Consider the following 72,089-nt stretch of genomic DNA (forward strand, 5'->3'; position numbering starts at 1 on the left):
TTGCTAATTTTTAGTAAGTCAAAATAATCCAATCAGGACATACAGATAATTTACAAGCATTGCATTTAGATGAAAATCTGCACTCATAGCGAATAATCATAGCAAAATAAGAAGACAATTTGCTTTGTTGTCTATGTTGCTCTAGACCAGCCATGCATAACCTCATTATATGTGGGCCTCTGGTGGGAGCCCCAAACAACGCCGCCACCTTGGTGGTGTTTTTTTTTTTTTCTTACTCATAGTGATGGGGTAGTAGGTATGGAATTACTAATCAGGTTGGAACATGGCAGAGACACGTCTGTGACAGGCAGCTAGACAAACAACAAAATTTACTGCCATGCTTTTGTCTTTGCATAGAAGTTTCCACAAAGCTCTTAAAGGGCCCAAACATCTAATGTCCCAGTTCCCCAACCTGCCGATCCAACCTTATCAAAGGACCAGCGGCCATCGATGACCGAAAACCGAACGGTGGATCGGGGAAATTTAAAATGTGAAAAATCCGTGACTCGACAATTTCAATTATTTTTGGGTCGGGAACGGGGAAATCGAGATTTTTCAACATGTTAAATATTGCCGATACCTAGACCCAGCCGTCAGCAATACGGGGAATTGCACGATAGTGACTGGATGTAATAATTATTTTACAAGAGTGCCACTAAGTGCCTTCATGTTCACTGTTCTAGTTCTTCTCTGAAAGACAGACTGAGACACAGATTCTAGCCCAGACAAGTATATTTTAATGGATCTCCACCTTCATTATTATTAATGTTATTTTACATTACATTATGGAATAAACCAAAATGTTAAGACAATAAATTTAGCAATGTTTTTTTTTATTTGAAACAAAAGTTAAATAACTAGAGAGAGTTATTTAATTGCCTGCTAACAACAAATGTCTGATTTCTGTAAAATTATTACAAATTCTCTCAAATGTATTTTAATTTCCTTAGAGCCAGATTGGAAGTTAAAAGCAAACATTTTTATGCAAAGTAGACAATCCACCATTTCTTTACATAAATATTCTCTAAGAGCCTCAGGACTCCATCTGTTTGATGGCACCATTACTGACCCTCAGAGCTAGCCCTAGGCATAGACATTTTAGGCAAATGCCTAAGACATTTGCAGCTGCCTCAGGGGTATCCCCATGGCTCTGCAATGACTACCTATCCACAGAGCCAGCCCTAACAGCTGTGACGGCACTGGTGACTACCATCTACCTACCTGCCGCCCCCACTGGCTACCGTGATCAGAGCTCAGCTGTGATCTGTGCTGTGCTGGGAGAGGGATGTTGTGCTGTGATGAGCGAGAAGTGCTGTGCAGTGAGAAAAGAGGGGTGGTATGAGGGGAGAGCTTGGGGTGCTGTGCTGTTATGGGAGAATGAGCCCTATAGAATGTCAGGTGCACCACACTAATAAGAGAAGATTGCTGGTGGCTTTGTAATGGCGGTCGGCTGAAAAGGAACCTCACACAGAGAGAGGAACATCAAGAAACTGAAGAGCAGTGCCCTGGGGGAGACAGAAAAAGCATACAGTTGAAGAAAAAAGTTAAGTGTTTTATTATAAATATTTTTACACAAGAAAGAAGATGCTGGGCTGGGGCTGGAGAGACATAAGAGGAGAATGAGGCTGCATGGGATGGGAGCACAGCACAATACTGGGAAGGGGAGCACAGCACAGCAAGACCACGCCACCTTCCATGAGGCCACACAGATTTTTAGAATCCCACATGGGGTGAGGGGGGCAAAGCAAAAAATCTTACCTAGGGCACTAATTTGGTTAGTAGTACAATAGTGAGAGTCAAATGGAGAGGACAGTGGCATTACAGGGGGGGGGTGTTGCTATGGGATTGTAGTGGTGTTGCTACAGCACTGCAAACCCTTCTGTCTTCATAGTGACCTTTAAACAATGCTGCAAGGCTTTTCCACTAGTAAATTATATGCATTTTACATGTTTTAGGCCTTTAGCAAGTGAAGTTTTATTGTGCATCGCGGTCCTGGAACTAGAAAAGATTGTGCATCCCTGCTCTAAAGTAAAATATAAAAACCCATTTGGCTTCTAGGGTTGAGTGTAAATAGTGATGTAAGTTGTGTGAATATATAAAAAAAATGTATTTACTGTGGATGCAGCAGCAAGCTAAGAGAGGAGTGTGGCTTGGGACAATAATAGTCACATGAGAGATTGTCAGATTTGGGAAAGGGGGATGCAGTCAGGAAGCCGACAGTCGAAATGCAGACCGCCGGCTTCCCGACTGTCTAACCCCGGCAAGGTACTAATGACAGGCATCGAAATCCTGATGCCTGTCATTAGACCTACGCCGGGAGCCCGACGTCTGGCATACCGAACGAAGGTAAGCCAGGCGGCGGGTGCGGACAGCCATGTGCGGGGGTGGTGGTTAGGTTTAAAGGGTCCCGGGGGGGCTTAGGTTTAGGCACCCCCCAGGGAGGGTTAGGTTTAGGCTAGGGGTAGGGGGAATTAGGGTTAGGCACCCCCGGGGGGAGGTTAGGGTTAGGCACCCCCTGGGAGGTTTAGGCTGCGGGGAAGGGGGGGGTTAGGTTTAGGCACTTAGAGGGGGGTTAGGGTTAGGCACTAGGGGTGGAGGTTAGGGTTAGGCACCCCTAAAGGAGAGTTAGGGTAGGGGGTTAGGTTAGTGGTACTTACCTTTCTTAGCGGTCGGGATATTCACCCCTGCCGGGCTTCTGCTGTCAGGCTGGCGGTATTACATACTGATTCTGGGAAAGGGCACATGCATAGTAAGTGCAGTTTATTTTTTAGGTTAATACTATGAACTCTCACCAAAATGAAATACTTTAGTGGTTTATACAAGTGTACAGTACATGTGCCTCCTGATTGCTTCATTCTGTACTTTTCATCCATATCTACACATAAGCAGACAGAGTTGTTTATATTTATGATCTTGGAATATAACACAAAGATACAACTGTATCCAAGCTGAAAGGCCATCTGAGCTGTCTCTATTCAAGGATGACTGATAATCCACACGGGTGTAGTAGGTATTACCGCTGGCTGCAGCGGCAGCCCGGCAAGGGTGAAGATCCCGATCGTCCCTAAGGTAAGTATCGCTACTCTAATTCTACCCCCTAATCCTAACCCTTCCTTTGGGGTGCCTAACCCTAACCTCCCCCCCAAGTGCCTAACCCTAATCCCCCCTCTAAGTGCCTAAACCTAACCCCCCTTCCCCGCTGCCTAAACCTAAGTCCCCCGGGGGGGTGCCTAACCCTAACCTCCCCCCTGGGGGTGCCTAACCCTAACCTCCCCTTCCCCTGGCCTAAACCTAACCCTTCCGGGGGGGTTCCAAACCCTAAGTCCCCCGGGAGCTCTAAACCTAACCCTCCCCCTCTTCGCGCCCGGCACCCGGCTTACCTTCGGTCGGTATGCCGGGCATCGGTCTTCCTGGATTAGGGTTAATGAGAGGCGTTGAGTTTTCGATGCCTGTCATTAGTACCACGCCGGGATTAGAGTCTGGAAGCCGGCGGTCGGCATTTAGACCGTAGACTCCAGACTACATCCCATCCACACCACTTATATATGCAGTTAAAAAATAATAGTAGTAGTAGTATTATTAGTGAGAGGGAGCAAGACACACTTAGCCAATCACAAGTGACTGCCAATCATCATCATCCCAAATGGAGCATATATGTTTTTTTCTATGGTGTACATGGGGTTAATTTGTGTCAACAAGACCTTATTGCACTTTGCCCATGCTTTGCATGCCTCCTACATGCTCCATTACATCTCTTTAAGCACATGGAGCTATAAGCACAGAATGAATTCCAGTTGCCATGTAGCATAAGAATTTTTGCTGTGCATGCATAGTAGAAAAACACAGTAATGCGTACATGCCCAACTTCAGATGAACCCTTTTTCCAATTGAATTGTGTGGGAATCAGGAGCGCCCATAGCCGTACTAAATTCGCTGTGATAGATGCGTTAATAACATGTAAAAAATGTTTTACTGCGGCTAATTGAATATACCCCTTATTCTCTGTAAATATCACTATTTTGGGCTTTAGACCTCCTTTCCTGTGCTGTCATATAGTAGACTTCTCCACAAGTCACAAGTCATAGTTATAGATGAAGCTTGATGCTTTTAAAATGTGGGGATCTAGTTTTACACAGTTTATCTCATACATTGTAATATGTAATATGTACATATAATATGTACATATAATAAAAAGTATATGCCAAAAAAACTGTGGTAGCATACAATGCCACTTAAATGTGACATCTTAGGCACACAGTGAAATGAAACATCTTCCAGGATTTTGGTAACGTTGGCTTATTAGCAGTTTTTTCATGGCTGTTTTTTTATATAGAATATAAATAAAACTAAATCCCCCCCCCCTCTAGATTGGCATAAAGTATTGCAGCACTGAGAGCAGAATCGGTATGAAATCCAGACACTGGAAGCCGGCATGGTGCAGCATCCAGACATCAGTAGGTAAGTACCCTAACCTCCCCCTTCCCTCCCTAACACTAATCTCCCCCCGGTGGTGCCTAACCCTAACCCCCCCTTCTCACACCCTATACCTAACCCTCCCGGGGGGTGCCTGACCCTAACCTCCCCCCAGTGGAGCTTAACCCCCCTTCTCCTAGTCTAAACCTCCCCGGGGGTGCCTAAGCCTAATCTCCCCCCCCCCCTTCCGGGGTGGCTAAAGCATACCCCCCATCCCCGGGGACAGAGCCAGTTACTTACCCGTCCAGACGATTGGGATTCCAGCGGTTTGAGATGCCAAAGTCGATATCGGCATTGGCATATTGCCGGGCGGCGGTATATCGATGCTCGGCATCCCATCCGCCGGCAATATGACTGCATCCCCTGAGGGCCACAAGGGAGGGCAGCTCTCACACATTGCTGAGTCTATCCCATGAGATGCACCACAATATGTCAGAGGAGCTTGTGCTGAGCTCTGATATGAGGAACTCATCACACTCTTATCTGACCCCTGGAGATTTGTAACCTCATGGGAGTGATCACATCAGAGGTCTGGTGGACACGTGGAGAGGTCTGATGGAATGTGGAGGGTCTTATGACATGTGGGGAGGGGAGCTCTTTATTATTTTACAGTAATTACTATGATAAACTTGCTTAGTTCTTATTTATATAAAAGGCTGTCAAAAAAACTACAAATACAACAAATCTTAAAAATGGACTTTTTTATTTGACATCATATGTATAGCCCAAAAGTCAATAAAACATTAAAGAACATTATAGATGTGAATATTGTACATTATTTTTTTTATTTTTTAACACAAAAATATTGTAGCTGCTATTTTAGCAACAGTTTTTTATTTATACATTTTTTTGCAAAAGAACAAGTAATTCCAACTGCCAACAGCCATGGTCAGTGAAGGAGATGAAAGAAGAGGCACATAACTGATATTAGCTTTAAAAATGATTAATATTCTGCTAAATTATAGGACAATTTTCTCATACATTTTTAAAGAAAATGTTAATACATTTAATATATTCTTTCCTAATATTTTTCCACATCCACTTTGTGAATATAAGGTAATATGATTTTGCACTTACAGTACATGGGCAGATCTGGCCACATGACACAAATGTTGAGCAGCTAGATCTATATCTAATTTGGCCACACAGGTAATTTGGCAGTTGGGCAGAATGGCCTGATCTGTGTAGGTATAACTAGTATGGACAGATGATTACTGCATATTTGCTTAGGTGGCACACGATCTCAGGAATGAAGGTTCCCAACAGCTGTTTGGGACCAGCAGCCTATTTGTGTCCATATAGACTGTGAGCACAAGTCTAATTGTCCATAAAAAATGCAGTTAGCATGGACATTATGCTGACCAAACATAAGTGACAAAATTGAGTATTGATCTGACCATTTGGATTCAGTTCAGGTGGTCATATCACTTCTGTACCACATATGGACCTATTTGTATGGACAAGGAATGACCACACACAATCTTATATAAGTAATTGATCACATTTATAGATAATTAACATTTATAATGAATACAAGTATTTCATATATATTTACTGCAGATTCATTTCTGCAGGACACCTTGTATCTCTAGTGGTTACATATTTCTTTTTCTTTTTATCTTTTTTTATTCATCTTTATATATTTTTTATATTTTGCCATTGGCAAGATCCATCTTATTTTTGCCTTAAATGCTGCTTTGAATATAGCGGCTGTCACGCTGAAATCACGCCAGGACCATCATATCACAGCTTATTACCTACTGTATGGGCCAATTTATTTTTGTTTTGACCATTTTAGATGAAAAATATTCCTTGGCTATTTTCATAGAATTTTATTGCAATACTCTCTCCTTATGGTATTTTAAGAGTAATGTGATTAGTGTCACAGTGATCTTATGTTATCATGTATTTTTATACTGCTTGAGATAGCAGTAATCTTCTTTGAAGTCTTTTTTTTATACTAGTAGAGATAGGTGTCCGTAATTGCAGTATTTGTGAAATCCATTTAAGATTTACTGTAAAAAAAAAAAAGGCATATATAATAAGTGCATGCTCTTACCAACTATAGATACATAACATTTTGAAAACTGTGCAAAATGAGAAATAGTTTTGGTCTTTGGATGAAGATGGATTTGCAGACTAAAATAAAAGTGCACAATTTGATGAACTTATGTTTGCAAAAATAAAAAAAATATGTATTAGTCTAGTGAAGTGGTCAGAAGGGATGCTGTCAGGAAGACAAGAACGAGAATGTCGACATTCAAAATGTCAACAACGGAAGGTCGACATTTATGACATCAACATGCTTAAAATGTCAGTATCATAAATTTCGATGTCTGGAATTGCATTAGGTTCAGAGTTATGGTTACAGTTAGAGTTAGGGTTACCGTTAAGGTTAGGGTTACCTTAAGAATTACCTTTACCATTACCATTAGGTTTAGGGATAGATCGCCATCACGATTATTTTAATATTACATCAGAGTCGACATCGGTCAAAATCAAACTATATGACCATGTTGGCTTGTTCAATGTCGGCATAATGACCATGTCCACATTCACATGTCAACATGATGAATGGAAACATATTATACTAAACCCGTTGAGAATAGTAACTACTATAAGAATGCATTATGCTCACCTCTTTTTGCCTTTTTGGACACACAGTGTTATGGAGCATGCAAGGGATGCCACAGTTCCAAGACAAATAAATAAAATCTGTATAACCTCCAACACCTTCATTGGGACAGTTACGCCTGATTTAAATGTATTTGCTGAATCTTTACCAATAATAGCAGTCTGAAAAAAAAATAAAAATAAATAAAAGGCATTGCATTCATTATTATTATTGTTTATTTATATAGTGCCACTAATTTACACAGCACTAAACAGACAATATATGTCAGTCACGTCAGTTCCTGCCCTACTGGAGCATACAGTCAAAGGTCCCTAACACACAAACACTCATATGCATGCACACATATGTTTTTGGTAAAAACCGGAGCATCTCCATGCAAACACAGTGAGAACATAGAAACTCAAAACAGATAGGTCATGACTTGGCATTGAACTCAGGACCTAAGTGCTGTGAGGCGGTAATGCTAACCACAACACCATAAAATAATTGTGCATAATGCTGGTAGCAGATGATCTCTCTAAGTGCCCATATATAACGTACACTGTCTATCAGGGGCACTTAGAGTGGATGGGTACAGTGTAACCAGGCCTGGGTCAGGTCCCCCTTTGCATGTCCCACTGCAGAGCTTCTTTAAAGAGCCCGGGCATTCACTACAAGTCATGGCCACACCCCGACACTTGGCCATAGACCCCTGTAGAACTAGGGGTCTGATTCAGAGCCGGACGCTATTTGCGCTCACTCGTCCAGAAAAAGGGGCTGGCTATTTAAATTGACCGTTCGCTCTTTGCGGTCTGTTGACGCCTCCATGTCTGAACAAGCGAACAAAACATGTGGACGCTATTTTGAAAAAAACGCCCCCTGGCCGCTCGCATCATACGTCATCTCCGCTATTTATTAGATTAATCGAGTACATCGAACGGCGTCTGAACTGCTTGCTATTCTTGTGGTTGGATTTTCCTACCGCAATCATGCGAGCAGTTCAGGCTAAAAAAAACCCAAGTGACGTGGACAATGACGCTTCTTTGTTAATTATGCACACCCTTAAAACGCCCGTTTTGACCTTTTGGCACGCCTGCGTTCGGATCACCACTCCCCGTTTTCAAGCACCTTCCCCTGTTACCACCCACAAATGCCTCACACTGTCACTGAAATTAGCAGGCATTCGCTATTTTGCGAGCACACGATTTCCGGCCGCACTGACAGGTTCGCGCATGCGTGTTAAAACCGATACGCATGCGCAGATGTGCGAACATCGCTCGGAACGAAAGAACAGCCGCTTACGAGCGGCTCTGAATGAGCTCCTAGGTCTGTCCGATTTATTGGTAGCTCTAGACAATAGTGGTGAACTTATCATTAAGAATTCTGTAGACAAGACATTTAGCACATTAAGGTCCAGGGTAACTGTTGCTTAGCTAAAGAGAGAGTTTATTCAGCTCCTTATCTGAAACACACTAGAGAGTGGTGCGGTTCTGTCTTCCTGAGCCCCAAGTCCCAGCAGATTTATAGTCATTGTCCTGCTCAGTTATCAGAGGCATACAGTCACAATATTATCTTTTCATTTTCTTCCAATGCTTGAGAATCTGTGAAGATACCAAGGACCTGATTCTGAGGTGCATGCAGCAGGGTCTATTGGCGGGCGCCCGTCTGCAACTTTATGCAAATGCCGCTGCAAACTCCTTCCGTAATGTACATCCGTTCGCCCGAATGTACAAGGTCTGAGATACCCACTTTTAACATCCATACATGCTGTAATACCGATTGGTGCATCCTTAGCCGCCATTATCGGTTGCACCATCGAAACTTGCACTAGCCCTATAGCAGGTGCAGTTTCTTCATCTGACCATGGCCTAAAATGCCTGCGGATGTGCTTCTCGAAATGCAGTCACTTGCACTGACATGCCCGCATCACATAGTATGCCCACTGAGCAGACTACTTTTGCATGCATTTCTAGCCACCACCCAGACCCCGCCCAGGAACGCTGATCACTTTTCTGCCATTTTTCTGATACCGTCTGAGTAGATCCCAATAGCACCTTTGTGAGTACAATCTGAGTAGCGTATGCGCCGCAGGGGTTTTCTGATATTTTTGCACTTGTGCAGATGCAAATAATCGATCAACTATGTGAACATTGGCACTGTGGACCTCATTCTGACCCGGTCGCATGCGCTGAGCGCTCGCAACTGGGTCGATGTTTTGGTCCTGCATACGCGCAGCGGGGGGTTGGCTACACAAACGGAGGCGTTCCCAAGCAAACGCCTGCCGTTTTGTGGGCGGCCGCACTGACATCAGCAGTGATGTCAGTGGGGAGTTTCCTGCTCGATCAGAGCAGGAAGCTCCCTGGGGCTTGCGGCTGCCGAGACCCAACTTTAGGGTCTCGTCGCAAGCCCCGATGGTTGCGATGGTCTTGACCATCGCGACCATCAACCTGGTCGGTCGCTAAGCTGTGGGTGGTAACCCACAGCTTAGCTAACGACCAGGAGGCCGCACTAAAAAATAGAAGCGGCCGCCCTCATTCAGAACGAGCGCTCGCTTCTTGTGAGCGCCTCTGAATGAGGGCATGTATGTGGATTGCCTGCAACTTCAAATCAGGCCCCATGAGTGAATGAGCTGATCCCTGTTAAAGAGCAATTCAAGTAGACAGCAGCCGGTTTCTAGCATGCACAAGCAAGTGAAGGCAGTGGGAGGAAAAGCAAGAAGGGGGAGCCAATGGGCAAAGAAATATAAGGTACAAACAGCCACTACTGTATATCAAAACAAAGAGGAGCTGCCCCTCAGAAGTCTAGATCCTAAGCACTGGACTTCTACATAGAAAGTGCCCATGTACCTCTATATAATACGTGTTGAGTTTGGTGAATTGCCAGAAAATGATACTACATTAGCCTACTGTAGTTTTGGTGGCTGTATTTCTCTTTAAGTAGAATCACAGAAAGATAGACAGACACTGAAAAAGTAAAAATACTCACCTCATTTAACCACAAAACAGGAAACACAAATTCGGACTGAAGTTTTGAAAAGACACTAAAATGTGAAATATAGAAAAAAAATTAAACGTATAACAAACACTGAGTCATCTCATTTATTATACGTTTGTGGATTTAAAAATATAAGAACAATGGGAGGCTTTCAGCTAATACTCCCTAGGAAAATTATTTGAATACGCCTCTCCAAATGGAGGAAGGACTTTTGGAAAACACCAATATAATAGCTGCCCTGTAAGTACAAGGAAAACTATTCTGAAATATCTTAAAAATGAATATAAGTAAATACACATTGCAGGGCCAGATTAAGGTTTCTAGGGGTCCCAGGGTAACTTACTATACTTGTGGGGGCCCCTACCAATAAAATGTTTTGTGTTACTTCCAGCACTAGAAATATGTTTAACACACTGTAGTGCCCCAGTTCACAATATGCCACACAGAGCCTCCAGTTCACATTTTGCCACAGTGCAGCCAGTTCACATTGTCTGGTGCGCCATCATTTTTTGCAGCATGCACCATGTGCCGCCTCTCACCACAAAGGCCAATCCAACACTGGTGATCATGGAGCTATGTGGGGGGCACAGGGTGACAGACAGATTCCAAATGTTCAACACATCCCTCATACAATGGTGAGCTTTTCCAAGCACACAGATATGTCCTCATACACATAACAACTATATGCACAAAACACCCAGCGTGACTTAGGTGCTCTGAGAGGAGTAGCGTACCGTAGTTTTCATTACATTTTACATCTCATTGTCATCGCAGACGCAGCGAAGAACTACTCAACATGAACTAGAGACGCTAGGCTGCGACCACACAGGAAATAGTTTAAAACATACAAAGTCACAAATGAAGCACAACAGAACTTGGTGTGAGAAAAAGCTGTGGCTGCAGAATCACAGCACTTTATACACAGATTCACACTCAGGGTCTGATTCAGAAATGTACACTAATTTCACCAGCGCTGCGTCTTTGTATGCAGCGGATATGCAAAATTATGCAGGAGGCTTATTAAGTAAAAAGAAGTCCATTGCCAGCTTCTCTTAACCGTTGCAGCACCATAAGATGCAGAATCGGATCAGCTGTGTGACCATCGGCCATCTGAGTATGCCTCAGGTTACCCAGGATGTATGGCAATGGAGCCAACATGCCCCCGCTTTCTGGAATGCTCCCCGTCGCCACCCCCAAATGCCAGCAGCATGTCAATCATGTTGCAACTTTTGGGTAACTGTGATTGTCATTGCAGGACCAGATCTGCAGTGTGGCTTCTGCGCATGCACAGATCATTAAACATTGGACATTTGGGTAAATCTCTGAATCAGTCACACACAGATTTACAATTGTTGCACATCATATTGACAAGTGTAATCTGGCAACTCCCAGGTGTTTTATGTATATGAATATGACACTAATTTTGAGTGAGAAAGACGCTCATTGCGTCCAATATGCTTGGGACCTGGCACGCCAGGAGGGGCTATTTTCTGCAACCTGAGTAACAGTGTATGAGAGCACATATGTATGTCTTGTACAATTAGGAAGTACAAGATATCGGTAATGATTCAGCCTCAGACAGAGATACTGTCACAGCTGCTAACATGGTATCAGCTGCAATAGCCTATTATGGTAATGCAGCAGGAGACATCACAGTACGGGTCATGCGCTTGCACAGGGGAGGCATAATCTGAGATGTGCACTAATCATCGGGTCTGAATCAGCCCCATAGTTAATAAACTTGAGTTAAAGCTTTGTAAGTGGCAAACATTGAAAAAATGGATCAGTGCATATTTCTAACATGCAAAATAAAACATACAATGTCTTAATAAAGAAAAATAATTTTCTACTTTCTATATATTTAATGCATACTCACTCTATTTTGTCTGTTGGTTGAAACATTACATTGACCTGCAATCTTTTGGCAAAATGCATAGTGAATCCAGTTAACTGGAAAAAAAAACATAACAACTACATTAAACAAACAAGTCAGTATTTGGATGCATCTCTCTCTATACAGTAAAGTACACTTCTCTCTATACCATACTTGCCAACTCTCCTTGATTGTCAGGGAGATAAAATAGTAGCAATCTCCCTGACTCCCTAAAGAGTCTAGCAATCTCCCTGATTACACCTTACCACTATTATGCTATAATGAGGCTGTTGTGTATGTGTATGTATATATGCATTCAAATGGGATCATTAGTATAATTTAACCTGCATTGGTTATAAGGTACAACAATTCCTATGGCTACATGCATTTTCTGAAAAGTATCAGTGTGTTTTCATCACCAAGTAAGACTTACGAACTGCTTTGGGACTCATTTACATTTGGATACCTCCCAACTGTCCCGCTTCCAGCGGCACAGTCCCGTGTTTCTGGGACTGTCCCGCCCGCGGGCCGCAGTGCCCGCGGTGGGGGGGAAGTTGGGGAGAGCACATACCGCTGCCCTGCATAGCAGAGCAGCGGGTGTGCAGAAGGTGAACAGATGCAATGCGCATGCGCACGGCATCTGTTCACCAGTGTAGGGAGAGCCTGGGGGCTGCCCAGCATCTCGGAGAGTGCTGGGCACACCCCCAAAGTGACGAAAGTGGGAGAAGCCGCGAGGCTCCGCCCTGTTTTCAGCGGACTCCGCCCCTTTTCCAGAAGCCACACCCCCTTTTCAGACGCTCCCTCTTTCATTTTTTAAAATGTTGGGAGGTATGCATTTGGATGTAAGTCAGGTTTATGACACGCCTCCCAGATGTAGCAGTACACGCCCACGTTAACATGCGCTCATAGGTGCTGATATCCTTTTTCAAAAGTAGGCAAGTATGCTTTACCAATCTCTTGCAGCAACTTTCTAACTTTCCAGGATTGACATATTGCTGGTGTCACACAACTCTAACATTCTCATACTGGGCCTGAATTACAATTTGGAACCAAGTGCAACTACGGACACAGATCGAACGATTTTTTGCCATCGCACATGCGTATAAGCCACACTGTGCATACATAGTGATCGCAGTGCAAATACAGATGCACAGAGGAACCCATCGCAGAGAAAGTGACAGGCTGTCAGCATTTGGGGGTGGTGACAGGGCGGTGGTCAGCAGTATGCAGTTGTGTCTGTCTGTTTGAACGCAATTTCCTGGGCGTGCATAAATTAGCCACTGCGATTGCATTCGCAGCATGAGAGCCTTCTGTGTGCAAGGAGATTTGCAGTGTCTGCGGCTGGTCAGACCTGCTGTAAATGCTGTGTGAGTGGCCGATGTGCATCGTTGGTACCGATGTTTATGCAGAAGAACGACATTGGACAGGTGTGAGAAAGCAGTAGTGGGCATCTTTAGGCCGCCTGAGCTTTGGCAAGAATTAGCATATGTTAGCAGCTGCGTTCCGTAAGAATTCACAGCTGAGATCGCAACGCAATTGCGATCCGTACTGAATCAGGCCCCAAATCAGCTAAAGAGTGCACATTTTGCACCTCATGGACAAACTGCCATGTGATGTAGGGAGTGCAAATCTAGCGAAGAAATACTGTCAAGCTTTATTTACTAATAACTGTAAATAATGAGTGCATTATGAATGCAACAGTAGACAGAATTTCTGCACAAAATGTTCTTCTACTGCTTCTCTGCTCTGTCAGTCTCTTCATTTGTTGCCTGTATGTTACCAAATTCAATGTAAAATACATGCCCTTACTTAAGGCTATCAACAAGACTACACCAAAATACCGCTCTTCACTTATCTCAAAATATTTCCCAACTTGACCCCTCCAATATATGCAATACATGTGTCACTGCTCCACAAAGTACCTACTCTCATTCCAGGTTGCAGTGCTTTTTTATGTGGGACACCCATTCCAAGCACTTTCCAAACATTCCTGAAAACTCACTTTTTCAGGCAGATGGTCAAATTCCTGAACCACTCACATTAGCTTCATAAATTACTGTAGTCAATTACCTTACATCTGGTTCTCTTTCTACACTCAAGCAACATTTGACCCGGGCTTGGTATAAAAGATTGACAGTCAATAGGTAGAAAACAAATGGTTGACATGCAGTACATGCAAATGTACAGGATGCAAATTTAACAGGTACAAAAAGGTCAACAGGGTTAAAAGGTCAGCAAATTCGAATGGGCGACACATTAAATTGAATTTTTTTTTTCAATTTAACCCTAATCCTAACCCTAACCATAACCCCCCTAGTGCCTAACCATAGCCTTCCACATAGTGCCTAACCCTAACCCTGCCCCTATTGCTTAAACCTAACCCTAGCCCACCCTTCATGCCTAATTCTAACTGTTCTCTCGAGTAGCCTAACCCAGCCCTCCCCCAAGTGCCTAATCCTGACTGTTCTCTCCAGTAACCTAACCCAGTCCTGCCCCAAGTGCCTAACCCTCACCCTAACACCTAACCTTAAAAATGTTGAAAAAAATGGTTTTGACCATTTTCGTGTCAACCTTTTAATCCTGTCCACCTTTTGTACCTGTTGACCTTTTGTCCCTGTTGACCTATTGCATGTCAACCACTTGGTGTTGACTTTTTTTATTGCCGGTTTTCTATCTGGATACCATGTTACCCAGACAACATTGCTGTGTGACTGGATCATACAGCCCACCAAGAACCTTTTATCCTTGCAAGCTGGTTGGACCAATATGCAATATGTAGCACTTGTCCTCATGTATTAAACACCTGGTACGCTATAGACTGTGTGTGACAGGGCCCTCTTACTTGTCATTTAATTATTGTTTTGTTTTTGTAAAGCTCAATGGAATATGTTGGCGTTATATAGTTAAATGTTAATAATGTTAAAAAAATGTAATAATAATAATAATAATAACAACAACAATAATCTTTCTTGCTGTGTAAGGATTGTAAAATGAAACAAGCAGTGTCTCACAATTAGACAACACAATTAAATAAAAAAGTTGACTCACAGGCTCCACATCTACAAAAGTCTGATGTTCTTCTTCATTGGGTTTCAAGCCACTCACAGAGTCCAAAAGGAAGTCACTTGCATGCAAGAAATGGGGAAGTGAGAGAAATATGGGTTTTCCTACAAGAAAACAAACGCATAATAATAATTGCATGGGCTTGTCTATCAGAAAATTCTGGGAAGCAATATTTAGCATTATCCTCCTGCTAATTGGGTACTCGCTTATCCATCAGTCAGGTTCAGGATATGGCCATCTTCTACTACTGTAGCTAATAATAGTCAAACATGTAGACAAACTATAGTTAAGACTAAGCAAGTTGCAAGTCCTCCCAAGTTAATTTCATTGTGCTTTCCTAACTGTAGCTGAAAGATTAGAGATGGTTGAGTACACAATCCAGGCGGTCAGAATCGAGGCGGTGACAATGCCAGCTTCGGAGTCCTGATAGTCAACATCCTGTTGCATGTTGGTGAGTATTCTAACACTTACCCTAACCCTCCCCCTAACCCTAACCCTCCCACCTGCAGCCTAACCGTCCCTTCCTGCAGCCTAACTCTAATTGTCCCTTCCCACTACCTAACCCTAAACCTCCCCTACCGCAGTCTATCCCTAACTCTCCTCCTAGTGCCTAACCCTACCTTCTAACCATAAGCCTGATGCTTACCATCGGCATTCTGGAGCTGGTATTCTGATGACCATCGGGATCCTGAGCACCAGGATCCTGTTAGAATTTACTTATATATAGTATGTAATTCCCTATCAATAGCAAATTTGGTGATTATTGAATGTATATGCCTATTGCAATATCAGATTCAGTATTATTTTTATTCTAATTACTACCTGATGTACCCAGTTTCACTCGGGTAGATCATAGATATTTGCTGTTTCCATTTCCATCTCACCCCTCCAATAACATACGTATTAATCCTTCACCTTTATAGTTATGCATCCCCTCCCTCACTGCTATAGTATGACATTACACTCCCTCACCTGTGTACTAACACATTCCACTCCCTCATCTCTGTAGTAACACATTTCCCTCCCTCGCATGTGTTGGAACACATTCGACATTCCCCTTCCTCACCTGTGTAGAAATACAACCTCTCCCTCACACCTGTAGAAATACATTACCCTCACTCACAACTAGGGATGTGCACCGGACCATTTTTGCTGGATTTGGATTTGGTTCTGATTCGTCATCTGGCTTTGGATTTGGATTTGCCAAACCTGCTGTGACTGGTTTTGGATTTGGATTTTGTTACAAAAATGTACCAAAAAAAGCTAAAATCACATAATTTGGGCTTTTTTTTGTTCCTAGAGTACTATTAACCCCAATAACATTAATTTCCAGTCATTTAGAGTCAATTTAGACAACCTCACAGCTCACAATATTGCTTTCACCATTATTGGCCGAAGGCTGCAGTGACCGGGCTGGTAACTAAGCGACAGACACCACAGTTTAAAGCACATTTATGAAACATTGCCACTCACTGCCACTCACTACTGAGTCACAGTACTTGTGTGTTATGGACACACAGAGGGCTAAGGCCTATGGAGTCACGGTGCTTGTATACACAGAGGGCTACGGCCCAAGGAGTCATGGTGCTTGTACCTCATATACACAGATTACTATTGCCCAAGGAGTCACGGTGCTTATACACATAGAGGGCTATTGCCCAAGGAGTCACGGTGCTTATATACACAGAGGGCTATTGCCCAAGCAGGGCCGGATTAAGGGGGGGGTGACAGGGGTGGTCGTTCCGGGGCCCCCACACACAAAGGGGCCCCCACCACTAGAGCACGGCACGCTGACAGTGACAGAACAATTTCCCTGCTAGCGTGGCTGATGTGGGAGCGGGGCCAATACAACAAGCCCCGCCCCCATATGGCCCGCAAATCGCGGGATTTCGGTGCGAGGGTGCGGAGCCTATTGAAGGGAACCGCAGCTGTATAAAATGTAAGTGTATGTGTACTGTTTTATTGTTTATATATGTGTATGTATATATGTGTAACTATGTATGTGTATATAGGTGTGTGTTTATGTGTATGTATGTGTATATATGTGTGTGTTTATGTGTATGTATGTGTATATATGTGTATGTATGTGTTTGTGTCTATATGTGTTTGTGTCTATATGTGTGTGTTATTGTATATACAGTATGTGTTTGTATACTGTGTGTATGTGTTATTGTATATACAGTATGTGTTTGTGTGTGTATACTGTGTATGTATGTGTTTGTGTATATATGTGTGTTATTGTATATACAGTATGTGTTTGTGTGTGTATACTGTGTGTGTGTATATATATATATACAGTATGTGTGTATGTGTTATTGTATATACAGTATGTTAGTGTGTGTATACTGTGTATGTGTTAGTGTGTATGTATGTGTTAATGTGTATATATGTGCTAGTGTGTGTATACTGTGTATGTATAAGTGTTAGTGTGTATAAGTTTATGCGTGTGTATACTGCATATGTGTGTGTTAGTGTGTATGTTATATAAAATATATGTTTGCTACAGATATATTATATGTGTGTGTGTGTGCGTTTTTAATGTTTAATGTGTGGTGGGGAGGGGGGTAGGCTCCATGTGGCTTGGTGGGGGCCCCCACAACTTAGTTGCCCCAGGGCCCCCACAAGCCTTAATCCGGCCCTGTGCCCAAGGAGTCACGGTGCTTATACACACAGATGGCTACTGCCCAAGGAGTCACAGTGCTTTATGGCCTTATACACACAGAGGGCTAATGCCCAAGGAGTCACGGTGCTTTTAATTTATACACAGAGGGCTACTGCCCAAGGAGTCATGGTACTTTTATACATAGAGGGCTACTGCCCAAGGAGTCACGGTGCTTTTATACAGAGGGCTACTGCCCTAGGAGTCACGGTGCTTGTATACACAGTGGGCTAAGGCCCAAGGAGTTACGTTGCTTGTATACACAGAGGGCTAAGGCCCAAGGAGTCATGGTGCTTTTATACACAGAGGGCTAAGGCCCAAGGAGTCACAGTGCCTGTATACACAGTGGGGTACAGAACCAAAAAATAAGTTTGTTTATTTTGTTTTGTTTTTTAAGTTTTAACTTTCTTGAAAGTTTTGTTTACTTTTTTAAACTTTTTTTTGTACACACAGCCACTTGTGAGTCTTGACACTTTAACCAACAAAGTATAGCACAGCATACATCAGTGTGCGGTGTGCCCCCTATACTTACACAGTCACTTTGCCAGCACAGCCACTTGTGAGTCTTGACACTTTAACCAACAAAGTATAGCACAGCATACATCAGTGTGCGGTGTGCCCCCTATACTTACACAGTCACTTTGCCAGCACAGCCACTTGTAAGTCTGGACACAGTCACTTTAATCAGCAGAGTATAGCGCAGCATACATTAGCGTGCAGTGTGCCCCCTATACAGTCACTTTACCAGCACAGCTACTTGTGAGTCTCTGCACACAGCCACTTAACCAGCAGAGTATAGCGCAGCATACATCAGCGTGCAGTGTGCTCCCTTACACAGTCACATTGCCAGCACAGCCACTTGTGAGTCCCTATACACAGCCAGTGAGTATCACTATCAGCAAAGCAGTGCGCAGCGTGTGGAGCGTGGGAGTGAAATGGTGCCGAGTCCTGGTCTCGGCACCTTATGTAGAGGCAAACTCTCGCGAGAATCCGACGTCAGGAGGATGATGTTCGGCCTTGCAGTGGGATCCGAGTCAGGCGGGAACACCCGAGCCGCAGCTTGGGTGGACTCAGATCCCCGCTGTTTGGAGTGGTTAAGATTTCCACAGAATCCGAACTGCTCATCCCTACTTACAACTGTAGTAACTTATTCCCATCCATCACCCCTGGAGTAACACGTTTCCCTACCTCACCTCTGTAGTAACACATTCCCCTCCCTCACCCATAATGTAACACATTCCTTGCCCTCACCCAGTAGTAACACATTTGACATTCCCCTATCCTTCCTCACCTGTGTATTAACATTCTCCTCTCTCACCTCTCACTGATGTTATAACACATTTTCCTCTCTCACCGCTGCAGTAACACATTCCTTTCCCTCACTAATCAAATAGGGGAGCCACACCAACTGCCAGCACTTGGGATGACAGTTGATGTTTGAAGTCTGAACTGTGCTGCAGCCACACTGAGTCAGTCAGGGAGGACATTGCACAGGGAAGGAAACATTTTAGCCCTTTTAACCCCCTTAGGAGTCGAAATTCAAAAAATCCCTTCTTAGTGGGTACCTAGATCATGTAAGCAATATTCTCCCTGATTTTCATGTTTCTAGGTCCAGGGGTTTGGGTTGGGTGTTGATGAGTCAGTGAGTCAGAACTTTTGATTTAATATATATAGATTTTGTGGTTCAGCAATGTGTGTTATTGGCTCTTATTAAGTCCACTTTTTTAATAGCTGCATTGGGAAAGTACTCATGACTTACAGGTATGCCATGCAGAGGTGCCACATAGCTTCAAAAAGCAAGAATTCTAGTCTGGATATACAGTACACATGTGAGAGAAACTAATCTCAGAGTTTATAACATGAATTATGTTTTAATAGAAAAAGATAAATATTGCATATTGGTTTGAAAATCCAAACTAAATTTTGGGATCAAACTTACCATTTTGGCAGTTTCGAAGATCCAACACACCAGCAGCTGTGCAATTCCTAGAGAGCACCGAATCCAGGCAGTAGCAATGGTTGTCTGGATTATGGATTGGTGAGGCCAGTGCTTTGCTTGGCACTACAAATCGATACAGTTTTATTCCCTCAATCGAATGTTGTTTTTGAAACTCTCCATATATAGATCTATTACCAGAGAAGGGAAAGGTGAATATTACTAATATTAATATTTAAAAAATCTAAAATAGTTTCTTGATTTTTCTTTTCATAGAATCAGTTTAATCTTGGATAATGTATCAAATTGAAATACACCTTTATATCTGCATATAAACAGTCCTGTAAAATGAGTCTACCCAATTAAGCAAATATCAAAATTATAATTCTAACAGTATTTCTGAATAGTGGTATAACAGAAAAAAAATTCTAAATAGTAATGAAAACAGTTATCGGCAATGTTGCATAACGGACAATTGGCCTAACAAAATGCTTACTAAATTATTAAATACCTCTCCCATGATGTTTTTATTTTTATTATTGATAAGTACCTGTGAGGATTTTTTTTAATTATTATTATTATAGAAGATACACCCGCAGTCGCACACAGAATATAGGCATGCCCTATATTCCCTATACACATTGCTCTGCGAATAAGACGCATTTGAAGGTAAAAGTTGCATGAAAAGACGCTCAGACGATTTTTCCCGCACACTTCCAAGTGTGGAGGTTATACAACAAATTCACGGGTCTGAACAGGTGGGGCTAAAATGACATGAATTGCGCTATTAAGCCCCACCCCCTCTTTAAAGACAAGCTAATATCGGCATTTTGACGCCCCCCCTCCCAAGCTGTCAGGTACATCTCCTCTCCAGCCTTCTCCAGGAGAGGAGAGAATTAAAGTAGGTAATTATGCTTTAAGGATTTTTTTACCTGAATAGTTAAAAACGTGAAGCGCTGTAGAGAGCAATGGCATGCTCTCTACAGAGCGATATTGTAGGAGCTGGGCAGTCACAGAAAAGAGAATTGTATTATCCTTTCCTACATAAGCTTTTCCTACATGGTGTTTGTTCTGTATGATTTAAGTGAAATTTTGGCTGCTGAATAGAACCCAAAATGTCCTGTGCCATTACAGAGAAAATTAATACTTCCAACTAAGGCCCAATTGCAATAGCCTGTGGCGAGATTTTGTTGATATGGTCACTGGATGTAAAGTGCCAATTTTAAACAAGCAGAAAGTCAGGAGCTACATCTAAATATCTAGCAGCTACTGTACATTGTGTGCTGCTGCGTGCGTCTCACAGGCTATTACATTTAGGCCTATGGGGTATATGTAACACCATGCGAGTTGCAGGCAGCCAGGTGATTTCAGCTCTTAAGCTGCTATATTTAAAGTACTGTAGCAATTTTTTAAAAGGCATAAACAACATAAGTATAGTTGCTAGATCGCTGCAATCATGCAGCTGCCAGCAATTTGCAGGCTTTTACATTTACCCATAAGTTGTACAAACTTACATATACCGCTTTTATTACAAAATTCTGGGTCTGACCCGGAGGTTGGAACAGGGGGCCTAATTCAGACCCGCTAGCGAGCGCTGAGCGCTCGCAAGCGGGTCGATGTTGGCCAAGTGCGCATGCGCACGACGGAGGCGGCTCCATCGTGTGCATGGGCGAGACCCGAATAACGACGGCCAAGCCGTCGTTATGGGTCTCGCGCCAAAGGGGACGTGCTGTCGATGGTGAGTGACAGCACGCCCCCTTTGGTGGGCGCGCCGGGGGCGTGGCTGCCCAGACGGAGGCGTTCCCATGGGAACGCCTACCATCTGGGGCCGGCCCCACTGACATCACTAGTGATGTCAGTGGGAGTGCTTTTGGCTCTGATAGAGCCAAAAGCACTCCAGGGCTTGCGGCAACGAGACCCTACCGCTAGGGTCTCGTCGCAAGCCCGATGGTCGTGATGGTCTTGACCATCGCGACCATCTTTTTGGCCCCACGCTATAGCTCTGGGTGGTCAGGAGGCCGCTCTTAATTTCAGAGGGACGGCCCTGATTCAGAGCGAGCGCTCTGTCAGAGCGTCCGGCTCTGAATCAGGGCCTGGGTTCCAAACCGGATCAGACCCGGAATTTAGCTAGCTCCAACCCAGGATATTCCAGAGTCGGCGCCGTTCACACCACAGCCAGATCTGCAGTGACCCGGCTATTCCAGCGTTGAAGTGGACACTTAGAGATGATGTCATCTCCAAGCGCCACTGAAGCCAGCCGATCGGCCGGCATGCAGTACGCTCCAGGTCATCATGACCCGGATCGAGCCGTTTACACTGCAGGGTTTAACGGGTCAGTCCCGTGTTAAACCCTGCAAGTTAACTGGGTTGGATTGCCAGGTCACCTGACCCAGGAATCCAACCCTTTCCCCTTTTACACCAAGGAGCTGCCTGGGTTAACCCTGCAATAACCTGGGTTTTAGCTCTGGTGTAAAAGTGGTATTATAGAAGGTGATTAACTGTATACAGACATATTATACACATCTCTAATGAGCACGTGCACTGCATTAATGTTGAATAAAACACCCCTCATTTGTTTCATGGGATTGCTGCTATAAGGGGAGACATTTAAACAGCACCCTGTTTCCCTCTTTCACACTTATCAAGGCTAAATTGCTATCAAAACCTGAAATGACCACTCATGAAGGAACACCTACAGTGTGACCTCTTTAAGCAATTCACATTTGAGCTAATAAGCACTCGTAACGTACCTGCAGATTTCAGAGGAAAAGAAATATAAAGGAACTTTTTTATCAATGTATGGAGGAAAAGAAGCTGCATCTGTTTAACAAAAGATACATAGAAAATTGTTAGTTGTCAATTAATATATTAATAAAAATACACCCGACCTAAAAAATAAATAATAGCAATAACATTGTACAATATTCAATATTGTGGTTTTATTTAAGAATGCTCCATAATATATGAGATAATGTGCCTTTTACTGTTAATTATAAGGCTATTAAAAGTCATTGAGGTATTTCATGAGCACGGAAGGGGCCCATACACAGCCTCTGTGAGGGACAACTCCTCTCCACAGCGAAGAATACTCTGGCTTTCTGCCAGAGTCTACAGCACATGCGCAGGTCTCCGGAAAAATGGCGCTTGCCCTGTGTTCCCAGAAATTTCTCTACTGTGCATACACAAACCACAGTGCAATTTTCTCAGTGATTTCTGTCTGCAGCGATTGCCAATGTAGGACACCAGTTTGGTAAGTAAAATCATATATGGGTGCAGGGTGCACCGCACACACTGCACGCATTATAGATACTATCAATGCAATGGTCACACCCTTGATAGGCGTGTTTAGCATAACAACACCATTTTTTTATTCTGCATGCAATGGAAGTAGGTGAAATATCTCACGTCCAGCTACCACTGTAACTGTGTATGTGTCTGTTTCCCATGGGTGAATTTAAAGTGGCCCTTAAAGAAATTCTGAAAGTGGCCTCATGTAGGCTGGACCAAATAAGCTGTAGGCCCACTATACAGTACAGAGAACAGCCACATAGTTCAAAAAGCATCCTAGTGAGCACCACACTTTACAGTCAGCATTTCAATGGCCCACCATACAGCACAAAGAGCAACCTACTGACAGTCATACAGCATCTCAGTGACCTCCATACATCACAGACTGCGACCAAGTGATGGCCATACAGTACAAACTTCAACCTCATTACCACCATACAGTATAAATAGCATCCTATTGAGTACCCTAACATACAGACAGCATCCCAGGTACCACTTTAATGGCTAAATAGCTTTTCAGTGACTGCAATACATTACAAAGAGCACCACAGTGACAGCTATACAGTATATTGAGCTTCCTAGTAACTGCCATACAGCAAAGAAAGCATCACAGTGACCTCTATAAAACAGAGATAGTCATAAACCCCACACAGAATCCCAGTGACTGCAATACAATACAGATAGCATTCCAGTGACCATCATGTAGTACAGATGGCATCCCAGTGACTGCCATACAGTACAGACAGCATCCTAGTGACCACAATACAGTACAGCCAGCATCTCAGTGAACATCATACAGCATGTCAGTGACTGCCATACAAAACAAACAGCAACCCAGTGAACCACCATAAAATACAGACAGCATCCCAATGACTGCATACAGTACAGGCAGTATACCAGTGAGCACCACAGAGCACAGACAGTATCCCAGTGATTGACATTAAAGTGACCACCATAAGCATGGAAATAACCCAATGACTGCCATACAATACAGACAGCAATGCAGTGACTATCATATCATTCAGAAAGCGCAAAGAGCATTCCAATAAGCACAATAAAATACAAACAGCATCTCAGTGACCACAATACAGTACAGAGCATCCTAGTGTCCGCCATACAGTACAGAGGTGCCCAGTGACCATAATCCAGCATCTCTGTAATTGCCATACAATACAGACATTATCCAATTTACCATCATACAGCACCAACAGCATCCCGGTGACCGCCATACACTAAAGACATCCCCAGTGACCACCCAAACCTGTCTCTAACACTATGTATACTGTATACATAAATTTATATTATCTACTATTTACCTGACTGCTTGCTAGATCCTCACTTGTGAAAAGCATTCAATTGAGAAGCTCCATGTGCAGTTCAGCAGCAGAAACAGGTAGCAGCAGGCTGCCTGTCTCATATGCATAATGTCACTGCTGGGACGAACCTCATGCCCCCACCCGCAGACCCCTCCACCATGGGTTATGAAAAAAATGTGATAGAAAAAAAAATCACCAAGCCCAATTAGGAATCTATTGGGAAGATTCCGGTAAACCCTATGGCCAATCTGCCGCTGTCTTTCTCTGTGCTTGGCGCATATATATGAATTATATATATTGGTCACGAGCTGCCAGCTGAGAGATATTTACATGCTGCCGAGATCAGTAAAGTACTCAGAGTTGTAGCAAGAGCTAGAAATCAGGGTGTTCTAAGGTAAAAACATAACATTTGTGTATTATGATAATAACAATAATGTTAACATTTTATCTAAAAACATTTTTCAATTACATATTATCGTTCATAATAACAGCAAATGCAAACTTCCATTCTAAATGAATATCTACGAGAGTGGTTCAATAAATAAGGTAACAATACCTCTCATTGTGTCATTTTATTTGACTCATACATACAGTATTCGTATAATTAACAGTATAGACTTGGTACAGATTATTTTTCCACGTAGTCCCCATACTTTTATAAGCATTTGTTCCAACAGTACACCATGGAATCTATCCCGGCATAGAAGATATCAGTGTCAAGCACCTGAAGCCAGGACATGACGACTTGCTGAACTTCACCGTGGCTTGCGAATCGACTTCCACCCAGCTGCTTCTTCAATGGGCCAAAGAGATAGAAATCACTCAGTGCCAGGTCAGGGTTATAGGAAGGATGGTCAGGTACCTCCTAATGGTAGCGCTGTAACTCATGCGTGTGGTTGGCTGAGGGTGGCCTGGCATTATCGTGCAGCAATATGATGCCTGTTCACAGCAACCCAGGTCGTATTTGATGACTTGCCCTTCACAACCAGCTCAATGTGTCACAATAGCGGACAGCATTCACAGTATCTCCCTTGGTGAGTAAATCAACAAGAAGCACACCCTTGTGGTCCCAAAACACTGTTGCCATGACCTTCTTTGCTGACGGAGTTATTTTAAGGTGGGGACGTTGCATATTTCCATGTCATGGATGCTTGCTTCATCTCCGGTGTCACATGATGTACCCACGTTTCATCGCCTGCAACAATACGCTGCAGGAACTGCGTCAAGTGTACAGGAGATTTTCCCATCCTATTGATTTTGTGAACCTCTGTGATTTGCTTGATACCCAGCATGAACAATTTCTCCTGTACCCCGGTTGCTTATGAACGATGTTGTGCACAATACCCAACTGAGATGTTCAGTTTGTCAGTAATATCACTAACTCGAATTCATCTGTCCTCCGGAATCAGATACTTTCAATGCAGCACAAATTGTCATCTTTGGTGAACGTGCTTGGCTGGCCGGATTGCTGCTCATCTTGAACGTCTGTCTTGCCATTATCAAAGGCAGTGCACCAAACCCAAACCTGTTTCTGTGACATGACGTTATCATCATATTCCTCAACAAGTTGACAATGAATTTCAACTGTGGATGTGCTTTTTAGACGCAGAAATCTGAGCACACTATGCACCTCAATGTTTGATCATGTATCCACCAGCCCGCCATATAACTGATGTTGGGACAGTATGACTGATAGGTGCAGTTTAATGGGCGTGAGGGGAAGCAGTTGTCTACCTGCTCTGGCCTGGTGGGAAATTAGAATGCAATAGAGAACATTACACATGTGAGAGGTCTTGTTACCTTACTTATTGAACCACCTTCGTATTCGAACTAATTGATATGAGACTTTTTTCGGCAGAACAGCATCTTTGATACCTATCAATATATGCGGGATATCCCCTGAAAACAACTATTTTTGGGGGGCTACCCACAATTATTAAGTATCCCCCAAATGTATCTATGGAGACCACAGCATATACTGTATTGTAGATATCTGCTGTGATCTCTCATTTTACCTCACAAAAGAAGCTCCCATAGAAACCTATGGGGGTTGCTTTCTTGATGACTCTACCAAACATTAGCATTTGTAGCCTATAGGCTACACTTCTGGGAAAGGGTACTGGGAAAGGGCTCTAAAGGACCCCTCCCCGGCACTTACCACCTGTGCACAGTGGCCTCTGGAAACTAAATGTAAAGTGTTTGCTAATGCAATCACTTTACTTATACACATCGCAGGGACGGGCTTCTATCGGAGCCCCTGTCTCTCAATGTGATCAATGATACATCCGGGTGGCACTTAATTTCTTATTGCTGCGAATAGTGGCAACAAGATATTATAATTATCCAGTCAAAAACCCTATAATCAATATATGGGCCCACTACAATAAATTATCTTCTGTAAATAAATATAATATCTAACATTTTTGCTATATGTAAATTTGTAAATACTTTGCCTTAAATGTCACACATACCTGTACCATTTATCATGTCACAGTAGTTATCACTCCAATAAGAAACTGAGCTGAAAAATAATATTTTTTGTTAAATTATTTGACATTATCCACTTGTTCAATTATTTAAAAGGCAAAACCAGAATGACGATGCCAGCATCCCAACAGGCTTACCGACGCCTGATGGTCGGTATCCTAACCCTATCCCATAATCCTAACTCTCCCTTCCTGGTGCCTAAACCTAACCTCCCCTCTTAGTGCCTAAACCTAACCTTCCTCTCCCCGCACTCTAAACCTAACACTCCCCCCTTAGTGTATAACCCTCCCCTAGTGCCTAACCCTACCCTAACACTAACCCTCCCCCTAACCCCGCTACTTACCTTTGAGATGCCGTTGCCGGGATTCTGACACATGTCGGGATCCAACGCTGGCATTCTGAGCACCAGAATCCCTGCAGTTGGTATTATGATCCCATCCCCTCTCTGGCGCCCGCAAGTACACAAAGGCTAAAATTAGCATTTGTGTCTAAGCACAAAGTCACCGTCGAGGCTACAATATCGCACATCTCTGAATCAGGCCCATAGTGAGGGAAAATGTGTTCATAGACAGGCTAGAATTGATTCTGTCGGTTGCTATTTATTTATTTTTGGTTTAACAAAACTATCTGCTTGTAGTTAAACCATATTACTGGACTTTCACATCATTTACTACATGCAGTGTTATACAGTCAGGTGCATAAATATTGGGACATTGACAGAATTTTCATATTTTGGCCTCTATTCACCACCACAATGGCTTTGAAATGAAACAAACAAGATGTGCTTTAACTGCAGACTTTCAGATTTAATTTGAGGGTAATTACATCCAAATCAGGTGAACGGTGTAGGAATTACAACGGTTTCTTTATGTGCCTCCCACTTTTTAAGGGGCCAAAAGTAATGGGACAAACTAAACAATCCTAAATCTAACTTTCACTTTTTAATACTTTGTTGCAAATCCTTTGCAGGCAATTACAGCCTAAAGTCTAGAACGCAAAGACATCACCAGACGCTGGGTTTCATCCCTGGTGATGCTCTGCCAGGCCACTACTGCAAATGTCTTCAGTTCCTGCTTGTTATTGGGGCATTTTCCCTTCAGTTTTGTCTTCATCAAGTGAAATGTATGCTCAATCGGATTCAGGTCAGGGGATTGACTTGGCCATTGCATAGCATTCCACTTTTTAGCCTTAAAAAACTCTTTGGTTGCTTTTGCAGTATGCTTCGGGTCATTGTCCATCTGCACTGTGAAGCGCCGTCCAATGAGTTCTGAAGCATTTGACTGAATATGAGCATATAATATTGCCCTAAGCACTTCAGAATTCATTCTGCTGCTTTTGTCAGCAGTCACATCATCAATAAATACAAGGGAACCAGTTCCATTATCGTCCATACATGCCCACGCCATGACACTACCACCACCATGCTTCACTGATGAGGTGGATCATGAGCAGTTCCTTTCCTTCTCCATACTCTTCTCTTCCCATCACTCTGGTACAAGTTGATCTTTGTCTCATCTGTCCATAGGATGTTGTTCCAGAACTGTAATAGCTTTTTTAGATGTTGTTTGGCAAACTCTAATCTGGTCTTCCTGTTTTTGTGGCTCACCAATGGTTTACATCTTGTGGTGAACCCACTATATTCACTCTTGTGAAGTCTTCTCTTGATTGTTGACTTTGACACATATACACCTACCTCCTGGAGAGTGTTCTTGATTTGGCCAACTGTTGTGAAGGGGTTTTTCTTCACCAGGGAAATAATTCTTCTGTCATCCACCACAGTTGTTTTCCGTGGTCTTCCGGGTCTTTTGGTGTTGCTGAGCTCTCCGGTGCGTTCTTCCTTTTTAAGAATGTTCCAAACAGTTGATTTGGCCACACCTAATGTTTTTGCTATCTCTCTAATGGGTTTGTTTTGATTTTTCAGCCTAATGATGGCTTGCTTCACTGATAGTGACAGCTCTTTGGATCTCATATTGAGAGTCGACAGCAACTGATTCCAAATGCAAATGTCACACCTAGAATCAACTCCAGACCTTTTACCTGCTTAATTGATAATGAAATAACGAGGGAATAGCCCACACCTGTCCATGAAATAGCTTTTGAGTTGATAGTCCCATTACTTTTGGCCCCTTAAAAAGTGGGAGGCACATAAAGAAACCGTTGTAATTCCTACACCGTTCACCTGATTTGGATGTAATTACCCTCAAATTAAATCTGAAAGTCTGCAGTTAAAGCACATCTTGTTTGTTTCATTTCAAAGCCATTGTGGTGGTGAATAGAGGCCAAAATATGAAAATTCTGTCAATGTCCCAATATTTATGTACATGGCCACCATTTATCCCAGGAAACAGCATTTGCTATTTGTTCCCATGACAATACCTATATACACACACATGTATAAAGTAGAGATGTGCAGTTTGGTTTTCTTGAAAACCTAACACACCTGAACTTTAGGGTTTCGAGACGAATCGAGTACCGGCTCGAATCACTTTTAGGGTTCTGAGTAGAACTGAGTCTCGGCTCGGTCTTCTGTAAGTTTGGAACTCGGATTTAAAAACAAATCTCGGTTTTGGATTGCATGTAAACAGGTCAAAATTACATGATTTTAGATGTTTTTATCAATAAAAAAGCAAATCCAAACCAAAACACTTGAGGGTGGTTTTACCAAACACTTGAGGGTGGTTATAAGGAAACCGCATTTACTATTATAATATGTTTACTATATTCCAGCAGACGACTGGTCTGACCAGTGCTGGACATTAGGTAGATGTCGACAGTCAAAATGTCTACACCGTTATCTCGACATTTCAAATGTTGCCAATCAAAATGTCAATAGGTACAAAATGTCGACAAATGAAATGTAGACAGCTGAATATTATGTTAGTATTTTTTGCTAACATCTTTATATGGATTAATGAATATAAAATAAAATGGTAGCGGCTACAAATTAATTTACTGTATTTTACTTTAAGTTTCAAAAATGAAGTTAATGCTCCTGCATCTGCACTGCGAAATGTGGTAGGATTGATATTGATACCAGATGTCACACTGAGATATTTGCTGTGGTTTCACCGTTTTCGATTGCAATAGGTTTCTATACTGTAAGATGACCAAGTTCCGTAATGGGACCCCAGTACCTAATGCCATCTTAAGATGGCATTATCTATTGTAGCCAAAAGGCTAGATATCACAGAATTTACCTGGAGATGGATCCCCCGGATCCCTCCCAGGTAGTGGACACTTGCTCATGCATGGTCTGATGACCGCGCATACACAGTAGGCCGCTGGGGGTCCCGCGACACAGAGTAAAGTGAAGCATCAGCAATCACTTTACTTTATACCTCGCAGGGACGGACTTCTATCGGATCCTCTGTCCCTGGTTGTGATTCTCAATTTTTTATTGCTATGAATAGTGGCAATAGCAATTTCAAATTATAAACCCGATTAATAATTATATGGACACCACAGAGAGAAAAGGACGATTTAGTTGTTAACATGGAGGATAGATTTGAGAGAAAAAGAGTAACTATTGGGAAAAGAATAACATAACTAGAACTGTCTGAGAGAGTGAGAGAGGCAGGACTGGCACTGCAGCTGCTTCTTATGTGCCATAGAGTATGTAGTCATTATGTTGACATTGACAATCACAATGTTCACAGTCAAAAGGTCAACATCATAATGTCAACTTTCATTGATATAATGTTGATACCATAAAAATGCTGACACATGTAATGTTGACACAGTCAAAATGTCAACAATAACAATGTTAGGGCTAAGGTTTAGGGATTAGAATGAAAAATGAGTGTCGACATATCTATATGTCAACATTTTGAATCTTGACTTTTTGAAAATGACAACATTTTGTCAGTTTTGACATTTTTCATTGTGGGTGTCGACATTCTGAACATGTTGACATTTTGTACCTGTCGACATTATTGGTGGTTAGATATTGAATGTTAATATTATGAATGTCAACAAAATATACAGAACCACACCATCGGCTGCAAACCCACATCTGCAGAGGCTGGTGGAGTAGAGAGCCTAGAAAGCATGAAACCCACCTCCTAGAGTGCATGCACAACTTTGGCAAAAGCAAGGCTCAGGGAAGTCTCTACCCCACCCAGGTAAGTACATGTATTCTCTCTCTCATATATTATATATATATATACATACATACAGATGTGTCCACATACATCTAGCCTCTTTGCGCCTTATACAGCCCCTCTAGTTGCGCAATTCCGTAGCATGACTCGGTAACGCCAAGTGTTACGTTACAGTGTCACAGCAGCTGACACTGTAACGTAGCATTACGCATACAGATACACCCGCAGCCGCACATAGAATGTAGGCTGCTTGTGCGTCCTATTCAAATCGCTGTGCAACTAAGACTCATTTGAAGGTAAAAAGTCGCACAAATAGACGCTCGGTGCTACCGAGTCACACTGCATTCACACGTTATGTGTAACGGGACTTGTGCATGTGCATGTGTATAATAATCACAGAGCAAGTGCAGTGATGCTGAAAAAGGGAAGACTATGGGTCATGGGAGGAATGCATGTGGGGGAGTAAATGCAGCCCGCAGTCACTCTGACACAATATAGTGATGTGATATTCTGCTCCTGAAAATACCCTTTCTGGTGCAGAATATTAAAATATCTTTGATATAATTTTATATTACGTCAAACATTGTTTTCTTTTAAATAAAATGTAGAATATATAAATTACTCAAGGTGCGTTGCTGTGCTGATGACCTACCTAGAACAACCAAGTACCCTTTTTATAAAAAAAAGTTAAATCATTTAAATAGTACTGTATTAGAAATAATTCATTATTCAGAGTGTACTATCTCAATTCTTTATAAATAATTTCCCCCGATTAGGGTTATTGCTGGCAATAATCCCATTATGAGAAAAAGCCCTTTCACCGGCAATAACATGTTTTCTGCAGCAGAAGGGCTTTTGGGCTTTTTGTCATTTGATATATCAACCGAGTCTTATACTTAAAGCTACTTTTTAGTGATGTAGTGCAAGTCATAGGTTGTGTACTACCCCCTAGGGATGGCTATTGGCGGGCTATCCATCAATGGTGCTGTCAGTGATTACCATAGATGGCATGAAACTATCAATGGTAAATCAGTGGGTTTAGCGGGGCATTGGGGTGTGTAGTTAAGCTCTGTGCTCCCAGCGCATATAGGCCCTGATTCAGAGCCGGACGCTATTTGCGGTCGTTCGTCCACAAAATAGGGGTGGCTATTCAAATGAACCGTTCGCTCTTTGCCTGAACGAGCGAACAAAACTTGCGGTCGTTGTTTGAAAAAATACGCCCCCTGGCCGCTCGCATCCTACGTCATGTCCGCTATTTATTAGATTAATCGAGTACATCGACCAGCGTATGAACTGCTCGCTATTCTTGTGGTTGGTTTTTGCTACCACAATCTTGCGAGCAGTTATGGCTATAAAATAAGCCAGTGACGTGGTCAATGACGCTGCTGTATTAATTATGCACACCCTTAAAACGCCCGTTTTGACCTTTAAGCATGCCTGCATTCGGATCTCCACTCCCCGTTTTCAAGCACCTTCCCCTGTTACCACCCACATACGCCTCATTCTGTCACTCAAAATAGCAGGCATTCACTATTTCGCGAACAAACAAATTTGGCCGCACTGATGGTTTGCGCATGCGTATTACGATCCGTACGCATGCGCAGTTGGGCAAACATCGCTCGGAGCGAACGAGCGGCCGCTTACGTGCGGCTCTGAATCAGGCCCATGGAACACAAAAAGCATTGGCTCCCAGTCTGCCATCGATGATGGAGAACCAATGGATCACCTCCATTGATGGCAAAAACATTTACCATCTGTGAAAAACCATCAATAGTTGTTAACCATCAATAGTTGTTAACCATCGATGGTCAATAGACATCACTACCCCCCTCCAGAATAAAGAGTGTCAACTAATCCCTGTTGCTCTTCTAGCTCAATGCAGCCTTGCCTCCGAAACTAGAGCTCTTATATAGTTTACAGGAATACACAGGACATTCTGAAGCTCACTGCATTCCTGCCTCTGATCTGTGTGTTATCAATGATCATGGAGTCTCATGAAGATTGTAAGTGTATTTTTAGCAATTTATAAATATCAATTGATGTCTATATAGTTTGTAAAGTAGATTTAATTGCCTGATTTTGAATTCATTGATGTAATGAAATTGGACTACTCACAGCCTCTGCAAAATATTTTTAAAAAATATTTCTTATTACCAACGACATACCTGCCAATATTTGGGATTGGGGAGCTGGAGCACAGTTTGTATAATGAAGGCATGCACACAAAAAGGAAGTCTGGCCTCATGGCACAGCTCCATTACTGTACATTACACAGTATGAGCATGACCATGCTCCACTCCCTATTGAGGCTGGGAGCATACCCAGCACTTCCCAAGCTGCTGGGCTGTCCCCAGCCTCTCTCTTCAGTGTTTGGATACCACACATTAAATTAATTTGTAACAGTTTCCAATTTATTTTATATTCAAATCCATGATAAGATGCTTACGGCACATACAACCATAATATTCAACTGTTGGCATTTTGACTGTTGACAATATTGGGTGAATACTGACATTGTCATAATCAGCTATTCATACTAGACCCATTCTGTCTTAGACAATTCTTCCCACAGATGCTTTTGAGCACTGTTAACTTTAACCCAGAGATGTGTCTTGTAAAGATGTGTTTTTAGTAAATTTTAGAGTCACACTACTTAATTTGTACACCAGTGGTTCCCAAACTGTGTGCCAGATCCCCCTGGGGTGCCTCAGGACACTTGCAGGGGTGCCTCAGGTTGGAGGTCCAGCACCAAATCAAACCTGCAAAGTGTTTGCCCTTAGTAAATTTGCGAGTAGGGAAAACAGGTTAAACACGCATGACAATGCATTCTCGCCTAAACACGATTCTTAGCAAATTTACCCCTTAGAATACATTTGAAATCAGCCCTTGATAAGGGAATAATATTCCACAAGACTGAGTTTGAGAAATTGAATTCTGTTTATCCAGTAATCCCACATATGTATTACTTCCCAAACTCCACAAGGACCAGATTACTCCCAATCATTTTGTGTATAGATTCATTAACCTCTGCTCTTTATGACACATTTCTTGAAAAATCTGTTGTCAAACTCCCCTCTTATCTAAGAGGCTCCACCAGATTATAGAACAGATCAAGAAGATTCCCTGGCATGAGAACTATTGGTTTTGCACCAGTGTAGCCTCCTTGTATACTTCTATCCATCACAATCACAGTCTACAAGCATCTTACCATTATTTACATCATCAGTCCCCTCTAACACATACTCTACTGTGCTCTGAATGTGGTGGTGGGGGTATCTGCCCATGTGGCTGTGGGGGGGTAACACCCGGGGGAGGAAATCTAGTATCAGTGGGGGTGGGGTAAATAAAGCAATATGATGCTGGAGGGGGAGGTGGGTAAAATAATAATAAAAAATTACACTGGTCACACGGTAGGAAGAAGGATACATGGAATAAACTGAATCAAGGTTTAAACAATAAATTATTCATACACAAAATTAAAAATATAAAAATAGAACTGTACATCAGACCAGGATCACCCATTAGACAGTCTAGGTTCCTACCTAGATGGTACTGAGGAGCCCATATTACTTTAAACCCATGTTTATATGTAGGCTTATTATACTATCCATTTTAAACCAGGACACTCATGAATTACACATGTTCTGTGGCTGATTAAAACCAGGTGAAATGTAGACTTCAAGTCAGCCAGTCACAGAACCTGTGTAATTCATGAATGTCCCAGTTTAAAGGATTAGTATGTGGTATTTTTTTGACAAATGGAAGTAGGGAGAACAGTGTTCAATCCAGTATCTTGGCTATGACCCCATGGGGTCTTAAACAGACTCTGTAGTGCATGCAACTCTCCTGCCCTAGTCTGGGCTCAAGTGGCTTTTCCACAAATCCATATATTTTTATAATATGAATGAAGGCTAGAAATTTTTTCTCGCTTAATAGTTAAACATTTGTTTATATTACCAGAAATATACTTAAATACATCATAGAACAGGTCAAAAGAAAACATACTGACATTTGTCCTTTGTATCTGGTAATTAAGGAAACTTTCCTGATGTCATCCTTCCCATTAAACACTGTGTAAGGCCCATCTGCTGTTCCATTGTACTGTAAATTAAAACATAATACAAGTAAATATATATTCAGTAAGTTTGGTGTAGTTCATATCAAATCACTAACAAAACAAATATCTATATAGCCTAGCAACTGAAGACACTGTTTCCTAAATCTACAGTCTCTAAGAGCCATAGATTTACTAAATGGCGGATGTGTCAGGGTTTTGAAAATTATGGGATCCGCCATGCATTTACAGCAGGTCCATTGTCAAAACCACTGTCATATTTACTAAATGTTGTTTTCGCTTCTAAATTTTTTCCAAGTCCCCGAATAACTACATGGGTTGAAGAGGACCCCATCCTTATGGATGTGAGTGAGTAATAAAGTGAAGAATGAGGAGGGGTATAGGGGTATGTGTTATGAATAAGGATTTTTTTCCTATAGTCTGTGTTCTGTCTTTCTTTAGTTCATTTATTTTTTACATATGACTGCAGGTGCCAGTCGGCCTTGGATGCAGGATATGCTGGCACTTGTGGTTCTCTAAGTTCCGGGATGCACTGACAGCCATTTAAATTTGACATGACAGAGCTAGTTGTGACCTGCTGCCTGCCAGTTAATAAGGAATATGTTCTTCTAATATTAGCTGAATATTCCTTACCCCACACACCCAGCCCAGGGGTGTGGGGAATAACGGTAGTGCAATCAGCAGGGATTGGTTCTTCCCAGGAAGGAGCCCACTGCAGCAAGTTGACCAGCGTAGGACTGTTTGGCTCTATGGCAGTGAGACAACAAGCTGCATGCACCCCCCTCACCCCACCCCTTGCTATACTGCCACCAGTCCTGGCAGTTAATGCCTAGCACTGGTTATCTGTGTTGGTTAATTTCAAATTTTGGAGGTTCCTGTAGATCTGTGCACATCCTGGCTGAAGGAATTTACCTTACGCCAACCATTCTCTGTTCCTGAAAGCCGCCGGTGGCCATCTAATGAATGCGGCATACAAAATAGTTCACCACACTAAGTCAACACCATAGGGGCATACTCAATAGGGTGCGAGAATCGCAAAAAACCCACACCTACAAGATTTTTCCTGCAGGTGCGGGTTTTTTGCTATTCAATTAGGTGCATGTTTTCTTTAAAACACGTGCCGGGAGGTTTTTATTCTTGCACCACCTGAGCAAGCGTGATTTTTCCTAAAATCGATGATTTTAGGAAAAATCACCGAGACTTGCACTGACACCCCCGCGGCACCCCCCCCCCTGAGCACTAATTAAGCAATTGGTAATATCCAATTATCTTAATTAATCCTTAATTACTTTCCTCATGCTGTGCTGCCTTCTTCATCCAGCGTTGGGAGCCGGCTCTTAAGCTGCAGCGATGAGTATGTCAGTGTATGTGGTGTATGAGTGTGTGTGTGTGTCCGTCCCACTGTCAGTGTGCCCCCGCATTGTTAGTGTGGCCCCCTGTAATGGGCGCTGGGAGAACTACATCTCCCAGCAGCCCTTGCCCCTCCTACCAGCCCCTGGGACTCCCAGCAGCCCCCTCTGGGCTGGGAGCCGCGGAGATGACTGGAGACCCCCTGCCAGGTAAGTGTGTTTTGTTTTGTTTTTCTAAAATTATGCAGTGCGGGGTTCACAGCTGAAAACCCCGCGACCAGTATTTTTGGAATTGTATACCGCGGGTATCGGGAGCGCGCATACCTGCAGTATTTCTAAATTGGGCGCGAGGGGCACGAAGTTTTAACCTCGCTAAACCTCACGCCCAATTGGATATACCTCATAGAGTTTGCAAAAGTACCTCACAAGTCACAGGGTACTCTATTCCTAACAAGCCATCTGTCCCTTAGTGCTATACTAGTTATCATCCCATACATGGCTGAATTTGTTTTGTGTGCATACTGTCCCCACATTCATAAATGTTACACTGTTCAGCATTCACACACCTATTATGTTTTACATGTTGAAAGATGGGGGTGTAGATGTGTGCACATTGTTGTTGGAGGAAGTGACCTTATTCCAACCAATCCCTGCCCCGGTGGCCATCTTATTTGGTTGTTAGTTATGCAGCAAAGATATGCATTACTACAGCTACAGTGTCCTGTCATTTGTACACTGATTCAGCATTTCAGAAGACTCTACAGACCCCATACTTTTGTCCCCCCCTTGTTGTTTCCACTACCAGACTTGGCTTCGAGGCCTAGTGCTGGCTATTAATTTGCAGGAGACCCAACAACCTTTTTTTTTTGTCTCCTGAAAATATATTTAGAAGGCTGCAATGAACCTATGTGTCTGTGCATCTCTGTACATAAACAACGCTGTCAGAGACAACTATTTTTTTTCATCAACTTTAAATCCTACTGCTTAGTAAATTTGGTGGTTGCTCACCTCTAATGGGGAAAAATTGGGATAGTGTTTTTCGGTCTAATTTATTTTTTGTATAATTTTCTCGAGCCAGATTCAGCATACTAAATTGGCGGGATTAAAAACTAAAAAAAAGTATACAGAGAGAAATGTATAGATAAGCCTTTAAATGCACTTATCTGTGTATTATAATTAATTTCCAGTGGCCAATTTAAAAGTCTTCGGAGGCTGTTCACTGAAGCCTACTCCAGGCTTTGCTTTCCCTGGGGGAATCCAGGTGGAAAGGCTGAGTTAGAGTAGGTGAGACAGTCCGGAACCCTGCTTAATGCCGTCTCCAGATGGCGTTATTATCACAGGGCTCCCCCTGGTATTGTTTAGCAATTCTCTTTCACAAATCTAGTACATTTCAAGCAGATCGCATTTCTCATTACAAGTATGGGAAATGCGATCTGCTTACTAAAAATGTGCGAATTTAAGGGCTTGGAGTCATTTTTTACATGCCCTTTCATACATTTAGGTGAAACTAAAGTAATGTGAAAAACACCCATTTTTATATTATTTTAGTAAAAGATGATTGATAAATAGGGCCCATATTGTCTTTAACAATAGATTTGCGGCTCTGTCCAGTAAACATCAGTATAAGAAAACTGAAGGCACTATCTTCTTGTGGTTACGAAAACAGAGACAAACAGCTTTGTGACACTTGTATTGTTAAGTTCAATCCCCTCAGTTCCGCTAATAGAAATCTCGCAGGCCCCAGGGCTAGAGGGTGGTGTGTACAAGCAATGGGGCATGGCTGGCCACGTCCGCTCAAACAGATCACCATGTGGGACGTTGCTCCTCCTTCATGCCTGGCATGGACCCACACCAGTCCCCACAGAGAAACCCAGGATTGAGTAATTAGTAGATTGAGTAATCTCAGATAAACATGTTCAGTACATAGGGCAGTTATCTTTCAAGGATATGCATGAAAATTTCTTTGGGAACAATATAGCTTCAGCAAACACTTTTTACACTACTTTTTATTATAACTTACTCTTGACTGCTTATTTGCATTATATCACCACACTGGCACCTTTAGTTAAACTATGCTGATGATGCACATACAGTATATGAAATTAACTAAAGTTATTAAAAATACTTCATCTGTTTACATTTACTTAGATTCACAGTAACTGTACATACTTTAACTGCATTATTCTTATACATACCGGATAAAACACTCCCGTTGTTTTATCTGAGATAATAAAATCTGGTATTTCAGCCAAAAAAGGATCACGGTAGCCCCACAGCAATTCTTTTACACTTCTACGTTGGAACAATGATGAATTTGATCTCTTTATAAAAGTATTTAATAATGTATGCATATCTGGAAACATGCCAGGAGCAGCCTAAATACATAAATGATATTAGTACACAAGCATTTACCTTTTTGTAGCATTCATTTGCTGAATAGCAATATAATGATAAATAAAATGTTTGTTTAAAAGCACTAAAACAAATTCAAATAAATCTCAGACTAAAGTAAGGTCCATTTTCAGTAAAGCTCTTTTCTGAAAACCCAAATTTTAAATACTTTTGTGTTTGTGATTGTGTAATGCAAATATTAGAATATTAGAAATGAATACATAACATATCTTTAAGATTTGATTTAGTTTTTTCAGAAGTATTACTAATGTGGCTAACTCTGTCAAGTATACCATTCACTAAAATCTGTCTCTTACTGGAAAATGTACTTGCAGTCATCATTGCCACATCTAAGCACTAATTGCCACATGATATATGCTATCATACCCTCTAACACCATACCAACCATACAATTATGACCACCTTAATATTCAGTCTACAGTGATCAATTTTATGTTGCCCTGTCTTACCAATATATAGTGCAATGCTCGCTTGACAAGGTACCAGACACCATGTGACCAGTAAACCAATCTGCACACACTTTACTTGTATGCATGGATACACTTATCTCACTGGTATGCATTACCCCCTCAATCAGTACATTTAGCTGCACCATTTCACCAGTAAACAGAACCAATTGAATGGTAAATACACCCCATGTAAAACAAAATACAAGCCAGTATCAATTAAACCAGTAAATATACCTTATTTCACCAGTATCCAATAATGTATATATGTCAACCAGTAAACAGGCTCATTTTAACTATTAAGAATACTTAAACAATTGGGTAATCATTTACAATCAGACATATTAGCCTACCATGCATACATAAGAAAAGATGCATTCAAAAAGAGGGTGTTTATGTGTATATGTTGAGTAGGACGCATCTCAAGATTCATCCAGCTCAAAACCAGCAGTATTTGCGCCAGCTATACAGGTTTGTACATTTACACCCCATGGTAGCATAGGGATGTAGCTTAACAGTGTAAAGGGGAACGAGAGAACTATCGGGGCAATTGTAAGAGATATGGTGGAGCAGTGAGAGTTTTGTATTGGGCAATGAAAGAGATGCAGTATGAAAGGGGATTGAGAGAACCATGAGAAAGCAATGAGAGAGCAATGAGGTGCAATGAGAGAACTATGGAGGGGCCAATGAAAACTATATTTCGGGGGCAATGAGAGAGATTTGAAGGGCAGTGAGAGAGATATGGAGGGGCACTAAGAGAGACGTAAAGGGCCAGTGAGAGAGATATGGAGGGAGAGGGCAAGGAGAGACCCATGCATACTAATTCTTTATGTTGGTTGGTGACCAGAATAAGTTGTTTTTGTTTCCGTAGTCTGAAGTCACAATATACACAGACAAACATTTATAGATTCCACTGTATAGTCTCGTATACAGACTCTCCTCTGAGCTGTTGCTGGTTATAAGATTTTCAATCCTCCAACCACTCAAAGATTCAACCAATTTGAGTGCAGAACAATTTCTATGAATGTTTCTCTTCTGGGACCTTTTTAAGACATTGTCATGCCAGCAGTTCTGCTCGATACCTGATACCACCATACCTGAGACCACCATACTCCACTGTATCCAAGAGATAGGAGAAGGGCACTCAGCAATAGACCAGGTTCTGTACTCTGACTCTGCACCACACAGCATCAGATGGTGGTGGATAAAGCTCACAATACTAGACTGGGGGCAATTTTATTTGGCCTCCCCAATTCAATGAGGTGGCAAACTTAAGTTTTTGGTTTTATTAACATTGTAAATCCTGTTACATTGCTGGAGCCACTATCACAGTGGCTCTGACACTAGTAAGAAATACTGCTCTGACCATTTATCGGGAGGGCTGCAACTTAATAAATAGTGCATGGAGGATAATACACAGAAATTGCATCTTATTACTGAGTGAAGGCTGCAGCGTGAGCTGATAAAATAGACTCATGCTGACATGCAGGCGTGTGCTGTCAGCCATACACTTAAGTGCTACATTTGTGACCTTCAATATCTCAAAAAGATTAGAGATAAAGAATTAATTTAAACAAAAACAGCATAAACACTTCTACTATTCTAAGTTTTATGGGTGATTCTTTTTCCTTTTTGCAAGCCTTTAGTTTTAAAAAATTGGGGTTTCAATTGAAAAAAAATCCCCTCTGTTTACAAACTGCTCAAGATTAGCCTAATAGGGTCCCCAGAAAACATCCATAACAGTCCAGTTTGTCATAGTAATTGCCTACCAATCTTCATGCAGCTCAACATTACCAAAAGACCCAGAGATGTAATACCAGCACCTGTGGGTTTGGTTTTTGTCTTATTTTAATTCATATAACTAGTTTTAGAAACAGGCAGTAATCAGTTAAATCATTTCACAAATTCATAAAATAAGCATCTACACAATTATACAGAGTGTAATGCAATAAATCTAGATTAACTTGTAACACCTACAGTACATACAGACATAAAACACTTCTGATGGGTCCAGTATATTAGGTTGACAGTCATCATATCAGCATGTTTTAATGTCAGTAATGCATTTGTCAGGTATCCCTAACTGTAATGTCAACATTTTCAACATGTCATATGGCAACATTTTGGCCATATCGACATTTACAGGATGTCGACATTTTAACAATGTCGACATCAGAAATGTTGACATTCTGGTGTCGGCATTATACATGACATAGTAAAAGTCAACCTTATGTCTGCATACCCTTCTGGGTCCTATATCTCTATCACAGCTTTAGTAAACTACACAGATGGGATTACTAGGGAGCCAAATACTAGCAAATTCAACTTAAGAGTAAACTTTTGGAGCTGCACACATTAATTACACGGAATTTACCAATCACTAACCAAAATATGGATATAAAATATGAATGCGCAACAAATCTCAAATTGTGCAGAAGCACCTAACCCTAACCACCTAGACTGCACATAACCATACTGTCCATCAATATTGTCAGAAAAGTAACTTTAGAAGAGGTGATGTAGCAATAGAGGTAACAGTGGCTATGTGGGCCCATCTGTCATACCAATTGTCATATGCATTAATGGCTTCCCATCCTGTGTGATCAGCCCATTTATGCAATTGGAGTTATATAACATAGGCTCACTGCATGCCTGTGAGAGATTAGAATACATTTACAAGGTTGTGCAAAATACAGTAGGTGACAAAAGGACGTATCTGTTTTAGTTGAAGATCTCCCTGAAATCAATGTTTATAAATTAATTTACATATTTACATTTTTAGCATTAATTCGTAAATAAACATGCAACAAGTTTTGCATATGTATGTTTGAGCAAACTACAACATGTAAAATCAATAACATACATTCATGGTAATAAGCACATTTATCAATGAAAACTATACATTTGGCATCTTATGAACTTTGGGTTTGATGCAATACTGATCGCAACTGCAAATGCAATAGCAATTACGCACACAGTTCAGCTGCCATAGTATGCTAATCCATTGCGATCGCTATGCCCTCGCTGCACTACACAAGGATGCCCACTTTACCTTAAACACATCTGGAATGTTTAGCAAGACTGCGAAACCATCAGTGCAATAGAGCACCATCGCAGCCTCACGAACACTTGCACAAGCTCTGACCTTACTCAGAAATTGCTAACTTCATCGCACACTATCAGGTCTCAGGCTGCACATAGCATCGCAGTGGGTAATTTATGCACGCCCCTGCAATGGCGTTCATACACACTGGCACGCCTGCGTTTCCCCGACCACCCCCCCTCCATCACCACCCACAAACGGCACTTCCTGTCAATCTCTCTGTGATGTGTCTGCATAATCACTGCAATCAAAGTCCCAATCGCAGCGGCTGGTTCCTGCACGCGCACTGCGATACTTATGCTTGCGCAGAACACAACAATCGGCCGATTGCGTGCGTAATCACAGTTGCTAATGGTGATGAATCAGGCCCTTTTTTTTAGTTGCTTTAGTTAATGGCATCTGTATATTGCACAGTTATCAGAAGATTCAAATTACATAGTTTGCTAATCTTAAAATAAACGGTATACTTACAGCAACGGCAATATTTAGAACCGTATACACATCATTTTCAGATCCCAAAGACTTTTGTGGCTGAAAGATGGCTTCATTTGGTTGATAAAAAGTCACAGTGTTATTATTGTTATGCGTCACATTGGCTTTATGCAGGTGCCGGACTCTTTGAAGATAAAATAAAATAAAACAAAAGACATTGGTACATTTTGATAAATAGGCTCCATAATAGTCACTAAACACAGAATAAAATAGATCAGATGGATGCGCTGATTGAACTAGATATCAGAAAAATAGATTTTAATTTTGAATCCTCAAAGGGGAGCATTTCTTGTGTTATTTATCCATCTAACTTTATCTTACTTTCTTTCCCCCTTGTAGAGATGTGTCGCAGGGTTATGTATATTGTTCTATATATATAGTTATACAAGAATTACAGTAGGTATGATCCTGCACCAGTAATGAAAATACAATAGTATCAATGTCTATTGATTTCATAATATTTATGTGTGATGCTGACTCAGTTATTAGAAAAAGTTCTTATAGTAAGTAATACTAGAAATATTTCACAGGAAATATTATATTCCAATAAATTATAATACTGAGGTGCTACCCTACACTCTAATGAATACATCAGTCAAAATAAACAAGAAAAGAAAAGTAGAGTTTTAATTCTGGTGCACTATATTCAGCTCACGCTGAACATCCAATTATACTGTTAAAATTAAATAGTCTTTATTAATTTATCATTAAAACCATATCTAATGGGGTTACCAATCAGGCGAAATATTTAAAATATAGTCAAAAGTTAAGTAGATATGTGCATAGACAGGAAAAAGTGTATTTAAAACTTATATTTATTCCCACTGGTATGTATTTCACTTTGGGATTGGCTTATAATGTTTAATAGTTCACAGTATCCTTATAATATCACTTATATATTACATACAGGTTTGTCAGTCTATCTACATTACCCTGTTTCAGCAATATTTTATTTATAATAGGGCGTTTTTCTACAGCTATCGTAGTGTAACAGGTTCTGTAACTACTGAATTATAATGTATCAAATCACAGTTACCAGTCTGAAAAATAGTTATAATAGTAACATATGCGAGCGGCCATCGCGACCATTGGGCTTGCGACGAGACCCTTGCAGTAGGGTCTCGTTACCGCAAGCCCCAGTGGACTTCCTGCACTATTAGAGCAGGAAGTCCACCTACTGACATCACTAGTGATGTCAGTAGGGCCGCCCACAAACAGAGGCGTTCCTGCAGGAACGCTTCCATTTGCTCAGCCACCCCCCTTCCCCGCCTTCCAAATGGGGCAGCTGTCAATCAACATCGACAGCTGCCCCTTTTGGATGCGAGCGCCGGAGCGAGTGCTTTTTGTGCACTGGGCCACCATCAACCCGCATGCGAGCGCAAAGCGCTTGCGAGCGGGTCTAAATCAGGCCCTGCTCCTGCTGGTTGTTTAGACATATATCATCGGGCAAATATGTTGTACAACCTGACAATAGTGTCAGGTTCAGCATGTTTGCAGATGATTGATTGAGCAGTCGTTCAGTGTAGGCACATCACAGACTGACAAACGACTGCACGATTACAATGTCATAACCCTGCAGTCTTTTGCCTGTCTTCTAGCAGATGTATGCCTTAAGCTATACTGATGAAGTATGGTTAGCAAGCATGTGTGATCATTAAATACAAGCCACACCCAATACCCTCTTCACTAAAACGGCCAGCAATAAAAGTAAACAAAAAATGAGTGAGCAGCATACCATCACTGATTCACCATAAAGTCCTGCCTTAATTCAGACCATAAACTGCTGATAGAAATGATTGACAATTAACTAAAAAATAATTTCAAATGCACCACTTCAGATTCATTAAAGCACCTGAATGATGCAATCTGGTATAGAGCATTTAACAAAAAATATAAGGGCTGATTAAAAAGTAATAAGACTGCCTCTGTTTTTCTGTCCCATAGGTAGACGTGGCAACGCTATGCTGGTTATTGTGAAGCTCAAACATCGATGTGTCTGAACCTGCGGTTGGACTGCCGTAGTCTTCTTTGTTTGGTCACAGTGAGTGGAAGATCTTTGAATGTTTCGTCATGGCGGATGAGGAAGATGTGTCTGTAAGATTACGTCAGAGATGTGTGATTGAATTTTGTGGTAAACTTGGAAAAAGTGGAAATGAAACTCGTGAAATGTTACGGCAAGCATACGGTGGAGAAATAATTAGCCGTGCTGCAGTATTTTGGTGGTGGAAGCTCTTCAAAGAGGATAATATGCGAGTGACTGATGAAGCGCATTCTGGGAGACCATCCACCGCTGTTACAGATGTCAACATTGCCAAAGCTGTGGAGATGTTGCAAAATGACAGAAGATTAACTTTACACATTCAAACGAGTTCAGCATATTGTGACAAAGGAACTGAAAATGCATTGTGTGTGCCAGGTGGGTACCCAGAAGTCTCACAGAAGAGCAGATGCAACGACGTGTTGAATCTCACAAGAACAGTCTTCGAATGTCGGAGAGGATACCCGATTTCCTGACATCGATTGTGACGTGTGACCAATCGTGGATTTGTCATTATGATCCAGAATCCAAACAACAGTCCAGTGTATGGAAACACGCAAATTCGCCTCCGTCCAAAAAATTCTGTGTGATTCCTTAGGCGTGTAAAGTCATGCTTCTGCTGTTCTTTGATGTGCACGGTATGATCCTACAGCACTGGGTTCCCCATGGACAGACAATTAATGGTGACTACTATGCAAACATCCTGAAAACCCATTTGCGTGGAGCCATGGGGAAGAAAAGACCACATTTGCTGAAGAAACAGTGTTTTTTGCTTCAAGACAATGCCGACCACATGTTGCTGCTGTTGCATTGGCAGCACTGACTGAAATGAATGGAACAGCACTGGAACACCCTCCATATAGCCTGCACTTTGCGCCCTGTAATTTCTGGGTATTCCAAACACCGAAAAAACAACTTCTGGAAAGAAGTTCTCAACAGATGATGAAGTGAAAAATTCCACAGCTGCAACACTAAAAGTGATGTCACAAAACAGTCTACTGCACGTCTTTGAAATGAATCTTTGTCGAAACGCTGCAAAAAATGTATTGAATGTGAAAGACGCTACTTTGAAAAAGGAAATGTTCAGATTGTGTGGAGTCATCTGATTCTGAATAAAAAGATCAGTCTGATTACTTTTCAATCAGCCCTCATAATTTTCTATGCATCTCTAAAGCTGCATACACACAGTACGATATCAATGAATGATATGAACGATAATGATATCGTTCAACGATAAATTGTTCATATCGTTCATTTTTATGCAGTGACTAACCAACGAATAACCAACGATGCGCGTTCACGCATGAATGATAACGATATCTATGAGCTTCCATACATGCAGGCCAACTTGCAGGATATTGTCAACTTTGCCTGTGCAGAGATCTGGCAGGATGACTCAATTGAAAGATATCTTTCAAGTCGTTGGTGGTACAGATCGTACCGTGTGTATGCAGCTTAATGGTGCATACACACGGTCAGACTTGCTAGATCAATGATGAACGATGAACGATTTGGACGATTTTACCAACGATCTCATGAACGATGAATGATTTCTGACAGTATTTAAATGAATTAAATCGTCCAAATCTGACTGCAAACACAGTCGATTTCAGATATCGTTATCTGACATGCGGGCACATACATCGTTCGTCGATGCATGTCAAACATGTCAATGATATGAACGATGTAACAATTTTTACAATCGTTATCGTTCATATCTTCCAAAAATCTGACCGTGTGTACCCTCCATTAGAATGTAGACAGTCGATAGGTAGACACCAGAAGGTTGACAGTCAATAAGTTGACAGGGGTAAACAGTCGACAGGGTTATAAGGTTGTCTGATAATTGGTAGACAGTGACTTATGTCAACAGGGTTAAATGGTTCACAGAGTTAAAAGATCGACATTCAAATGGTCAACATAAAAAAGATTGACTGGTGAGTGACACAGACAGACCGACATGCTGAAGGACCCCTGTATACAGACCTGTGTGACCAGATGGAGAGGAAATCGATAAGTGGATAAAGATACTTTCTGACATTCATCAATGACTTCAGAAGAATGAGACACGTTTACTTTATCAAACCAAAGAGTAAAGTAATAAATACAATTGTAAATTAGATCAGTGATCAGTAAAAGCTCAAACTAGTCAGAAGATAAAAGTCTTGAGATGTGATAATGGTGGAGAATACGAAAATAGGAGTATAACAACCTTTCTAAATAAACATGTAATTGAGCATCAACTAACAATTGCATACATGCCAGCACAGAATGCTGTAAGTAAGCGTGCCAACCACACAATTGTGAAAAGAGCATGTTCTATGCTGCATAACGCTAACATAGAAAAATGCTTTTGGGCACTAACAATATCCACAGCAGTCTACCTGAAGAATCATGCATCCACGACTGCAGTACAAGGCAAACCCTATTAGATGCATGGACTGGAAAAAAGCCAAGCATCAATCATCTCAGAGTATTTGGGTACAAAGCACACACTCACATACCTAAAGAGATATGATGCAAGATAGATCCCAAATCAGTGGAATGTATCATGCTTGAATATTGTCAAGAGAGCAAGGTATACAGACTTTGGGCACCACAAACAAAATGCTCATACAATCAAGAGATGTTGTATTCCAAGACCACCTAAAATAAAGCTAACGATGACCATCATTTCTACACAGGATATCTATTTGTGCTAGCAGGTGCAGACACCAGCTGGGCAAGTAGGAAACAACCCACTATATCCCTATCCACCACTGACGCAGAGTACCTGGCACTTACAGAAACAGCTAAGGAAGCACTATTCCTGAAAGAAACTTTTTTTGAGCTAATTGTTTTAGATCAATGTGGAATGTCACAAATAAAGGTGCAATTGACTTGTCCTACAGCAAAAAGCACCATGGATGGTCCAAGCACATTGCTATTAGATATCACTTCAGAAAGCATTAAAAGTACATGGATGGGTGATAAACTAAGGGACACCCTTCTTTAAAAGTGGGAAGATTCCACTTTCAAATTATGTGGCTCCTTTATAGTTATTTTCTGGTGTTGACATGTAAGCAGCAATAACACCTTACTGTATACCACAGAAACACTAGCAGAGCCAGGAGATGGCATAGGGTACTAAAAGTGCCTTCTCTCTCCATCTTGGCTCCTAGAATTTCATTGGTAAAATGGTGTGCCTTTTGGGTTCCCAAATCCTACAAATCCACTGGATTTCTTCATGAGAGGGCAAACTAGAAAAAATAATGCATTATAATTTATAAGTGCAAATTTTATTATGAAAACATATGTCTAGAAGAGGAGGATTATTTTCAAATTGGGAACCACAAGAATTTATTGGCAGTGTTTATAAAACAATACACATTTGCTTTTAGTTAACTTTCTTGTATGTTCAATTAACTAAAAACCACACTGGGCAGATATTCTAAAAATTCAATATCTTCTGAAAAAACTAGGTTACTTAAATGGTAGTGCAACTTTCAGTAGTTAAAAATGTAGAAAACAATAATGGTCTGATTGAGAGGTGGGCACAGACACGGTGGCGGCTGAGTCTTTTGGCGGCTGGCCTTCTGTGAATTTATGCAAATGCTGCCACAAAGCCCTTCCCTATTGTACATCCATGCATATGTTCTAGGACTGAGACACCAACTTTCAGCATCTGTAGATGCTGCAATACCACCTAGTACATCTTTAGACACCACCATCGGTCGCACCATTGAAACTTGCACCAGCCCTATGGCAGGTGCTGATTTTCCATCGGACTATGGCCTCCAGTGTGAACGATCAAGTATTTGAGTATGCAAACACTTTAGCATCACACCTATAATGTGCATATTATGGACCATCTCCATACATCTCAATAGCCACCTCTTGGTCACTGCCCAAGAACACCCAGCACTTTTCCAAGTTATCTCGGATACTGTCTGTCTCAATCACAGCAGCGCCTTTCTGTATACACAATGTGTAACATATGCCCTGTACGTGTTTTTAAAGACTTTAGCGCACACGCAGTAACAAAAAAAGTTGCGTGAACATTGGCTTTGCATGCAACTGTGAATCCGGCCTTAAGTGAGAAATACAACACCTGTTACATACACAATTGTAGAATAAAATCATGGTAGTAATGTATGAGGTGAAGTATTTTTGGCTAATGGAAAAGTCACAAAAAAGTGCAAGTTTTACTTTTTTCAAATTTCTCCCTCTACATAATGCATAATGGAAATATTGTACCAGAAGAAAGCTCTATCCGTCCTAATAAAAACAAACACAAAATTTGCTTCTGTACAATAAAAATAAATTATTTCTCAAAGAATCATCGCAGCACACAAATCCAAAATATGGAAGTTGATGTTTAGTAGTGGTAATAACAAATACGAGCTTGCAATCATACTCCCTATCTTCTCTTTAGGAATCGGGACATCCGCCACCACTTTGCAATATATTTTGTTATACAAGTTAACATCTTATACTCCAGCTGACTGAAAAGCTTATAGGCCTGGACAGGGACAAGGTGAATTCTAGATAAAATAAAAGAGTTATAGAGTAGTATGTTAAATGATGCATTACCAATATATTTGTTTTCCTAAAGTGATTTCATTTTCCACTCTAGACTGCATCAGTGAGCCGTGCTTTGCATTGAAGCTGCCTGTTACAGCATATTTGCTAAAGCAAAGGTCATTTTATTAGCATGAAAACCTAACAACAGCCAATGATCTCTAATTTCCAGAGATAGCCACAGGTTCAACAAAGTTGTCTTGGAAATATGCCTATTTGTAAATATTGACTAACTGCAAATCACAATTCTTTTTTTTTTTAGGAATACAATTATCAATAACTATTCTCAGAATCAGTAGTTTTATGCAAATAATTACTGAAGAGTATATTTTACTATGCTACAAAAAAAAGAAGCCACAGAATAACCAAGTACACTGAACAAGTTGTGCGCTAAGATCTGCTGGAGCTGCACCATGTGATATGTTAGATAAACCAAAGTACCCAGTAAATTGTGATACACATTTCATCTGTTTAAAACACATATATGACCTGTTCATGGGATATTAATATGCAGGAATCAGAAATATGAGTTTCTACAGAAAGAATAAACAGTCATACTTACAAATATGTGTAAGGTCCTTTTTGCTCTAATATTGGCTTTAAGCCATTTAATATTTCGTCTGGATTTTTTACACTATAAATCCAAAATTGCCTATAGACAGGACTTCCTGGCACAATCCAGTTGTCAAAAGCGATAGTTCCTTCTTCAAGGACTGCCTCCTGTTAAATAACAGACAGGTTGTTAATATAAACTAATGACTTTCAGCTGTGTTTTACCTCAATATAGGTCCTGATTCAGACAGAGTCACATGCTGTGCCGATATTCATGCAAACAATGCATTTTACTTCTGCGCCTGCATCTGACTCGCATCACACAAGCGTCCCGATTTTATATGTACAGAGATGCATTACAGGTTTGGATGCTCGGTTTCAGAAATGTAGGGGAGGTAACAGGGGGATGGCTAAAAACATGCTCGGAGATGTTGCGTCTTATGAGAGTGTTGCAAACATTTAGCTAAAAACGGTTGTGTACAAAGACGCTGTCCCACTCACATAGGAGGCCATACTCAGGAGGAAAAACTGCACCTGCTATCGGGCTGCTACAAGTTTGGATGGTACGACTGATGGTGTGTCTAAAACGGCACCAAGCGGTATTACAGCATCTACAGAAGCTGACAGCGGGCGTCTCAGTCCATGGGAGGACTTTATAGCATCATTTGCATAAATACTCAGGCTCATCTGCAGCAAAAGACGCAGACACTGACGCATTTCCATCCGGCTCTAATTCAGTACTATACTTAGTTACCATTCATAATGTCATAGTAACCTATGAAAGTTATGAGCTATAACTTAAAATAGATGAATTGATCTTCTGAATAGTCTAATACAAGACTGCCTATTATCCTATATATTAATTCACCAAAAATGAATAGGCTGTCTACATGCAGAGAGATGAAATGAGCAGCACAAAGGAAATCACAGGAGCGGGATGTGTTTGTCACTATTTCATGCTCCTGTTACTACCTTGTGTTTCATTTCTGTCCATGTATATCCTAAAATAACTGTGCATCTTATAGAGCACAGGTTCTCAAACTCGGTCCTCAGGACCCAAACAGTGCATGTTTTCCAAGTCTCCTCACAAAATCGCAAGTGAAATAATTATCTCCACCTGTGAATCTTTTAAAATGTGTCAGTGAGTAATGACTACACCTGTTCACCTGCTGGGTGACCTGCAAAACGTGACCTGTGTGGGGTCCCGAGGACCGAGTTTGAGAACCACTGCTCTATGGCACTGCTGTAATGTATCAGAACCAGGGGCGGTTTGGGCCACCGGGACGTTTCCCGCTGGGCCGGTCCCAGTTTATACTGTATGTCTTTAGACACTGGCGGACCCCTGGCGTGCTTCCATCACCCACCACCTCTATGATCTGTCGGCCCGTCCCCAGCTGCCGCGATCGGAGCTGTTCAGCTCTGATCAGGCAGTGTTACAACTTCTGCGCATCCAGAATTTCCCGGGCTGGTTTACCATCCCAATCCACCCCTGATCAGAACATTGTGTTCATTGTGTTCAAATGCGGATTGTAGTGTAATAATTTCACCTAAATTCACATTGCATTGCATTGCAAATTTAGGAATTATCACAAGAATGTATCAAAATTCTTAAGCAGGGACAGAGCTCCGTCCTGTGAATCCTCACCACACATGTTCATTGTATTTTTTGGCCAAAAATACAGTGACAGAGTCGTTGCGCATGCACTGACGCTGGCTAGCGCTATCCCCCCTCGGATGCGTCACCCGCACGGACGACCCCCCCATCTGCGATCCCCACTTACCTGGGTGATCGGTGAACTCTCTCCTCCGGTCAGCTGGTTGCCGGGGCTCCTGGTCTGTGACCCTGGTCAGCTGTGCTGTAAACTGAGATGCCGGTTTACAGCACAGCTGACATGGGTCACAGTGCAGGAGTCCTGGCAACCAGCTGACCTGAGGAGACAGCTCACCGATCACCGAACCCCCAACTGCAGATAAGTGTCTGTGTTTTTTTTTTTCTTTTAAACTATATTTTGTTAATATTAATCTGCTGAACACAGGAAGCTGGATCTCGGCTCTGCTCTGCCTGTCAGAGAAGAGCAGGAGCCGGGGAACTGGGGGGAAGCCTACTTAACGCCACCTCCAGATGGCGTTGTTATAGCTGTAGCTGTATTTTATCACAATTCCTCCTTAGTATATTTCAGGCATTTCCCACTACAAGTATGGGAAATGCGATCTGCTTGCTAAAGAAATGAGAATTAAAGGACTTTTTCACGAAAACTACTCCAATTGCCTTATAATACATTTCAGTGAAACTAAAGTAATGTGAAAAGGGTGGAAAAACACCCTTATTCACATTATTTTAGTTAAAAAAAAAGATGGATAAATAGAGCCGTAAGTACTGAAAATAACACAATAAATAATAGTAAACACCAGTCGACATGTAAAAGCATTGCAGATCAACGAATGTCCTTCTTTATATTCTATTATAATAATAGAATACAAATATGCAAACGTCTATTATAGCAAAACTATAGTTGGACGGAAATCAGGCATTTATTTTCCCACATTGTGGGCATGGAAAAAATATGTATATTCCCCCATATGCAGAATTGAAAGCATCTTGCAGTATGCCTGCTCCCTATGCTTGGTTTGATAATACTTAATCATCAGTGAACACATGCACCAGCCATATACTGCCTATGTGCAGAAGATACATCTGAAAACAGGTGTATTTATGCTTATGTATAGCTCTGCATAACCAGCAGATGCAACTATGGTCCTCACTGAGACTTGCCTATGTGAGAAAACCCAATTACAGCCCAGTTGCACCTCTTCAGAAGTAAGTGTAGCACAGATGGTGTAATGGTTAGAATTACTGCCTCACAGCACTAAGGTTGTGGGTTCAATTTCCACCACGGCCCTAACTGTGCTTTCGTGGGTTTCCTCTGGGTGCTCTGGTTTCCTCCCACAGTTCAAAAATATACTGGTAGGTAAATTGGCTCCCAACAAAAATTAACCCTAGTGTGTGCATGTGGTACACACAGGGAACATAGATTGTAAGCTCCACTGGGGCAGGGACTGATGTGAATGGCCAACTATTCTCTGTAAAGTACTGCGGAATATGTGTGCGCTATATAACTGGTAATAAATAAGTGTAGATGTGACAAAATGTATACGTTTCTGCATCACTCGAACTTGTAATCTCCTGGTTCTGCAGCAGACGCAGTGCGAAAACATTCAGCATCAGCTCCATAATTACCAAATCACCAGCTGGATACTGAATCCTGTTACAAATTCCCAAAGCCAGAATATGCATGTTAAAATTAAAGAGGAGAGGCCTAAACATTGAATCTGTATTATATCTATTTTTCTTTTACCTTTGGAAATACATTGTTTTGTTTCTTTGCAATAGAATTACAAGGAAATCAGGATTTTCATTTGTCTGACTGAATCTAGCTAAGGACCAATTATTTTCAGCTGAATTCCAAACCAAAACCTGCAATTGACTAAACAAAACTAAAGAAAAGCATTATGGCTATGTCTTTATTCTTATTGTACAGTGTACTATTAAGCAATGCATATACTTTACCTTATCTATTTCACCATTAATAATTATATCTCCCACAGGCATAAGGATTCCACCGAAAGTAGCCAGCAGACCAAAAGCAATAGAGCCCACAATTAACCAGCATTTTGCATTGCAGCACATAGTGTTTGTTGTTGGGGGGAATCCAAACAGTGTTGTGAGAAAATTTTGAAGGCATAGGTGACTTTTATAGTGCTTTTTGCACTAAGGCTGACAGTTCCAGCAATATTGATGACTGTAGTGATAAAGAAAACCCATGTCCTTCATTAAGGATTAAAGTTCAAGAAACTACAAGCTTACGATTAGATAATAGATGAAGTATACTGTATTATTAGCACAGTTTTATTGGCAGTGCATTTTAAAGGGACAATATACTGAAAAAAACGCTACTATGTGAAATCTCTGAAAGCAGGTGTTAAGGAAAAGGTGCTGTTGCCTATAGCAATCAGATTTTTTCTGACATGTTCTAAAACTTTGTAAAAAAAAAAAAAAAGTCCCCAAAGAGAGCCTGATTGGTTACTATGGACAACATCATCTTTTCTCTTTGCAGCAGCAGTTATTGCTTGTTATAGAACCACAAGAAGTCAAAGGCTGTCGGAAGAGCTTGTTGGGACAAGAGTATTGTCATAATACCTGGGGCCGCAGGAGTGCTACTAACCATTTCCACAGTACTAACAGTACTAACAGTACTAATTGTCCCAGGTTCCAAGAATATGCAATTTACTGTAGGAATCACATGCATGCATTTAAGTCATGTTTCGCTGGGGTATGAGTATATATTGCACCATTGTTTTTCTCAGTGATTTCTAGATGTGAGCATCTTTGAAATGGGAATAGCTATAATTAAACTACAGCCCGTCACATCATTAGTAAAATTAAAAAGGAGTACTATGAAAAGCTTCAATCTGCTAACTCATCTAATATCCATAGAATAAAGAGAAACCAGAATGTCAGGTTGCATGAATTGGCATTATCCCATTTTATTGAAGCAGATGTACTGTACAAATAGATGGTACAATGTGTTGGGGTACTGCTATATGACAAAGGGTTAACACTATAGTGTACCAAAATCTTTGATGAAAATCAGTGCACAAAGAATATCAATATAGGAAGCAGGCAGATTCAAACTGGATCCACAAAAAAGAAACCTTGTAGATAGTATAATACAAGTAAAGTGTATGGAATGAAGCTTGGAAGCAGAATTTAACCCATTAGGTGCCACATTCCTAATTCACATATGTCATTGTTTCTCCAATTACCTTTAGCAATTTTTATTCCACAGAAATTTTTTAGATCCTTCATTGCTCCTGTGGTTTTCCTTGAAATGTAGGGAAACACTATGCTTCTCAAAACCCTTTTAGTATTTCTAGCATGTTCTGCTAAGCGTTCCTTTAATTTTCTTCCTGTGCGTCCACATGTTGACTCACACACTTACATTCTAAGAGATATACCCTTATGGGGTATATTTTCTGTGTGACATTTGACGCAAATGAAATCAACTTATTTCTGGTTTACAACTTCTGCAGATCATACAGGTACCACATCAAAAGAAACCAGCTGTGTTATATGCATCATTTCTTTAGGTCCTGTTAAAGAATGACTTGGTAAAGAGTGCTCTAAGTTTTCTGCTCTACAATATACGAATCTAGGTTTCTCAGATATATATTTTTTTAAAAATAGGATCTCTTTCCAATATTCCCTAATGTCTCTTAATAATTTTTTCTAATTGTTTATGTTGAGATGTATACCTAGTAATAAACAGGACCTTATCCACCTCTTCCTTTTCTTTAGTGCTTCTTTCATATAATGCTTCTAACCTGGTCATATTCCTGTTTTCTTCTTTTGCCTTCTTTACTAACTGTATTTTTGATATACACAGTTACAGTACTGTGCAAAAGTTTTAGGCAGGTGTGGAAAAAATGCTGCAAAGTAAGAATGCTTTCAAAAATAGGAATGTTATTAGTTTATTTTTATCAATTAACACAATGCAAAGTGAATGAACAGAAGAGAAATCTACATCCAATCAATAGATGGTGTGACCACACTTTGCCTTCAAAACAGCATCAATTCTTCTAGGTACACTTGCACACAGTTTTTGAAGGAACTCGGCAGGGAGGTTGTTCCAAACATCTTGGAGAACTAACCACAGATCTTCTGTGGATGTGGGTTTGCTCAAATCCTTCTGTCTCTTCATGTAATCCCACATAGACTCGATGATGTTGAGATCAGGGCTCTGTGGGGGCCATATCATCACTTCCAGGACTCCTTGTTCTTCTTTATACTAAAAATAGTTCTTAATAACATTGGCTGTATGTTTGGGGTCGTTGTACTGCTGCAGAATAAATTTAGAGCCAATCAAACACCCTCCGTTCCACAAAAATCTATATTTGCACACTGCACATGTATAGCTAAATGCATATTGAGGGCCTGATATAGTGTTGTACGCAAAGCCGATGATGAGATATCTGCTTATGCGCAGGATCAGTACTGTGCATGTGCAGGTCTCCTGCGAGATCGCTTGCAGCGCACCCAAGCCGCAGCATGATTGACATGTTGCAGCTGTTTGAGGGCGGGATGAGAGCGGCAACAGTGAGCTTTTACAAAACGGGGGCATGTCATCCCTGTTTTGTAGGCATGCCAACGCCAGGGTCTGCGTCTTCTAACTTCCTGGCCCTGGCAGAGTGAAAACACTGGCCATCCTGCGTAACCTGAGAGTTACTCAGATGGCCAATGTTTTTTTGAAGATGATCCGATGCTGCATCCTCAGATGCAGCAGTAGACTATACAAGACGCCTCCTGTGGCATTAGCATATGTACACACAGCAGCTGTGTCCAAAGATGCAGCTGCTGTTTGTACTGTGTACATCTCTGAATCACGCCCCTGAGTTTCAAGTAAATTGCACTTGCTGTCTCTTAAGTATAGGGTGAGGCCGACTTGCGGTGAACAGGTTCAGTAAATTATGTTAGATTAGCACGCCCCCTAGCTAGACTTGGCAGCATCTTCAGATATAACTCAGGCATATACATGCTAATAAAGATGACAGCATTACCATGTGCCTTTACTTAAAAAAGAAAAAAGTTAAATGAAAGGGTATGCACCCCCTCCTATTGTCCTGGAGCATGAAGGGCCCACCAGGGGAATGCAGTGGTAGGGGACCATAATTAAGGGGTGTGGTCAGCCCCCAGAGAGGGTGTGGCCAGCCACCACAGAGGATTGGCTAACCATAAGTGAGTGCATGGTCAGGGCTCCTTTATAAATATATATAGTAAATACTGATTGTGCATGTATGATAATGTTCCAGATTGATAACAGCAATGCACTGTAATGAAAACACCACAGTCCTGGAAATGCAGTATAATGTAACCTTTGTTTAATAATTAAGCACAATAGAGTAACAATGTAAAATACAGTATGAGTACACAGTCTGGTACCTGACCCTACAGGAGGTGGTGGGCCCTATACCCCTGTAGGCCACTCTTTGTCCCTGTACACCTAATAATAGAGGGCTGAAATGTCAAGGTATATCAGGCTTACAAATTATACGAAATCATGCAAATCAACACCAATCCCAGACAATTGTGAGTGGTCTTGTATCACTATCATTTACACCTGTAGTGGGGCCAGGCCCCAAATTATACAGAGGCCCCAGATCCAGAGTGATAAAGTCAGTAGATGCGGATGGACCTGATGTGACTCATGTGCCTGGCGGAGGTGCCGTATACCTCAGAATCCTGTCCTCGCAATCATCTTGCAGGGTCACTCAGGAGCCCCAAGCAGGAGAGTGGTCTGGGATTCAGAGGGATCCAGGCTGCCAATGCAGCAAGACCCAGAATGGGCCATGGGACTGGCGATGGGCCTGGATCCTGGGGGATCCAGCCCCTGCTGGCCTGTCCAGCAGATCGTGACTGCAGGCTTGGGGACAGCAGTGGCGGCACCCCACTGCCATTGCCCCACATTGAGAATGGCTGTGGGCCTGCATCCACAGGTATTCAGGCCCCGTCAATCACTGGGTGCCATTTTAAATTGGGCACCGGCAGTGAGCCAATTCTGAGTGGACATTAGGCCTATAGGTATTGGTTTAGCCCCATCTTAGGTGGCACTAGGTCAAGGCATCAAGGGCACTATGCCCTGTGGAGTATAAATATTGTCCTATCTAATCATCTGCACTGAATTGTTCTTTGTATTACCTGCATTGTGTTGTACTATTACCATCAGCATTACCCTGCACCAGGGCGGTTCTATGCATACGCAGGGCACCTGAGTAGGGCGCCACATAGTGGAGGGCACCTTGGCTGCGACCATGTTAATTTATTATTGTGTAAAAACACAAGGCAACCAGTCATGGGCAGACTGTGTCTCTGTGACGCACGGGTAGTGCTGACCGGACGGAGTTTGGTCAGCACTACACAGTGACAAACATACCGCCAGCGCTGGCGGCTGTGTGTTTGTCTTAATTAGCAGCCAATGAGAGTCAGACAGATTCTCATTGGCTGCTGCGCCCACTGCAGGAGCCAGGCTGGAGCTCTCTCATGAGCTCCATCATTTGGCTCCCACAGTGGGTAATGGGAGAAACGTCTCTCCCATAATTCAGAGTGGACCATCCCTGGGCGGACGGATGGAGGAGCAGATGGCGGGAGCAGGAGATGGAGCGGGGATTCAGGGACCACTACTGTGGAGGGAACAACTACTGGGGAAGGGGGACTACTTCTCATGGCATTGCATCAGGGGGGGACTACTACTACTGGGGCACTGCATTCGGAAGGGTGGACCACTACTGGCAACTACTACTGGGGGCACTGCATTTGGTGGGGGACCACTACTGGGGACACTCATGGGGGGGACTACTTCTGTAGGCACTACTGGGGTTGGACCACTACAGGGAGGGGGACCACTACTGGGGACTACTACTGGGGGCACTGTATCGGGGGGGGCACTACTGGGGGTGGACCACTACTGGGGGCATTACTGGGGGAGGACTACTGGGGTTGGACTACTACTAGGGGTAGACAACTACTGGGGGCACTACTGGGGTTGGACCACTACTGGAGGGGGGGAACCACTACTGGGAACTACTACTGGGGGTACTGTATCGGGGGGGCACTACTGGGGGTGGACCACTACTGGGGGCACTACTGGGGGAGGACTACTGGGGTTGGACTACTACTGGGGGTTGACAACTATTGTGGGCACTACTTGGGTTGGACCACTACTGGGGGGGGAACTACTACTGGGGACACTACTGGGGGGGACTACTACTAGGGCACTACTGGGGGGGTGACTACTACTGGGGGCACTACTGGGGGGGACTACTACTGGGGGCACTGCATCGGGGGACCACTACTAGGGGCACTGCATTGGGGGACCACTACTGGGGGCTTTATATAAAGGGCACTGCATAGAGGGGGTACCACTACTGGGGGCACTGCATGGGGTGGGACTATTACTGGGGGCACTATATAAGGGGCACTGCATAGGGGGACCACTACTGGGGGTCCTGAATAGGGGGGACTACTTCTGGGGGCACTGTATAAGGGGCTTACTACTAGGGGCACAAGGGGCACTGCACATAGGGGCACTACTGGGAGCACTGTATAAGGAGCACTGCATAGGGGGATCACTACTGAGGCCTGCATACGTGTGACCACTACTGGGGACACTGTATAAGGGGCACTACTGGGGGACTGCATATGGGGGACCAGTCCCGGGGCACAAAGGGCTCTGCATAGGGTGGGCCACTACTGGGGGCACTGAATAGGGAGGACCAGTACAGGGGGCACTGTATAAGGGGCACTGCATAGGGGGGACCACTACTGAGGGCACTGCATAGGGGGGACTACTACTGGGGGCACTACTGGGAACAGCATAAGGGGGACCACTCCTGGGGTACAAGAGGCACTGCACAGGGTGGACCAATACTGGGGGTACTGCATAGGGGGCCTACATAAGGACGACCACTACTGGGGGGCATTGTATAAGGGGAATTCCTGGGGTCCTGCATAAGTGGGACCACTACTGGGGGCATTGGATACTGGGGGTACTGTATAAGGGACATTACTGCGGGGACTGCATTAAAGTGCATATGGAATGAAAAAAACTGTTGCCAGTGTGACGAGAAAAGGGTGTGTGTCATGTTTCAGTGACCATGCCCATTTTTCGACATGCGCACATAGGTGGAGGAGGCTCCATTTTTTAATTTGCCCTGGGCTCCAAATACCCTAGTTATGCCACTGCCGCGCTTGTAATGGGCAGCTGCCCCTTGCTTGTAAGGAGCGACATGACCACATCGCAGGCACAAACAACAAGGCTGGGGATGAACTACGCGGTGGGAGGAGAGTTGGAGCTGCAGCCCGTGCTTTAGCAGGATCGGCGCTGGTGTACATAGTCTTTCCTTCTGTGGACTGAGGAGGCAGCACCGCCCCTCCGGGCCGCCATTGACGCACCGTCGGAGGGGATGCAGTGCAGCCAGGTCGGCCCTTTCCTTACTGCTATTAGTGGCTGCTGTGTGTGAGAGATAGAGAATGAGTGACTGCTGTGTGTGTGCATGTGAGACAATGGATGACTGCTGAGGGTATGCAAGACAACATCTGAGTGGTGTGTGAGACAATGGGTGACTCCTATACAACTGCATAGTAGCCATATCTATTATCAGTAAAAAACAAAAGGTGGGTTGCTGCTTTGAGCAAGCGGTGAAGAAATGCTTTGCGCATGCGCGCTGCATCTATTCACTTGAGAGAGGGACTGACTGCATGCCCAGCAGCCCCCGGAGTGCTGGGCATGCATCCAGTGTGACAAAAATGGGGTGTTGCTCATGGTTATGGCTTTTACCACGAGACCACAGCCCAGCCCCTTATTTTTTGGGGGCACGCGCAACAATATTCCTGGGGCACCAAAATATATATTCGCTTACCAAAAAATTTAGGCTAGGGCCAGCCTTGCCCTGCATGTATTATGTGTATTATCTGCATTTCGTTCGTATTTTACTGAATTGTGTTGGGGAAGCAATAGGGAAGTACACTATACTTCTAGTTCGAGTAAAGGTAAGGGGGCGGCATTATGTAGTGCTGGGTGTCTACATCTTGTGCTGCGGTGGCATTGCAAATGCATTCATTAGCATTACAAGAAATACCACAACAGCCTGTGCAACGACACTGCAGCCCGAGTCCACACTCAGGAGCACTACCCCAAACCTCCCAACTGTCCTGCATTCAGTGGGACAGTCCAGTTTTTCTGGGACTGTCCCACTGTCCTGCCCGCGGGCCACAGTGTCCAGCGGTTGGGGGGGATGCATACACTGCTGCTCTGCAGAGCAGCGGTGTATGCTTCCCCCCCAACCGTGGGACACTATGGCCCACAGGCGGGACAGTCCCAGAAAAATGGGACTGTCTCGCTGCAGAGTGAGAATAGATGCTGTGCGCATGCACACAGCAGCTATTAACAGCATGGGGGGGATTCCCGGGAGCAGCCCAGCATCTCCGAGATGCTGGGCACGCCCCTTAGTGATGTAAATGGGGGCGTGTCACAAGAACACACTCCCTTTACAGTCAGGCCACGCCCCCTTTTCAGGCGCGCGCGCAAGTCCCGACTCCCCAGGGGAAAAAGTTGGGAGGTATGCTACCCCTTAACATATATAGACAAAAAATGAATGGTCCAAAGGGCACTGTCCTTGTATTTGATCAAGTGGTCCCCTCAGGGTGTATATGGATCATCCATGTGCCACCTTATATACCTACTTAATTCAATAAACATAGGGGGGAGCCATCAGCCGGTATCTAGTAAAACCTGGATCAAGTAGATACTGTAGCTTGTGTTCTTTAAATTTTGTCACACTGCAAACCATTATAATCAAAACAATAGCCATTACAGTCATTCGACAGTTGTTTCAATATCATAAAATTAGACATCATATTTAAAACATGAAAATTAAATTCATATAAAAATTCCAGTCCGCATTTCTTATTTAACCAAAACATGGCTTTTTACTGTAGACATCCGGCAAAAAAGTTCCCATGTGTGTAGCCAGATGTTCCGGGTGCCGTATCCAGAAAGGATCCCACGCTTGGCTGTGCATGAGGCCTCCGTCACTAGCGGCCATGTCCGCCTCTGCCGCTAACTGGAAGTGGTCATTTGACGACTTCCGGGAGATGGAATGCACATCTAAGCTGCAAGCCTCTAGTGTTTAACGGTGGCCATTTTGTGTTGGTCTAGATATGACTATTCAGACTCCAGAGCTCAGTCATAAAGATATGCTCGTATGAGATTGTAATCAAGTATATATAAAAAGTATACAATAAAAAATCATGAGAATCAAGTCAATTAAGAGCAATTAAGAACAATAAAGAGTTGGCAGCAAATTCCATGAAAAAAATAAATTAAATAAAACAATACCCCTAACTTATAAAAATCATTTGGTTTCAAAACCCACATTTAATCCAGGTGGTGCTAAGGACTTAAGTAGAAATATAATTTCCATTTCAGTTCTGGCCAGCCTACTGTCCCTATAATTCACCCTCAAATTGGGTTTAATGCTTTTAATACCACAAAAAGAAACCAAATTGGTGAACAAATATAAAATATGCAGAGACATTATGTATCAAAAATCCCTTTTTAATATCTCTTGTATGTTCTGCAAATCGCTTCTTGAGCATTCGGGTAGTTTTGCCAACATACTGGCACCCGCAAGAGCATTCCAGTCAGAGGCAGGCTGGGCTGGGGGGCAAGGTACCTTCTGACCCCTGGGCCGGTATGATTCTACTACTGTGGGGCCGCCAGCACACCCAGCATGCAGGGAGAATAGTCAGCCTTCCTCCCAGCCTTCCAGTCAGTGTAAACAGCAGCCTGTCAGTGAACGTCTGAGTCCCTGCCCCCCACCCCCCCAATGATGAGCTGCGACCCCCCTCCCTCTTAGCCGCAGCAACGGTGGATCAAATTTCGCCGAGGATATATAGTGCATAAACATGGCAGCACAGTGGAAGGCTTCACCTCCCTGCACTGCACACAACAGTGACACGGTGCCTCCTCTGAGTGGCTGCGCCATGTGACGTCAGGACGTGTGATGTCACAAAGGTGCCGCCCCTCTCTTACCGTGCCCTGAAGGAAGCAGCAGTGCATTACAGGTAGCTGAGTAGCTCCATGAAGTAGGTCTGAGCCTAGCAGGGTGACTGAGCCTCCTGAGGTGAGCTGCCAGCTGCTGCTGAAATATTATATATTTACAGTAGGTATAATGCACTGCAGGCTGAGTCTGAAAAAGGTGTTACTTGTGATATACTATCTGCTGAAAACTCCAGGATACATATTGTCCCTATCCACAGTCCCCTATACATACTTATTTTTTGATCTATGTGCATGACTATAAACATGAATGTATCGCTGTAATAAATGCGTTTGATGGACGATACGGTCTTTATTCAGAATTAATTAATTGATTGTTTCAATATTAGAATCAATATAACTTTATTGTATGTACCGACTTATGATTTACAAATGTAATATGCCAAAATTTTATACGCAATAATCTAATAAGAGAATGTGCCAGAAGAACAAAGGCACCAAGGCACAGTGGTTTCTGACATGCTGGTGTATGATAACATGTGCTACAATGCATTTAACGTGCAGACATAGTCTATGCCTATATTTATGAAATAAGTGCTCTACCAATAGTATTGTTTTATTAATAAAACTGGTTTGTAGACAATGACTAGCCGACTGTGAATAGTCCAATAGAAATTCAGGCCTAATAAATGCAAAAAACATCTCTACAACCTGTGTGACTATTCTGTTTGGAGATCAGAATCAAAGAGGAAGAATATCCTTGAGACATTACCCCTTAGCTCAGTAACTACTCCCCCTTAACAACAAACAACCTATCCCTTTGACTTTAACAACTGTCAATCCTAAATGACCACTCCTTTCACTTTATTAACCCCATCTATCCCTGTCTAGAGGTTTATATGCCCTGTGGGCCTGATTCATACCCGCTTGCACGCGGGTCGATGGTGGGGCATTGCGCACTCGCGCATGCGCAATGTGCATGTGCGAGCCCCGGAGCGAGTGAGAAATTCACTCACTCCGGGGCTCGCTACAAACGGGGCAGCTGTCGATGTTGATCGACAGCTTGCCCCGTTTTGTAGGTGGGGAAGGGGGGTGGCTGGACAAACGGATGCGTTCCTGAAGGAACGCCTGCTGTTTGTGGGCGACCCTACTGACATCACTGATCAGAAAAACATGTGGCTCTAAGAAGAGTTGTGTGTGTGTGTATTTCTGTGTGTGTATAACCTGGGAGATATTAATGATGTTGTATTTGCTTGTAAAGGCCTCCCTTTTATACATACTTGCCTACCCTCCCGATTTGGTTGGGAGCCTCCCGAAAATTGGGTGCCGCTCCCGACCACCCGGAAGGCAAGGCAAGTCTCCCGGAACCAGCCGCAGCCATCCCGCACCCCCCGTTGCTGGCCACGTAGTATGCAGCCCTGGGGATCAGATGACGCGATTCGCGTTAAATCGCGTCATCGAAGCCCCACCCCCCGCAGTACAGTGCCTGTATTACGGGCTCTGCACAGCAGGGGGCGGGGCCACGATGACGTGTTGAGCCGCCACGCCCCCGCTCCGCCCACCTGCTGTGTACAGAGTGTCGTCCAGGCTGTCCCCTCCCGGAAGGGACAGCCTAAAGTTAGGCAAGTCTGCTTTTATAGCTGTTAGAGTTTGCTTACTATTGTGTAAAAGTCAGAGGTGGAATTTCTCTCACACCTCTATGGGGTGCAAGCAGAAACTTGCAATGTGCCAGATAAGACCCGATAACTATAATTTCTAATTACTATTTGCGGGAAAAAGAAATTCAGTTTTGCGCATGGACAGGGGGTTCCGAAAGGAGTTCATGCGAAATGTAAACGTAAGGTGATTGCTAATGCGATCACTTTACTTCTAGGTTTGGGATCCGGAGGTGCTACATCAGACTGTGGACCTCATTCAGAGCCGCTCGCAAAATGCGAGCGCTCACTCTGAATGAGGGCGGCTGCTTCTTCTTTAAAAGCCAGCCTCCTGGCCGCTCGCTAAGCTGTGGGTGACCACCTACAGCTTTAGTGAGCGGCCAAGTTGATGGTCGCGATGGTCAAGACCATCGAGACCATCGGGGCTTGCGACGAGACTCTTGCCCATATTCACCTCGCTTCTCAGTGAGTTTTCTGTTATCAATTGGAGGGTTCTTTACAGGAAAAATCTGGGTTTCCCTTTCTCTATGTATACCTATTCTTTTTGATATAGGTGTTCTCAAAAAAATCGTTTCCTTGTAGGTCATCTCCGTTTTAGAGGGGGTGGGGTTGGGTACGTCTCCAGGGTCTAGTATTCCTAGACTCTCTATGTTTCGGTGTATCCCTAAGTCTCAGGGTGACTGCTCCATAGTTTATATTATTCTCATATTGACTGGAACATCCTTCTAATTCTCCTAACCTTTCTGTTAACCGTTTTTCCTTTTTAGTAATCATGTTATTTCCCCAGTTAAATAATAATTTTTATCCCTCATGTATTTTTTCTTCTTTTTAGCTTTCAATTATTTGTCATTCCTTTCTATTTTCCATATACATCTCTCTTCTAGATCTTTAAAATCTTGTAACTCCATAAAAGGGTTAACCAAAGTTTTATATGTTTCTATTTCCTCCTCAAGTTTTTGAAGCTCATTCTTTTTGTGGTTTATAATCAATTCCATAAGTTTGAAGGAGCAAACGGAGACCAAGCATCCTTGGATCTGTTTTGCCAGCACCTTAACAGTAATTTGCACAATATTGTTTTAACTTTTAATAGATTGTAAGTAACTGATTGTAACTCGTTTATTGAATATAATAGTAGTCATCATTTTAACTGGCTCAAAAGTATCCCCAACAGTCAGTTCCAGCGAATTAGACATAATTGTACAGACATGACCGTATATGAGGAACAAGCAGCACTTTTAGAAAATCAATTTTGGCAGAAAGGGTATGATATGGAAATATTTGATGAGGCAAAAAAGAGAGGCGCAGAGATGGATCTAAAGTATTGTCCAAAAATGAAAAATGATGAAGACAGGTTGAGTGAAAGGAAAATCCCATTTGTCACTCAATTTATCAGCCAGTTCAGGCAACTGGAGAAAGTTAAGAAACATTGGTGTGTACTTACCAACGATCCCCTGTTAAAGACACACATAAACGCTCACCCTGAGTTTGTATATTGCAAAGCACGGAACTTTAAAGATAGCATAGTAAGGAGTGCGATCAACACCACAGAAACAGGAGGTAATATACTATGCAAAGGTTATATACTGTAGTGCAACTTTGGTTCATCTTTGGGGCGTGGGTCCCCCTGGATTGCTTTGGTTGAGCTGTTTCAGGGCACCGCATTATAACACATTTTTCTTTTATAACACATTTTAACCCTTCACTGTTTGTTTATTATACATGTACTTCACTTTTTTATTTTCATTCTTTATATGCAGCAGTAGCTGCTCTTACCTATCTCTTTTATACTGCACTTTTCTTACTATGGCGGTGCCCTGGGATGGCTTAGCTGGGCTAGTTTGGGGGTGTCCTGCACTCTGGATTTGAACCCTAGTATGTTAGGGACCTACCCTAAAGAGGTTACCTGAATATGGTGGGTAGGCCGACAACCTTGGCCATGATTATACTAAAAAACCTCTATTGATTGCAAAATTTTATTGCATTTATATATTATCAGTAACTTGGAGTTGTGCACCTGAGATTTGTTTGTTTCTGTTCCTGCAATTATTCTCATCAGGTAGCACCTACCATTATATATATTCAGGGTGTGCAGTCCAGAAACCTTTCCTATATAAACCTTTCCTATATACTATCCAAAGGGTTCTACTGGTGTGGCTTTGTAGTCTATGTAAAGTTACACAGTTTAGGTCCACACAAACAGGCAGAGCCTTTGAGATTGACAATTTTATTACCTGCAATAGCAAATATTGCATATATTTACTGGAATGCTCTTGCGGGTGCCAGTATGTTGGCAAAACCACCCGAATGCTCAAGGAGCGACTTGCAGAACATGCAAGAAATATTAAAAAGTGACTTCTGATGCATAATGTCTCTGCACATTTTAAACTTGTTCACCAATGTGATATAGGCCATTTGGGTTATTTTTGTGGTATTGAAACCATTAAACCCAATTGGATGATAGGGATAGTAGGCTGGCCAGAACTGAAATGGAAATTATATATCTACTTAAGTCCTTAGCACCTTCTCGATTAAATGGGGATTTTGAAACCAAATGGTTTTTATAAGTTAGCGGAATTGTTTTATTTTATTTTATTTTTTCATGGAATTTTCTGCATTCTCTTTATTGTTCTTAATTGCTCTTAATTGACTTGATTCTGGTGATTTTTTATTGTATCCTTTTTATATATACTTGATTACAATCTCATCCGGGAAGTTTTTTGCCGGATGTCTACAGTAAAAAGCCATGTTTTATTTAAATAAGAAATGCAGACTGGATTTTTATATGAATTTAATTTTCATATCTTAAATATGATGTCTAATTTTATGATATGGGAAACAACTATAGGAATGACTGTAATGGCTATTGCTTTGTTTATAATGGTTTGTGGTGTGACGAAATTTAAAGAACACAAGCTATGTTCTTGATCCAGGTTTTACTAGATACCGGCTGATGTCTCCTCCCTATGTTTATTGCATTAAGTAGGTAGTAGGTATATAAGGTGGCACATGGATGATCCCTATACACCCTGAGGAAGGACCCTACCTAATGGTCAGAAACACGTAGGTGGTGGCAAGGGACCCTCCATCTGTATGGACACATGTTATGTTTCTTTTCAACTGACAGGATCTTTCTGATTCCAACTCATTCAAGTTGAGAAGGATAGGACAGACCCACATGACCATATTTATTGGAGGCCCCAACATTGGGAAATATATGCATTTTTTGCACCTTTTCTATTGTTTTTTAACAAAAAATTTTTTGGAATTGTTTTGTGGAATTAAATACCTTTTTAAGAATATTACAAATCTTTGGAATTTATGGTACATCATCTACATCATATGTGGGCTATTGTGTTCCATTGTGAAATTATAATGAGTTTGTGCAAAAATTCGGGACTTTACCTATTTAAACGTATGAAGCTTCCTGAGTTGCTAAGCCGGGATATATAAAGGTACCTTTTGGGGAACGCCTATACCTGTGCCCAGGTGAGTTTACTTCCCTGAGGGAGATACATGTGTATATTATCCACACGTTACACACACTAAGGAGGAAAAGTAAAGATACCGTTTAATGAATGCATCTCACCTTTATTAGGTGAGTTGACCACAGGCATTCATTAGCATATTTTCGCAGCGGCCGGGTGCGTGCGCGTGCAGACTTGCGATCCAACCTTAATCAGGCCCATAGTTCCATTGCAAGGACAGAGACTGGGACTATTCATCCATCAAGGAGACCAGTGTAAATTTGGTAAGTGTAATCTGTGTTGTGTGTGTATTCCTTCTTCCCTCCTCTCCTTTGGGCATTTTCAGCTGGGTTGCACCCAGTACTAGCATTAAGGTCAAAAGTGCAAATGATGACCATCCACTGATCCTTTGCAGGGGGTCCAGCCTGCAGTCCAGGACTGTCGACAGGGTGGGCTGAAGGTGAGAACGAGTGGTGTGAGGTAAATGCATGACTACATCTGCACTGCAGCAGGACCCCGATAGCCACCCCTCACACACCCACAGACCAGTTTTTTAATCTGTGTATCTGGCTATTACCGTACATTTCCCTTTTTATATTCTTTACATACTCAAGGTTCAATGAACTTCTTAACCTTCATGGTTGATGTACAGTAACTTTAAATGAGAGAGAGAAATGGCCTTCATATTCTCTGGCCTGATAAGTTATTATCAAGTACAATATCTGCTACGAACATCAGCTACAATTAATGGAAAAACAATTTGCCAAGTACTTCACCATCAAGTACTGTACATCTATTTTTATCTTCATACACAATCTGAGAACTGACATGCAACAAGACTGCATTCTGGGCCTGATCCAGAGATGCTGGCTATGTCGTTGCTGCACACCAGTGGGTGATATTTCCCGTCTGCCATGCATCCGAGTCACACTGCGCATGAATCCCAATGGTTACTGCCAAATCTGGATGCAGAGAGAGGCAATATCAGTGGGTGTTTCTGAGTGGTATTGGCAGTGACGAGCCAGATATGGGTGTGTTGCAGTCCATGGCTGCGTCTTTTGCCGCAGTTGCACTGACGCCAGCGGCCATGTTCAGGTGGGGATTTTATTCACAGCTTCGGATTAGCACCGCAGCCCATGGGTGTCTCAGCAGGAAACCCATTGGCTGCTGCATTAACATAAAGACGCAGTCACACTGCTGCAAAAGACAAAGTTGAGGCTGCAATAGCGTGCACCTGAGAGAGGGAGTGTTACACAGAATTGCTTTCTATTGTATATAATGTACTTTCTGTAACTGGTAAACATATACTTTGGACTCTGAGCTGAGCTGAATATATGGATGTATATTAACACAGCGCCTGTTATTTATTCTGTTTTATATGTTTTTTTATACTTGTATCTGTAGATGCTATGGGCCTGACCGCATGCTGCAGTGACCGATTTAGCATCTTTTGCAGGAGTCGCGTCTGCGCCTATATGCCTTCCCCTTGTTACCATCCAGGCATCGCCCAAGAAAGCTCAATACATTTTTAATAATCTTCACTCTGTACATTCACAATCAGGACGTATGTGCGGGGCGACACAGATACGCGTGCAGTAGAAAATATTAGCTCAACTGTGCCAGTCATCGATATTGCGTGCGACTCGGGATCAGGCCCTATATTTGTGCAATGCAATTTTGAAGCAATGCAGCCTACTCCATATCAGCTTCCAATTAGCTAATACACAAAATAAGAGCAAATTTAAACTGTGGTTGAAAAGTGAATGATATACAGTAGTATGCTCAATGTATCAATCCAGCCAATGGTGGTCCTGTGTTCAGTATACAGTACACCAATGTGTAAAGGTCCCTATACACCGATGATCTGAGTTAGTTAGTTAGTTAGTTAGTTAGTTAGTTAGTTAGTTAGTTAAGGCAGTGTAGTACTGTGTCATTTCTCTTATTCTTTAATGATAATACTGTAGCACCAATAAATTCTGCAGTGTATAACATAAAGAGGTCACACTGATAATACGATTATAATCTATGAACATATTGAAGCAGATGCTGTGTTGGGCGCAATTGTGCCTCAAATTGCAGACATTAATTGTGCTTACTAAAAATACTGCAACTGTGGTCAACTAACACAAGTTTCAGCTAACGCAAAATGAGTTCAGGTATGAACCAGCAACTTATTACCAAAATAAATTTCACTGGAAGAAATCAGTGAAATAATTTCATAAATTTATGAAATAAGCATCTGTGCATGTATCATGAGTGTGGAAGCAATTTAAATCTTGTATCATCTTGTATTTTAGATTGGCACCTTTCATCATAGAAAAAAATGCACTCTGCCTACATGTTGGACTTGTCAATATGGTGGTTGTGCACAGTAAGGGCATGTTTCAGATGTGTACGTAAACCCAATGTGCATGTATAGAACAGATCATGTGTGTCTCCCCTGCTTTGTAGGTGTATTAAGCCCAGGATCTGCGTTGTCAGACGCACACTTCCTGGACCTGGCAGAGGGGTTCAGAAGGCCAAGTTGCATAAACTTCGGCTTACGCAGCCTGACTGAGTACAACGATGGTCGTGATGGTGATCTGAAGCAGCGGCTATGGATGTTGCCCTGGGATCGCAGATACTTGCAGGAGTTGTCTATTTCCTACAGACACCTCCTGCTGCATTTGCATTTTAGTTGGATGGTATTGCACAACTGCTTCCATGCAGCTATACAATACTGTCTACATTATAATGAGACCCTAAGTTGGTCAGTGCAAGGCCTCGAATATTAATGATGGGCTAGTTAATTTAATACTTCTGTGCATGTATGCCTTTGTATGGTAAGTATGTACAGTATATTTGCCTGTTTAGTCAATATGGGCTTGAGCTTGTGGTCAATAGATCAATCAGTATGCTGTATGCTGGAATGGGGCATTAAGCCCAGCACCTCCAGCTTGCTTTTTGCTTACTATAATTTTGTGGAAGAGGTATATTTGGTAAGTAGAAACATTTTGATGACATCCACTGTAGCATAATTTATTGAAGTACACCTTCTGTACTTAACTATCTTAGGGTGTCATTAACAATTTTTATGCGTATCCCATATAGTAAGTTGTGTAGAATTTTATATCTGTTATCACTAAGTCATAGCATAAAATGTGCACACACACAGTAATACACATGATTGAAATGTGTAAATCATTTGTTTACATTCTTTTGTTCTTGCCTTCTGAATGTTTTGAGAAGGTGTAATGTGTATTTTGCTGTAACATGCAACATAACAGAGATTGATAAATTGTATCTACTGTGAAGTCTAGCCTGAATTGGGTGTGTAAATCTAGATTTTGTAAATATTTAAAATACTATCAGTTACATGTATTGTATAGTTCAGTGGTTCCCAAACTTTTTTGACTCAGCCTGGAGAATCAGCATTTTTTTTTCACGGCACCCCTAGACCAAAATCTTTTTATTGAGAATTCAGAAAAAAATATTAAATGAAGCATTTGTGCTTACCTATTACCCTTAGGGTCAGTTATGTGGTGGACAGGGTTGTGCTTCTGATTGTCCACATAGCTGCCAGCACTGGTTTTGTCGATCACATTGATTTTAAATAATTTGATTTGGTCCTGGACCACCAACCCGTAGCATCCCTGCATGTGCCCCATGGCACCCAGTTTGGGAACAATTATTAAAGTTCAATTTGCTATGTTCAATGTGTGATTTAACACATACTGTAAACAAAGCATGATGAGACTTTTGGATATAAACAGTCACTTTCAAACAGGTCCAAATCAGTCAGGTGATGACACTTGATGAGAAAAAAAAATTGACTTGAAACAACTATTTTTTTAATAAACTGATAGGGGTATTCAATATGGAGCGAAAACTTTTGCAATGTTTTCGCACCGATGACGTCATTTTCGCAGGTTTTGGTTTTACACCGTTTTCAATTTCAAAGACTTTTCGCAGGTTCGAAAAGTATTTGAAAAAAAATGGGGTTAACTTTTCACCACTGAATAGGTGGCGAAAAAAAGTGCAGAATTGGGGTTTAGGGGTGCAGGCTTAAAAAAATAGCCTGCACCCCTGGGAATGACATTTTAAAAATAACTGTGTCAAAAAAGTTTTTAAAAAAAATAGGGACACCCCAAAAAATTAATTTAAAAATTGGGGAGAAAAAAAAATGGGAAAAAATTGTTTAAAACTAGGGAAATAGGTTCAGAGCTATTCTGCAAGTATGCGGCAGGTGTTTTCTAGAATAGATAATTAGCGGCAGGTGCATATTTGCAGAATTTTTAAATAAAGACTTTAGGGACTTAAAAATATGCTAGTACCCATTTTCATGTACCCCAAATTTGATGGGACCACTTACAAAAACGAAAAAAAAAAAAACCTAAGTGCTCTTCTGCATCACTTCTTCAATGTCGGGAAAAAAACACCTGCAGCCGCTATTTAAAATCCCGACTTTCATTTGCAGGCTAAAACGGGGGTACCCATAGTGATCACCCAAGTTTTTACAGTTTTAGGGGGGTCCTACAATTTATTCC

General features: G+C 42.1%; 1 protein-coding gene across 1 annotated transcript; it reads right to left on the minus strand.

Moving 5' to 3' along the window:
* Positions 1-7,107: 7,107 nt before the first annotated feature.
* On the minus strand, positions 7,108-53,518 carry CD36 (CD36 molecule (CD36 blood group)). Its single transcript, XM_088468933.1, has 12 exons — positions 53,399-53,518; positions 49,841-49,998; positions 42,660-42,804; positions 38,423-38,602; positions 34,813-34,904; positions 26,688-26,737; positions 22,363-22,432; positions 19,616-19,803; positions 15,003-15,121; positions 11,958-12,031; positions 10,073-10,127; positions 7,108-7,269 (listed from the first exon to the last, which is right to left on the minus strand). Exons 1-12 carry the CDS (start codon positions 53,516-53,518, stop codon positions 7,108-7,110), a joined length of 1,413 nt encoding a protein of 470 aa, XP_088325059.1.
* Positions 53,519-72,089: the final 18,571 nt, after the last annotated feature.

Source organism: Taudactylus pleione, unplaced genomic scaffold (genome assembly GCF_031769625.1).
Source record: "Taudactylus pleione unplaced genomic scaffold, aTauple2 ptg000086l, whole genome shotgun sequence".
In the NCBI taxonomy this organism is placed as follows: domain Eukaryota; kingdom Metazoa; phylum Chordata; class Amphibia; order Anura; family Myobatrachidae; genus Taudactylus; species Taudactylus pleione.

Coding starts and splice junctions, on each gene's coding strand:
- CD36 (XM_088468933.1), bottom strand. CDS start 53,518: ATGTGCTGCAATGCAAAATGCTGGTTAATTGTGGGCTCTATTGCTTTT. Junction 26,738..34,812: donor ACCAGATACAAAGGACAAAT/GTCAGTATGTTT, acceptor ATTATTTTTCAG/CTCAGTTTCTTATTGGAGTG. Junction 22,433..26,687: donor TGACATGATAAATGGTACAG/GTATGTGTGACA, acceptor TTTGTTAAACAG/ATGCAGCTTCTTTTCCTCCA.